Source organism: Coffea arabica, chromosome 5e (assembly GCF_036785885.1).
Source record: "Coffea arabica cultivar ET-39 chromosome 5e, Coffea Arabica ET-39 HiFi, whole genome shotgun sequence".
NCBI classification, from domain to species: domain Eukaryota; kingdom Viridiplantae; phylum Streptophyta; class Magnoliopsida; order Gentianales; family Rubiaceae; genus Coffea; species Coffea arabica.
In genome coordinates, this window is record NC_092318.1 from 2,668,320 (window position 1) to 2,740,408 (window position 72,089).

The 72,089-nt window shown below is 34.8% G+C and overlaps 3 protein-coding genes and 1 non-coding gene across 4 annotated transcripts; 1 reads left to right on the forward strand and 3 right to left on the reverse strand.

Moving 5' to 3' along the window:
* Positions 1-7,016: 7,016 nt before the first annotated feature.
* LOC113722625 (acidic endochitinase SE2-like) lies at positions 7,017-8,138 on the reverse strand. The gene has a single exon (XM_072048276.1). It carries the CDS (start codon positions 8,089-8,091, stop codon positions 7,078-7,080), a length of 1,014 nt encoding a protein of 337 aa, XP_071904377.1. The 5' UTR covers positions 8,092-8,138; the 3' UTR covers positions 7,017-7,077.
* Positions 8,139-15,836: 7,698 nt separating this feature from the next.
* Positions 15,837-16,724, reverse strand: LOC113722649 (hevamine-A). The gene has a single exon (XM_027245922.2). It carries the CDS (start codon positions 16,722-16,724, stop codon positions 15,837-15,839), a length of 888 nt encoding a protein of 295 aa, XP_027101723.1.
* A 25,601-nt stretch (positions 16,725-42,325) lies between these two features.
* LOC140006820 (uncharacterized) lies at positions 42,326-43,978 on the reverse strand. The gene has a single exon (XM_072049474.1). The coding sequence runs from the start codon at positions 43,976-43,978 to the stop codon at positions 42,326-42,328; it is 1,653 nt and encodes a 550-aa protein (XP_071905575.1).
* A 130-nt stretch (positions 43,979-44,108) lies between these two features.
* Positions 44,109-44,215, forward strand: LOC113722777 (small nucleolar RNA R71). Its single transcript, XR_003456826.1, has one exon. It is a non-coding gene; the product is annotated as a small nucleolar RNA R71 (small nucleolar RNA).
* Positions 44,216-72,089: the final 27,874 nt, after the last annotated feature.

The following is a 72,089-nucleotide window of genomic DNA, read 5'->3' on the forward strand; positions in this document are numbered from 1 at the left end:
ATGAAAGCTCCTTAGGTTGTGATATCCCTAACTACTCATGCAAGTGCTATTTTTGGATCGTTGAGTACTACTATCTAGGCTAGTTATGGTGTAATTTCCTCATGCATATGAAACCTACTTATAACTAATCCATACCTATTCTCATGGTTATTAAATTAGCTACAAGTTCATTTTTTCAATGAAATTACACGAAATTAATCACTAAAACCACATAGGTGCACCTCTACTCTCGTGAGTGTACTTCCTATGTTTAGCACTTTTTGAACCAGTGTTAAATCTCAATTTTCATTGCAGAAACAATACCTTAGATAATCACAATTAATGGTACCAGATTAATCATGATTTAAAGAGCTAAAGTGCTAAATAACTTGCTCAAAATAATGGCATCAAATAGCCAAATAATAAACACTAGCAATCATAGAAAGTTCAACCAAACCCAATGCATAAACTTTAGAAACACATAATAACATATGGATCCATAATTTGTATATTAACTAAACTTAGAATCAAGTACAAAAGATAAAGAGTTGGAAAGGAAAATCAACCCTTGTCACATGAGATCTTTCATTGCCTTCTTCATCTCCTTCTTCATCTTTGCCTAGCTAATAAACAAGAAGGATGAACTACTACTCTACACTAACTAATCTAACACTCAGAAGATGTAAGAACTATATTTCTGCACTTCCAAGCTTCTCCCGTATATCTCTCTATTCTCTCTTTAATCTTGCAAGTTTTGGCTATATAAAAATGAAAGAAGTCAAGAAAATGAGGCCTACACCACCCTTTTACAACTGCAAAGTAGTTCTCACATGTCTAGCATTGCATGTGATTTGTTGGAGGTGAAAGTAAGTTTTCCGCGTAAAGAGCAGCCTTCTCTGACCACAATCCGGCCAGAAATCCAGCCAAAAATCTGGCCGGATTGCTATAGTGACATTTTGGTGCACTTTTGTTCAATTTTCAGCTCTTCTCTGATTTTGTGTCAACTTCAACTGAGCTTTTCTTGATGATAAATGCTGATTTACTCTTGATCAAAACATAAAACTTGTAGCCCTTTGAGTTAGATTTCCAATGCATCATGAATCACCTCATTTGGATCTGTGTATGTTGAGAAATGACCAAAATACCCTTGACTGCTCACTGCCCTGTTTCAGCTTCAACTAATAGAAATTAGCTACTGTAATTCGGCTTTTTGACCTGAAAAACCTTCAAACTGGATTCAGATGTCTTCACCAAAGTTGTAGATCTATCTCTTATCTTCAAATTGGTTCAAGAATCATCTCAATCTATCACTGTAGCTCAAGTTATAGCCAAAATACGAAAATGTGTCAAAACTGTCAAAATACACAAAATCCAAATAAAAAGTGATAAAAACCTCATTTAACCACTTAAAAGTATTTTTCACCAATTATAGCCAAAATGATTCATTTTCTTCCAATATTATAACCAAAGTGACTTAAAATAATATAAAATGTCATACAATTATTACGTAAATTAGTCACTTATCAAAGTCCGGCGCCGTGCTTGGCACCAAAAGTTATTATCGGACTTCATCTGAAAGGCGACGAGGAGCTGTCTCACATGCGGCTTTTGACATGTCACCGAACAAGGAGCCAGATGCCTTTGGAAATTCAGTTTTGAACCATGTTTAGGCTCATACTTTGGCCAAACATCATCGGAAAATATTTTTTTTGGCGTAACGGTACATCTAACCTAACCTAACCTACTTCTACTCCTAGGGGGAAAGCCTACTTTATGAGACGGTCCAACTGATTCGGGGGAACCTTGTCAGGAGTAGGGGCTAAATTGCGAATGGAGGGAAGTTTAGGGACAATTAGTGCAATTACCTTGAGAATTCAAAAATCAGTTAAAGTTAGTTATAAATGAATGTCAGGTGTCATTGCAAGATCCGGTATTGGCTAAATCTTTGGATCGCTGAATTGTATAAAATTTGACAGAATACATTGGCTAAACAAGAAGAAATACAATCACGTTTTTTCCCTCTCAAATTTTATTCTCATTTCTCTCTCCCTCCCTACTCTCTTTCTCTCCCTCTCAACTCTCCTTTCTTCCTCTTCAAGTTTCTCTCGTCTGCTGATTTGCAGTTTATCCTACTCCAGTTGGGAAGGGCTTGACAAATTGGTATCAGAGCTAGGAACTACAATGGTGGAGAGTACTCGCTTCAAGACCTTGGAAGATCACCTGCGGAAACAAGAACTCAAGTTGCAGGAAGTGGTGGAGGATGTTAAGAGCATGCAACTGCAAGTGAAGGAAGAAATTGCAAGAAGAGATAAACGGATGGATGCGATCGTACTAGGAATGGAGCAGAAATTTGAGACACTCAGTTCAATGATGAAAGCATTACTAGCCAGAGAAAAAAAATCAGAGGAAGGAGACAAGGCTAAAAGAGATCGAACACCATTGCTGCCAACACCTCCTCTCTATCAGAGGTTGAGTTTGGGAGTAGAAGAAGAGGCAAAAAGCTGCAAATTCCTATGTAAGATTCCTAGCTATAATCTTCGAAAACTTGAATTACACATGTTCAATGGTGAAAATCCCCGTGAATGGATCCGGAAATGTAACAAGTACTTCTTGTTGAATAAGATTCCTGAGGATCATAAACTGCTAGTAGTAGAGATGTTTCTAGAAGGGAAGGCTGATAACTGGTTCCAGGGTATCAAGCTAGAAAAACCTAAACTGACATGGAAGGAATTTGGAGAATTGTTTTGTCAGAGGTTCAGGGGTACTCGCTGTAGGGACATTGTAGAAGAAGTCAATAAATTACAGCAAGTCAGTACTGTGGAGGTTTATCAGGAGAGGTTTGAAGAGCTAAAGACGCTAATGATGATCCAGAATTCATCCAATCTTCCACGTTTCTCTTCTTAAGCCTAAGTTGGGGCCTCACCAGACTACTACTTCCACACTTCCAGAGTTTGACTGCCATGATCAGTGTCTCCTACAGCCAGCTGCAGTTTTGCAAAGGAGAGTTATCATGAGGAATGAATGATGTCCCTGTTATTCAATATCTCATTCAGTGGCACCAGCTGGGGATAGAGGAGGCCTATTGGGAAGATCAGTCCTTCATCAGTAGTCAATTTCCAGATTTTTAGCCTTGAGGACAAGGCTGTTTTCAATGGGGGAAGTAATGTCAAGAGTAGGGGCTAAATTGTGAATGGAGGGAAGTTTAGGGACAATTAGTACAATCACCTTGAGAATTCAAAAATAATCTTTGGATTGCTGAATTGTATAAACAGAATACGTTGGCTAAACAACAAGAAATACAATCACATTTTTCCCTCTCAGATTTTATTCCCATTTCTCTCTCCTTCCCTACGCTCTAGTCTGGTGCACCAGGCACCCGTATGGATTTAGAACAAATCTCTTATAGAGGCGCATTGATGGGAGGCAAGGTTTGAACCCTTGACCTCCTACCCTACAATTAATGTAGTGGCCAACTTCTCTAAAAGGAGTTGGTTAACATCATCGGAAATCCTACTCTTCAAGATCTAATCTTACCATATTTGGACTTGTACTTTAGGAAGCTATAAATAGGGATTGTCTATTTTGTTTTAGGGGTTAGAAACATTAGACAATACTTTAGTTCACTCTTTTATATATTCTTCTTCAGAAATCAGGATCAAGGCGCAAGAATCAAGAAGCAGTCAAGACGGAGATTAGAGCAATAAAGATTGAGAAGCTTTTCTTAGTCTCATCTTTAATCTTATATTTATTCTCTGGATTCTTGTTGGTATTCATGGCTATGTTGAGCTAAATTATTTCTAAGGTTAGGTTTTTCTGAAGGAATATTGGCTAATTATTTTAGTTAAATTCTTGGTGTTTTGCCTTGATTTATTTATTTTGTTTTAATTTCATATTTATGTTTGATCACCACGATCATGCTTTTATGGTTTGTATAAACAAAAAAGGGCTATATAACCGAGTATTAGATAGATAGATAGATAGATATATATACATACTTAGCCTAGATATGAGAGTAATTTAGGACTTGTATGATGTAATTAAAATCACATAAGATCCTAAAGAGTTCAATTGAATACTTATAGTCTCAAGAGAGATATGAGATTTAATTGAATACAATTTAGATATATTGAAAGATAATCTAAAGTAGCTTTGTATGATACGTTTTTGGTATGTTAATACATAATTGAAAAATTAATTCAAGTTCTGGAACAAAATTCGACAAAACTCTAGTTTCTTACCAATTGTTTTTCTCCAACCTATTTTCTTTGACTTGACTATTCAATTTGTTCTTAGTTAGTGAATAACAAATCTCTTAAATTTTCTTTTATTGTTGTTTTTATAATAATTAAAGTAGAAAAAATAGAGGGAGAGCTAGGTTGGGTGATTTGGAGGAAGATAGCGTAAGTGAGAAGTTTCAAGGTCGAACCTCCCACTTATACTAAAAAAAAAAAAAGTAGGAAAATTAACTCCTCCCTATAGGTTCAACTCTTAGAATGCTCTAAATAATTTATTACTGAGATTGACTCTGTACACTTGCATAAATTGTCGATTACTAGCCAATCCAAACATTTATGCACAAAAATGTGATTTTTTTTCTTTGGGAGCACTACTTTACTTACCTGACCTTAATTCGTCAAGATTTTGCACGATGGGCAATATACAAGAATTTTAAGACAGATGAAGGAAAAGAAAAAAAAAACAGCTAAAAGCTCAGTATTCTATATACAATTAATCATGTCAGTTGTTATGTTTATCAAATTCTATACTTATCTGTCTATGCATATTACGTGTAGTAACATGCCCTACATAATTATTTGTCATTTAATTGATGAGAGAAACAATTAACTATTCATGATAGCTTACCCGTGTGGTAACTTGTCCTACGTAATAATTTGTCAAACAATTGATGAAAGAAACAATTAAGTATTTGTGGTATCTTATCATGTGGTCATGAAACGCACCATAATAATATTCTAACATAATTTGCAGACTCATTTACAAAGGCAAATCCAATTTTCATCACCTAACCACTGTTTACATTAATGTTCTTTCAACATCGTAGGTTGATAGGATAGGATGATGTTGGCTAGTCCGACAACTGTTATTTCTATTAGCTTATTAAGTGTAATCAATGCATTAAGATGAAAACCAAAAGAAATTTGATGTAGAAAGGTTTTGCATTGTCAGCTGTGCCACTTGATGTTGATTATCATTACCAGGAAAAAAATTAAAAAAAAAACAACTTGATATTGATTATGGTTGGAGACAGCGGAAAGCCAAAGATGTTGCCGTTATTTATAAGAAGATCAAATTTATTTGTTCATTTGGTCCTTCATGTTTAACTATAATTCATTATCCTAGGTTAAGATCATGTACTGCAGATTAGAGCACCAAATTAATGCCATTTTTGGAGTCTGCATTTACTGTTACCTTGATCATTCGTTAAATATTTTTACAGTTTTGCCCAAATTACCGTTTTCTGATACATAAATCAAGTTTCTTTGAAGGTCGTACAAGTGTTGAATCTGTTGATTAAGAGGAAGAGCTACTAATATATGAGAAGAAAGTGGAATCAAGAAATGAACAAAAAAAGAAAGAGTGCTCAAATTTTCCGAATGATTAGGTTCAGATGGATGCATAGGGCCTAGCTAACAAGGAAATGCACATCCATCAACTTAAAGAGAACATGTTTTAAATATATATTGAAACAAAGCCCTCCAGGGCTTGGTCTGGTGGTTGAGGTTGCTGAAGATGGAGCCTTAGATCCCTGATTCAAGCCTTGCTGCCAGCAAGTTGTGGGGGTGGAGAATAGTCTACGGGGTCCACTCCCTGCGATGTCAATTTACTAACGTGGCCCAATGGAGAGGGAAAAAAAAAACAAACTAGAGATTGACACATGAACAATCTTTTTTGCAAATCACAATCTTACTAGGAAATGAAGAGTATGAAATGATTAGATTAGATATCGTGGAAATGCACATTCTACACATGCAATAAAACATTTTGAACACGAGATATCTAAGCTGAATTCCAGTCCTGAAATTAGGTGAGGATATAAGTATTCAAAGCCTCTATTATTTCAGGCTACCTCGTTCATTGATTGTCTCATTCTTGATGAAAAAATTTGTCATGTTTTAACCTAATTACTTGTCTTATTGCTCCGTAATTAATTTTTTTATTCAATGGTATCCCTCGTGAGATTACAAACACGACGTGGTCTCTCCAACTTATAAAATTCCACTCAAATGCACACACACACATATATATATATCAATTATCTTGTCCCTTTCAGTTTACATACACCATGAGATCTCTTCCACTTATTAAGTTCAACTGAAATTTAAAAAAAAAAAAAAAGATAAATGTAATATAATTTAATTGATCGGTAGAGAAACTTACCTCTGTTGTCGATTGTTTATAAAAAAAAAAATACATCAAGCAACCAATCAAATACAAATCTAAAATAGGAGAAGGACAACTCCACATGTTTTTGTGCAATTGTTTAGTTTCTCAATTCTATATCTTTGCAATTTGTTGAGTTTCTTTTTTTTTTTCTTTTTTTTTTTTGAATAAGCTCGAGCTTTATTAATAGGGAGGCAATGGAGTTTCCACAATTTAAGAGAAATCCAAAACCACCTTTAATCATCAGCCTCAGAGAACCAATACAAACAAATGCAAACGTCTATATATAGCAACAGAAAACTTTAAGAAAAAATGGATTGGTTAAATTTCCAAGCAATGCTGAGCTGCCTGTTTTCTCTACACGGCTTTTGTTTAGTTCAATAGAATATGAAATTAGAGTTCTACAACTGATATCAAGAGTCAGACTCTAAGATTAGTCTTGAGATTTTGGGCTGTCGGAATTAGTGCAAAACATTTTTTGTGAAGTACTCAGTTGTTGAGGATCATCAGATAAATCAAATTGGTGCTGAACTATTGGATTGAAGGGTATTGAAACAGAGAATGGTACCACCATTTTTTACAGTAGAAGAAATCAAATTTTTTCTTAACTCAGCAACAATATTCATCCTCCAACATTTTTCTTTAATTTGGGAATTCATAACCCATTATTATACTTTATCTGGCAAACAACCCGGATTACATTTCATCTCTCAATAGATAACGAGAGGAACTTAGTCGATGGCATAGAACTTCATCATGGACTTTTTTATCATAAGCCAGAACATCGGGGTTAACATAGGACCTGATTAACTCACTGTAATAAGTGTCATAGTATTTGCTCCATAGCATGACCCCTCCATAGTTGGAAATCTGCTCCACAAAGGGAAGAACCTGATCAATTAGCACTTGAGGTGGGATGTAACCGCTACTAGGTGCGGCCTCAGGAGCTGCAAGTAATCCCAGGCTTAATGATGTATTAACAGCTGGGAATGATGTATTAACGCCTGGATATGAAGCCCATTCACTCCAACTATTGAAGAGGTTATTAGTATCGCCTAGACTATACTGACAAGGAGGATTCTTGTAAAATTGCACCCACACGTAGTCAAAGACGCCAGTTCTGATAGCACGGTCAAGGTAATAGTCAGGAAGGGGACATTGTGGTGCTGCAGATAAGTACACCTTTCTTTCAGGTGTGCTATAATTCGAGAGTGCCCAGGCGAGATCATCCCAATACAAGTTTGATCCACTTTCAATATCAAAGTCTATACCATCTAAAATAGCATCACCTAATGGACGAGAGTATGACTGACCACCCAAAAAATTATTCCAGAGATGGGCTGCAATTTCGCGAGCATCATCCGGGGAAGAAAGAACAGGCCTCCCACTACCACCCCCACCAAGGGAAAGAAACACTTTGATGCCTAGGCTCTGGCAGAATTGGATCTGAGAACTTAGGAAGGTGCAGGGGCTTGGGATACAATGGCCAGCTAAGTTCAAGACTGGTGTTTGGCCACTGCCAAAAGTTGCTAGAGAGGCAATAATCACGTAGTCATAGGTGCGTCTGTTGCATGTCTCATACAGGTCTCCTTCGTCACCATTTTGGCCCCAGTAGATCCCAATTCCAGAGCCTTCTAAGGACCTGATCAAGGACGAAATCATCAGCAGGGATATTATAGCTAAGAACAAGGGTAGTAATCTAGCAGCCATTAAATATTTTTTCAGGTGTTGTAGCGGCTATGCAGTGGTGCTTTTGGCTGCTAAATGATGGACCATTTATAGAAGAGTTCATCCTAGGCGCCAAATTCAACATGTGCCGAATACTTACTTATTCATATTCTTGCTAAATTTGAGAATAGTTACTATTCAGCATCAGCAGACACTTGAAAATGTCCCTTTGAAGATAAAAGCCTTGCAAATTCAAAGATGTACGTACAGAAACGTCAAATGCCTCCCTTTTACTGTATAATTGCGCTTGGGACCACTATCTTATACCAACCCGATCTTAATTCCGAGTCATTTCTCAAATTTTGTCACTTTGTAAAGAAAATTCCCAAAAGCTAAATTTATTAAAATTTTCTTTTTTTTCAGAGCGTGAAAATATATATTCAGCGAATGTATTCCGAAAACCTATTGATTGTGTTTTTTATTTGTATAGGTACGTGATTGTTGAACAAAGCATTCTAGAACTAAGGGGAAAATCATAAGAAAAACTCCATATTCATCAACCATACCAATCACACTATTTACACAAATAAACTAAGAATAATACACTTCATAAACTCAAGAAAATCTTGACATAATACACTCCAGTTTTAGAAAAAGATAACGACCATTTGGTATTGATTTTAGGCGTACCAAGTCACTAAAAAATATTTTTAACCAAAAAAATGAATAAAATCCTTTTAGACAAATCCAGGTCTTTGAAAACAAGTGAAAAAGTTTCGAAAGTCATGGTTAAAAAAGGGAAGGCAAAGATTCAATTGACTTGAATCTACGGCACCCTTTCAATTTAGCAAAAGTTAGTTGAAAGATTTAGTGAAAAATTTTTCTAATCTAACCTTTAAATTTATCACATTCGAATGCATCTATATGGATGTGATGTCTTGAAAAGGTAATGAAAATGCAAAAGATAATATTCGAAGAAAAGAAAATCATGCTATATAGATAAATATACCTGATCTAAAAGAGAGGAATGCAACATAATGAAAATGCAAAAGATAATATTTGAAGAAAAGAAAATTATGCTATATAGATAAACATTCCTAACCTAAAAGAGAGGAATGCAACATAATGAGTATGGAAAGCTAAAACTCGTGACATAATTTTTTTCTTATAAAGGGATAATAGTGTGCTAAAGTTAAAAAGTCATACTCGCCCATTTCCCATATTCGAAGGATAACTCTTCTAATCTAAACAAGCAAATGGACCAATCTATGTTCTAATTTCCTACGTGAAATGGAAGTCCGAATGATATAGTTCACGCATATAAGAGTGAAATGGAAGTCTGAATGATATACTTCATGCATATAAGAGTGAGGGAATAATATAAGAGAGCATATCATGCAAATGTTAGAAAATAACCTAAAATAGAAAAAAAAATGCATGAAAATACAATAAATGTCACACAAAGTATAAATTTAACATGTGGATGGGTTAAAGATCTAGTATAGGACTCACCCATTTTTACAAGTTCTCACTAGTGTCTAACTGGTGAGGAAGTGGAGAGAAAAGCCACAACGAGCGTTAACGTAATGTGGTGACATCATGCACTCATTATTTATTAATAATAAAACATATAGAGCATAATCAACATAGAATAAATAGTTATAAGACTTGAATTTAAATAAACATAGAAATGGATAAAAGCTTAAAATAAATAAATAAAAGAAAAATACATAAAGCATATAAACACGTAGAAGTACATAAGAGCACATGATAAGAATTTAAAGGATAATAAGAGTACCTCTCTTTTGAAGTAATGGCTAAATGAGAAGAAAAATGTTATAAATTACTCAAGATTAACAAATGCGTCAAAACACCAATTTAATTGACAATTAATTATTAGAGATAAAAAACTCAATTCATTTAAATGAAACTCACTAATATCATGAAACAAGTGATAAATTAAAATCACAAACATGAATAAAGATTCCTAAGGTCCAAAGTGAGAAAAGTAAAAGTTTTGGGGCAAAAATATAAATTTTAAGAATCTAGGAGCCAAAAATGCAAATTCTATAAAATTAGTTTTACTATCCTTATTATCGATAATCTACTCAAAACTAGATTAATTTAATCACTGAAAGTAATTTTAAGCCATCAAACCAAACAAATATTTACACTAGTTTCTAAATTTGCCATATTGAAAATTTAAACTTAACAAGTTTATTTAAATTCTAATTATACTTAGAAATCAAGAATTAATTCACCAAAATATGCATAAACATCATAAAGAGAGATTAAGACTCTAAACGGAAGAAACGTATCCATTTCCACAATTTTTGAGTCCTGACATAATTAAGCAAAAGTTAGGGGTCAAATTATAAATATTTGTTGTGGACTTAGATAAAATTCAGCAAATATAGCGACACAAACAAAAATTTTTTTAAAAATTAAATAATTCCTAAAACACATAATATGTCTAAAACTACATATTAAAAGAAAAATAAAGAAAATAGAAAACAAAATCTTGGTCCATATTCTCTAACCCAATCCATAACATAACGAATCTGGACAGTGGGCTGAGTCTCTTGGCCCAAACAACACTATCTAAGTAACTTGAACAGAATGCATGTAGTCTGACTATAGTGAAATAACAAGCCCAGCCAAAAATAACTCAAACTTAAGGCCCCGTTTGGAAGGTGAGTTTTTTGAGTGTTTATATAAAACTTTACTGTAGATCACTGTAGAAGTTGTAGAAAAACTTTTTGTAAGATAAAAAAACTTTTTTTGCTTTTCCTTTTCTTTCTTTCTTTTTCTTTCTTTTTTTCTTTCTTTCTTTTTTCTTTTCCTTCCTCTCTTCCCGCTTCTTCTCCCTTCCCCTTCCCCCTTCCCTCCCCCGTTCCCTCTCCCGAAACTGCCAATGAAGCAGCAACTTTCTTTCTCTTTTTTTTTTTTGCTTTTTTTCTCTCCCCCTTTCCTGCCCGCCACCCCTCCCTCTCCTTCCCCCGTCAGCCCTCTTCTCCCTCTCCCTCTCCCCCTCTCCTCCCCTCTCCCCTTCCCCTTCCTTACCCCGCCACCCTTCTTCTCCCTCCCCCACCACCCATCTCCGCCCATCTTCCCTTCCCCTTCCCCCTTCCCTCGCTGCAGCTGCTTTACCTGCCGGCACTTGAGTTTTACAGCAACAGAAACTTTTTTTTTCCAATTTTCCCTTTCCCTCTCCTCCCCTCTCCTCTCCTTCTCTTGTCGACAGATGAAGCAGCAACAGAATTTTTTTTTTTTTGCAATTTTCCCTCTCTCCCTTTCCTCCCCTTCCCCCGCCATACCAGTTGATCTTCAAAGGTGGATGGTACAAAATAATCCGCCCGATTTGGTTAGAGTAATAGACGGTGCAGATCATATGGTCATGATCTCTAAGCCAGAACAGCTTTGCGACTATTTGCTTGAAATAGCTGTGCAGCTCAAGAATTATGCTTCTAGCTAGTCAGTCGACATTAGACGTTTAAGGCTTCCTTTTGCATATGGTCTTCTACATTTCTTGACGGGAAGGGTGGTGGGGGAGAGGGAAAGGGAGAAAAAAAAGGGGGAGGATCAAAATCGGGCAAAAGGGAGGATGGCGGGGGAGAGGAAGAAAGGAAAAAAAAAAAAAAGACCGGCACCGGAAGAGGTGATCGGCGCTGGAGCCGGCGGCGGAAGTGGTGGCCAGCGACAAAGGTGGTGGTAGGTTGGGGTGGGGGAGGAAGAAGAAGAAAAGGGGAAGGGGATTTTTTTTTTTTTTTTGTGTTTTGGGTATTTTGAAGTGTGTAGATAAAAAAGTTTGAGAAATTTTTTTAGATTACTGTAGATGAAGTTGGTAAAAATCTAGTATAAAACAAACTTGAGTAAAACTCAACTTCCAAACAGGCCTTAAATCTCAACAAAGTTATTCCATTAAAACTAGGGTTATTATCACTTTATCTCCTTAAACTATATCACTACTATCAGTTTACCCCCTAACGTTATATTTTAATCACTTTACCCCCATAAATAATTCAACTCAACATGTTAAGAAATTTTGGACAAAAATACCCTTTTATTTTATAGCATTACTACATTGTTTTTATCACTTTATTCGTTTAGATTATAGTGATACAATCACTTCAGTTTCTAACATTATTTTCTAGGCATTTTACCTCATCGTTAATCTAGCTAGTATGGTCAAAAATTTTTTAATATATTTACCTTTTTTATATATAATTAAAAATAAAAAAGTTGAAATGGTTATTCTTCCTTTTTTTCACTTTAATAGATCCAAAAACATAAAAACAAAAGGGTTTTCTCAAATTTCTTTTTTTCATATTTATTAATACTAGGAAAAGAAAAAGAGATAGGAAAGAATGAGACAAAAAATTAGATTTTACAAAAAAACAAAATAAAGAAAAGTCTAACATTATCGTATTACTTTAAGGTTGTCAAAATTAGGATTGGAATTTGGTGATAAACAAAAAAGTGAAATAATTTTAAAATAATAAAAGTATTTAATTCTTTCTTATTTGTAATTTTTAAAAAAAGAATTGAGCTCTCTCCCCCTCCCTCTCCTCCTCTCCATCATTCTATTTTTTTTCAATATTAATAAGATTGTCAAGAAGAAAGAAATTAATACTTTGATTTTTTTTCTTGATACTAAAAAGGAGAAGTGTCACTCTAAATTTTTTATTATTTTTATTATGCAAAGAGGAGGGTATTTTCTTCTAAAGTTTTTTAACTAGCTTAGTTGGTTTAATGGTAGGATAAATTGCCTAAAAAATAACTCTAGGGGGTAAATTGATAATGAAACTATATTTTATGGGGGTAAAGTGATAATAATTTTAAGGGTTAAACATGTCTTTTCACTTTAATTAACAAAGTCCGTTAAGTTTGACCGTTAGTCTTGGAGGTAAAATGACTAAAAAATAATGTTATGGGGGAAATTGATAGTAGCACTAAACGTTAAGGGGGTAAAGTGATAATAACCCTTAAAACTAACTAAACTTGTATTTTACTGCATGTCCAATTTCACAAACAAGACAAGGTAAAACAATAAGTAAGCCCAAGAAAAAAAATGTCAATCAGCCTATGCCACAATCTAAATTCAACCCAACCAATATATTACACCTATTTACATCATTAATGAAACAAAACGAAACAAAACAGAACAAAAGTACAGAAACGAAATGGAAAGGGTTAATCACATTTAATCCCCTTAAGATATACCCTATTTCTTAGTTTACCCCCTAACCTTTAATTTTGCTCACTTAACCCCCTATAGGACAAAATTGCCCTTGCATTATTTTGACTTTTTATTTACCTTGTTTTCCTTTCTTTTATTTCTTTTTCTCTTTCTTCTTTATTTAATTCTTCCTCTTTCCCACAAAAATCTGCACCTTAATGATTGAAATTAAAAAAGAGGAATTGCAGAGATCTATCTTCTTCTTAAATGATTAAAAAAAATATTCAAATCACTTTCCTAAAATACAATTTTTTTAGCCTTTCAATTCTTTTAATTTTGGGTTTTCTTCTTTCCTTTCTAGTTTCTCATTTTATTCTCAAGAATATATCATAATTGCTCGGGGGTTGGTAAAACTGAAAACTAGAGTATGAGATTTGAAGATTGAAATTCTAAGTGTTGAATCTTAACTTACTCAGTTTCTAAAGTTATATATGTTTGATAATCAATTGAACTTGAAAATGGAGTATACATATTCTTTTCCATATGGCCTAAAAGAAATTTTCTTTTCCATGTGCAGTATATGGTTTAATACAATCATGCTTTAACTTTACATTGAATTAATTTCAGAAAGCGTGCATGTATGAGAGGAAAAGCACGTGTTTATATGTGAAAAATAAATGTTTGAGAGATAGAAATGTGTTAGAGAAGGTTTTGTGTGTTTGTGAGAGAGATTGTGTCTTGAAATTGTGAGCAAGAAGGCCTTGAAAATAAGCTTGTGCAAAAAAATCTTAACTGATCCAGTGCCAAATGCATGTGAACCTCAATACGGGATCTTGAGCCACCTCAAAAGTGTGGATTGAGGTCAATTCTGAATTCAACAGAGTGCAGGATCCGAGCCTGTTTAGCCTTAAGGGTCAGTGCCAGACGCAATTTTTTTGCTTTGTTTTGTACTCGGTTTTAGATACTATTACTCTATAAACACCATATCTTAGGGTTTATTTCTTAGATTTCCTTATATTTTATCAAGCAAATTTTTTTTTGGGTAATTATCTTTTAGCCCCTGTGGTTTGGCAACAGAATGTTCATTGTGTGGTCAATACCTCAGCTTAAAACAAAGCCAAGGTTTTGTACTTCAGCAATTTATGAAATGCTTGTGCATCTCAGTTCACGATGCTAGAATTGAAAACGATAACCCTAAATCATTTGAAGATCTGTGTCTTGGAACGTTAGCATAATTCTGTGTTTGAACATGACTCCAAACCCTGTCGAGATTTGCAAGAAAGAGGAGGGTTTTATCTGCATTGTGTCCATTGGTATATGACAGTCATATTTGCCTTGCATCAGTTGTGGAATTGTAGTCCTTTAGTACGAGTAACCTACCCGCTAATGTGAGGGTTGGTCATTTTTCTTTGATGTTTGGTTTGTATGATCAATTGAAGTTTTATATACAAAATAAGGGCAAATGACCCAAATAGTCTACCAATTTTTTTAATTGAGCGACTTTTGATAATTCATCTTTAATTTGGGACTATATCGTCTTTTAACTTTTATTAATAGACCTATTTGGCCCATCCAATTTAATTTGAGGAAATATTGTCTCTTAACTACTCCTCATTATTATTGGTCCAGTTTGGTCATCTAATTTTCCCTACTTGATTTGTATGCTTTGCAAATTTATGGGCTTTCATTTTGTTTTTTCTAATCAATTTTAACACTTGGCACAGTCATCAAAAATATAACTTGACCACTTTGCCCCTCTTAAATTGCTTAGTAAAAGTTGGACGACCAAGTTGACCCAAAACAAAAGGACAACAATTACTGTTTGTATTGAAGTTAAATGACAAAAAGTGGTTCAAAAAAAAAAAGGTTAGAGGGCTGTTTGGGAGCCTTTTTTTTTAACCTTTTTTTAAAAAAAAAAAAAAAAACCATCATCACCGAATTACCTTTAATCCGTTGAAAAATTAGTCTAGTAAGAAAATTAATAAGCCCTGATTTCATCCGCTCTAAAACCAATCTAAAATATGCTGCGGAATGAAGGCGCAAATGGTTGTCCAAATTAGTATACTATAGTTTGTGAGTTGTCAAGATCTTGTGCTTTTTTCTTTTTTTTTTCATTCGTCACTTATTTGTACTTCTCCTATTCTTGTGAGTTGTCAAGATCTTGTGCTTTTTTTTTTTTTTTCATTCGTCACTTATTTGTACTTCTCCTATTCTTACTCTAGCCTAATCAAAGGGAGATGTTTAATTGAATCTACGGGGAATTAATGGGGATTGAAACACCACCGAACCAAATGAATACGTGGCACCTGTATGAATTTAAGGAAACCACATATTGTGGTAAATAATGGAAGGCAAGGTTTGAAAGTTGACCTCCCATCCCACCAAAACTTGAAGTCCAAATCTTGTACCTGTTCATGCAATATATAGAGAACGCAAAACACAATATTTATCCTCCAACATTTTATTTAATTTGGGATTTCATAACCCATTATTATACATATCTGGCAAACAACCAGGACTACATTTGAACTCTCAGTAGACAACGAGAGGAACTCAGTTGATGGCTTAGAATATTATTATCATGGACTTTTGATCATAAGCCAGAACATCAGAGTTTAACATAAGGCCTGATTATTTCATCATAATGACCGCAATAGGTTGTGCCCTCAAGCACCATGAGCCCTCCATATTTGGAATACTGCTCCACATAGGGAATAACCACATTCCTGAGGTCGCGACATTTGATGTAGCCTTCGACGCCAGAAATTCCAGTTAATCCCAGGAACAATGCAGTATTATCGGGTACATAACTATGCCATTCTTCCCAACTTATGGAGAGGTTAGTGATATTGCCCGAACTGTAATCGCATGAAGGTTCCTCGAAAAATTGCACCCACACGTAGTCAAAGAGGCCTTTTTTTATAGCAGTGCCAAGATAATAGTCAGGAATGCGACATCGTGGTGCTGCAGATAAGTACACCTTTTTGTCAGTTGTGCTATACTTCGAGAGTGTCTCAGCGAGGGCATCCAAATACCTGTTTGATCCGCTTTGAATATGGAAATCTATTCCATCTACAACGGCATCACCGAAAGGACGGGAGTCTGACTGACCACCCAAAAAATTGTTCCAGATATGTTCTGCAACATATTGAACATCACGGGAACAAAAGTCAGGCCTCCCATCAAGGGAAACAAACACCTTGATGCCTTTGCTCTGGCAGGATTCTATCTGAGCACCTAGGAAGGCGCAGCTGCCGTTGATGCTTGGGTCGCAATGGTGATCCAACTCCAAGACTGCTTGGTAACCGACAAATTTAAGGGAGGCGATAACCACGATTTCGTAGGTACTGTTGGTGCATATCTCACTCAGGTTTGCTTCACGAGAGCTTCGGCCCCAGTAGATCCCAGCTACGGAGCCTTCTGAGGACCTGATCAAGCATGAAATCGTCAGCAGGGATATTATTGCTAAGAACAGAGGTCGTAAATTAGCAGCCATTGATAGTTTTTCAGCTGTTTTAGCTGTTTTGGAGTGGTGGTTTTGGCATCCGGATGACGGACCATTTATAGAAAGAATTCACCTCAGGTGCCAAATCCAACGTGTGCGAAATAGCACTCGCTCAACCACTGGGCCAATGGCTCAGTTGCCAAGTCTGTCCTTGCACTGTAGATGAGGGTTCGAATCTCACTTGTAACGAAAAAAATCTAAGAGTTATGTAAAAAATTTAAGAGTTATGTCCAGTGGCGGAGCCAAAAAAAAATCTTAGTGGGGGTAAAAATAACACTAAAATTTTTTATCTACTATTTTTCTAGTTTTTTAAGCAAAAAAAAAAAAAATTCACCAACAAGTACAAATGATACGTATATTCCATAAAAAATCATGAAAAACATAAAAAGACGAATTCAAAATTATTAATGTAATAATAATTTTATTTTAAAAACAAACTAAACTATTTATAATTGCTCACGACGAGTTTTTATATTTTGATAATGATTTACAACTTTCTCATTTTGAACTTCATGAAGTATATTTTTCTCAATATAAGTAACTAAACTAAATTTTGTGACCCATTCTTTCACATCTTTTCTAAAAAAAACTCTGGGGGCACACTTAAAATTATGTCAAAATTGTATAAGTATTATAGAAATTTAAGGGGGCAGTGGGGGCCCGTGCCCCCACCTTAAATCTGCCCCTGGTTATGTCATAGCATTTCCTTACTTTAGTTGGGTCTGTATACTCACTAGCTCCTACAAACAGCCTCCTTAGACTCCCCCTCCTCCTTAGATTAGAATAAAATAAATTATATAAATGTATCGTTACTGATAAAAAAAAAAAAATAATAGCACTCGCTCGTACTCTCACGCACACAAACGCCAAATGTGTCCGTATAATTGGGCTTGGGACCACACGATGCTATGTCAAAAACCAATTGAAAAGTGAAAACACGAATTGGTCCTCAGTCAGTTTACTATCTGGAGATAATATGCTTGTAACCTAAAGATTTGGCTCACTTGAGCTGTTTTAAATATACATACATACATACATACATACATATATATACATATATATATATTCATGTGTATATATATATGTATATATTTGTGTGTATATATATATAATATAGATATACACACACATGAATATATATATATGTATATATATATGTATATGCACATATACATATGTATATATGCATGTGTGCATATATATGTGTATATGTGTGTGTTATATAATACACACATATACATATACATACACACACATATATATAAACCAAAATATATATATAATATATACATGCATATATATGTGTATATATATATACATACATATATATATAAATATACATATATATATATATATATACATACATACATATATACATGTACATGTATATATAAAGCAAAAAAAAAATACTAAAAGCGTGAATGGCTTTATGAACAGTGAATGTGGATCGATTGTAGCGTAATTTCCAGCAACTTGGAGGTTTTTTATTCTGTTAGGTGCACGTAAACTTCTTAGACATTGGTGCAGCTGTCTGTGCACCACTGGATTGCTATTGCATCCAATTCAAAATCTAACCGTTGATCATCCTTTAGGAGTGTGAGATGCTGGAGTTGAAACGACGGGTGGCGGTCGTACGAAACTATTTGTAGGGGGATCTCGTCAGTCGTCACGGGCTGATTTTGATCCATGCATGCATTCATTCAGAGTTCAGACTGGGCTAATGAATGCAGCAGGTGCGTTCTTCGTAATGACTTGTCGCGATAAAACCACATGAACCACGTCAACAGCATCTTTTTTTTTTTGGTAATAAAAAATTTGAGCGGGTTCGATTCTGATCATTATTATGGATCAAGATGTGACTCTAAAATCACAGGTCACATACAGAGATTCACACAGGTCGTTCATTAGTATAATTTTTAAATTAATTGTGAAATTTGAACACATAATCTTTTTGTGAAGAAGTGATCTATCCTTACAGCTATTTATTTTCTTTATTTTAAACATTTTACTGATTTCTTGTCTTTCCCAGTATACTGGTTGGCACCGTATGCTACTTGGGTATCTTCTTCAAAGGTTTTTTTTTTTTTTTTTGTGGTCACCGATTTCTTGTCTTCTTTAGTTTAGTATACTGGTTGGAACCGTACCTGTGCTCCGGCAAACAATTTTGTGACAAGAAAAGGAAAACTTCCTGTAGAATAGTAGGTCACCGCATATACGAGAGATCAAGAATTTAAATTTTACTTTTTTAAAAAAAGTTATCACTTAATGTGACTTCTTTTATATTTATATGGTTGTCTCTTTTACTCGTATGATCCGACAGTGATTCAGTTCACGTCAATTCTCCGTGACTCTGTTGAGTCATCCCTCGTAATATAAATTAGAGTAGCAGCATGAGTAGGTGTAGATTGCAGCAATAAATCCCAAAAAAAAAAATTGGAAACTTCCCATGTTTGAGTGCTGACGAAAGTAAAGGGAGACAAGATAATAAATCCGCGGTAAAAAGCCAACCGTACGAAAACAGGACAGTTTGTCAACTTGCAAAGGCTACCTCATTGAACACCACCAATTTCCCACGTGCAGCCAGCGGACGACACCTAACAAAACAAAAGACCCCCAATTTCCTCGAAATTACGCTATAATCGATCCCCTGTTTGGAGCAACAGCCAATCTGATGTAAAATCTGATATCAAACTGATCACAAATGTACAAAATTGATAGGAATTTTAGAACAATACCAATAACGGTTCCCATTGCTAATGTTTATAATGAGTTTCCCCAAATAACTCTCTACATCCACAACAAATATATACATATAATTGGAAGTTAGGTTTCAGTAAAATAGGGGTTGGGATCCCTGCCCCATGCAAAAGAGAAAGTTATTTTAAAAAGATTTTTCTTTAGCAGCGGATGGGTAAGGTTTAAAACGCCCGTAATTGATCTTTTTATTTGTGGCGTAAGAAAGGATAAATCCCTTGGGTACCAAATTCAAGTTTTGTGTCTTCAAATTCTGAAATTGTTTGTATCTTTCTTGGTACCAGTTTGTCCAACAGTCCAGTTCAAGTGATAAATAATTTTGATAACAATTAAGTTAGTTTGCCAAACACAATTTATGTACTAATCCTCTATGTTAATGATTTATCTTGGTTCCGTTACGTATACGTACAATTTGGCAATTTAAAGTAAATGATTTATAGACGTTAGATAATTCGAGACTGAATTTGTTGTCCTAACATCCTTCCAAAAAAAAAAAAAAAAGAGAAAAGAGTTATGTCAAAGCTCTTTTCTTGAGCTGGTGCGTGTGAGTGCATTTGGATGAATAGAGATATCCCGCCAGCAGTATTCTCTTCCTATCAGAATTCAGAGGGAGATGAACCACTGCCACATTTGACGAATCCAAATAGCCAACTAGAGATGGAATTTCCTGTATTACGTGGCACAATTAATTGACAAATAAGTGGTATAATTTTCGATCAGAATGCAATTTTTATTTCAATAATCAATTTAAGAGAATTTATTAATCAATTGCTTATTTGGGTACGGCTACTTTGTACTCGAATCTTTGCTATCAATTGACCTAGGATGGTAATTAGTTCGGGTCATGGGTTAGCGGGTTGGATTGAGACCCAAATATTTTGAACAATACTTCCTAAAGACAATTCAAAAAATTAAATGGATCAACTTTTTTGAATCAAACACAACTCGCTAATTTTACAAATTACCCGTACTCGACATGAATAACCCGTTTGCTTAACTTTTCTTCTTTTCTTTTCTTTTTTTTGTTTTCTCACCTTGAAAGTATGGTGGATTTTTTTATGATGAAGTTTTCATAAGAATATAAAGAATTGTAGTCCAATCCTAGATTTTCTGTATGGTGCCTATAGTAATTTTTTGGTTTTCCTTTATACACAAAAAAATATGAATAAAAATAAAACTATGACACTTTCACAAATTATTCATGATTCCGTTCTCATAATACTAATTTATATTCCTGATTAATCAAAGCCCACTCTCATAATAGATTGACTATTACTAGCATTAGATTCCTCTACTCTCGTAGTGAAGATCTGAAACTAATTCATTTATTACATGAAATGTTCAAGAAAAATCCACTTATGTGCACTTCTACTCTTATAAACTTACTCCTTACGTTCCATTTATTTCCTTTCCATTATTGTTACCAATTTTCATTGATTAACAATAAGTAAATGACTTGCAATTGGTGGTCAATCAATTATAAAAGTTAAAACATGAATAAATAGACAAATTAGTACAAGATGCAACAAAAGTAGATTCAGCACATAGTTAAGAAATCATTAGTTCATCTACTCTCTAGATCTAAAATTTAGTTCAATATAGAAAATAAAGTAGATAAGCCCAGAGATTCATTGAAACAACTCATATTGATCAAAATAAACAAAAAGTTGAGAAAAGTTTAGCCAAAAGTGAACAAAACTTCCAACAATCTTCTATTAATCCTCCCAAATGGGATTGTTGCAATGAATGTTTCTCCAAGTTCTCCTACAAGTTTCTCCCCTTTAAAGAGAGAAAAATATGTACTCCTAATGCTAAAAACTAGAACCCTTTTATCGTCCAAGAAACATGTATGTATAGGTGAAACAAAGTCAAGAATTAAGGTTAGAATCTTTTCTTTACAGCTGCAAATCTTCTACAAATCATCCATCAAACGTAGTGAAATAATGAAGTTGAAATCAAGTTAAGCAAGTTTTGGCAGGATTCTAGGATGGATTCATACCCTGTTTCTTCCACAATCTCTTGCTCCAAAGTTGAAGCTTCTGCTTTGAATCCAGCGGATAATCCGATCATGGATTCTTGCAGGAATTCAGCCTCTATTTCTTGTTCGTCAAGTTTCTCTATTCTTCGCTCAATTCAAGCTCGGTTCGAAACTTCTTTAAATTTGCCAACTTTATGAATTGTTTGGAATTCTACTAACATGTCTCGAGTTTGTTTCTTGTCCAAGTTCAAATCATTTTCAACTCCTACACAAAAAAATTAAAGCACACAAGTAAATGGGACAAAAATCAGAACAAAATCCTAATTAACAATTAACTCCAATCCTAGCCAAAATGACCTAGTTTCATTAATTAACATCTTTGGAAATGACTAAAAGTGATAAAATATATCATCAAAAGATCGTGCAAATAGTCACTTATCAGCACTCGATGTTACGAGAACTAAAGCAGCAGCTTTTTCAGATATTATGTGTAGTATAGTAGTTGGATTCCTCTGAAAAATTCAGAGCAGCTTCCACCACATGCAGATGTCCATCTCTCGAAAATGGCGTATTATTGTGCACTTGTTGGATTCCTCTGAAAGTTCTGAGCAGCTTCCACCTCTTGCATATGCCCATCTCTTGAACATGTTGTATTATTATGCACCTGTTGGCTTCCTCTGAAGGTTCAGAGCAGCTTCCTCAAGAACTTCAAATAATAGCTCAATATTTCAAATTTTGCTTAAAATCTTGAGTGGTTGGTAGAGCAGTCTATGTATGTTTTTCTTCCTTCTTGTGGAATTTTTTGAAAAAAAAAATTATTATTAATTAAAGATATGACATATATAGGTAAGTAAACATATTGATTCCTTACTGAAAAGAAGTTAAATCACATAATCTATGGAATGGTTCTATCGTATCCATTAACTCACTTTGATCAACTTTAACTAAACTATAACTATCACTATAATTAAATTTGAAACTCATTTCTTCATACAAAACTCACTTACTATATACCCCATTAAACTTCAGACAGTTATTGTAAGAAGCATCTGGGTTCCATAGTGTTGACCAATACAAATGGGAGCTGACAATGGGGATGTGTGGATCCTCTCACGGGTACCATCTGGTGCTAATCTTATGTATTGAGCACCACCAGCCTTTATTTCTTCGCAATGGTATCTATTATGGTCGTGCCGTAGGAACGTGCTCAGAGATAGACACATGTAGTGATAATGAATGCAGTGGACCTGGGAAGCAAAATTGTCATTTGAAGTCACGCGCAGGAGCCAATGGATTTCGAGAATAGTTAACCACAATAAAACATGCCCGGTGGTAGGATGTACCGCTTTTAAATACAATGAAATACAACGAAATAAAATGAAATATGGGGGCACATCATAATCTTAAAAACCAATTTATTTCCCGCGCATTTGCATAAGCACTTTTTTATATTCTATAATTTTTATTTTTTGAATAAAAATTATTATAAAAGAACTTAAAATTCTATTTTATAAAATTTAATATAATAATTATAAGACAAACATTAAAATTAAACATATTAAAATTGGTTAATTTATAACAACCTAATAATTAGTTCTAATTAAATCTTATCCCATAATTAAATTATGTTTACTCTAATTAATGGTGGCAAGTCAACATATGAGTAAAGAAGATATATTAGGAAATAAGTGCAATTAAATATTTGATTCTTTCACGACTAAAAAAATTAGAAGCAAATGAATAGATGATGAACTTATTATTTGTTCAAATTATTTAAAACTTAAATAATTTGTTGGGCCCATTATCCAATAATTACTCCTTTTATTCTCTCTCCAATTAATTGAATAGCTTGCTTACTTCTTTTATCTCTTTAATTTATTTATCTATTATTTTCATAACTCATTGATTTGGTTTAGAGTTTTTTACCATATTTTTTTTCTTATATTGTAATTCTTTAACTTAAACCACTCTTATTTTTAATTTTTGAAGTTATTTTTTGAAGTTATTTTTTTTGCAAATACAATATGATTTTACTCATATTACTAACAATCTAAAATGAAAATAATCCAAACAATGTAGACACACTTTGCCTTCAATATTCATGGGATAAATACAATTTAAAATAAATTTAATCTAATTATTAGACAATATGGACATACGTTGAAGTAATGATTTATCTAATAATTAGAAAAGTGGGAAAGATAGTGAAGTTTATAAGAAGATCAACTGCACATTTCTACAATAAACAAGCAAAATTCAAAGAAATAAAACATGTTGCATATATCACAGGATCAAGTTTGAATGACATTATAATAGCAATTACATAGTTTTTCCATGGTCTTTAATAAAAAAAATAAGAATTAAAAAAACATAGTAGACCCTCAAGGTTCTAATTTATAATATGGAAAAAATGACTCTAGTATGGAGGATTAGATGTGGCCTAATGACCCCCCCTCCTTCTCTTGCTAATGAAGACGAGCTTGTCCACTAAAGCAGCTATTGCATTGTAAATATTTAAAGTTCAGCTAAAATTGATGAAGCCGTCCAAGAGTAGTAAAGCACTCATAATAGGAAACACCTAGAACATAGAGTAGTCATGAGCAAATTGATGAAAATTTATAGTAATATACTAATAGTGATAGAAAACATAATGGAATAAAAGCAAAGAGATTGTAAGCAGAGATTATTTAATAGAAAACATAATGGAATAAAAGCAAAAAAGAAAAAAAAACCAAGAAAAACTTACTGATAGTGATGGAAAAATAGCAAGAGCGAAGTAGAGAAGAATATTATGCAAAAGATCTTGAACCACATACAGCAAAAGTCTCAACAAAATGAAAAGAAATTATAAAATAGGAAAGATGGAGAGAGGTTGGAAAGCAGGAATTGGAAAGACAAAACCTTGTTGTAGCAATGAGAAAGAGAAAAAAAATGGAGTAATTGGTAGAGAATGGGTCCAACAAAATCAATAAGAATATATGGGATTGACTCGTTGAGACTAATATTAGTTTTTAAATAAATATTATTCTGACAAAAAAATTATGACTCTAACAATTTCGCTAGCTGTAGGAAAAACTATCTATATGGGTATTAACATGGCATACTTTGTTCAAATTTTAGTAAGGATTTTTCTAATGGGTGTCCATTGGATATGCATTAATACATTTACAATTTATCTAACTTACCATGTATATACACATACGAATAATTATTACCTTCCTTATTATTTATATATTTTTCCTATTTAATCTTACTTACCCTCCCTTATATTTATTTACTTTCTCTAATTAATCTTATATTTGTGAAAATATTACACTTGAAATATATCTCAACGAGTGCCTAATGGTCACTTGTTTGGTAGACTCTGTTAGTAATAGCAATAAATAATTAAACCAATATTCGGAATAAAGAACATGGTTGAAAATGATTAGAAAAGGAAAGATATAAGTTGATTGACCAAAAAATGAAGAAGCTACCATTAATACAAATTTATGTAAGGTAGGCCATTAATAGATTTATTGAAATTGACTATAAATAAAAAACCATGCTATAAATAAACAAGTGAAAAAAGGAAGATAATTAACTGCTACAAAAAATAGAAAAGAATAAAAAAATAAAAAACATAACATTAAAGATGTCCATGTGGCGAAAATATAGATAGTCCACTTGGCATTAAATTAGAGCATCCAATTCAACAACCTACCAAAATCGGAACTGAACATTATTTTATTATATACTAGCATTATGTCTCGTGCTATGCACGAGAACTATAAATTGTTAAAAAAATTTAAATTTTAGCATAAAGTAGTTAACAATTTTATTATTATAGAAAATTATTTAAAATTGTTATAATTACATGCAATTCAATGATTATTTTTTGTTTGTTAAATTTGATCACAATTTAAATTTGATTGTATTTTTTTAGAACTCTTTGTAATCTATAAAGATAAGGGCTTGTAGCATGATTAGCATAATATATAGAGAAGAAATTGATGGACTTTTATTTTTTTTTTGAAAAATTGATGGACTTTTATTTGTTTTTTGAATTCTAAAGTGGTAATGATTGTGGTAGAACACTCTGACAATTGAAACTATTATAGATTTTTATAGAATTCTTTATAATTTGAAAAAATAACTTATACGGTGTATACTAAATTTTAAGAGGAATTAAAATTAATTGTAAACTCCATAAAATTACTAAAGAAAGCTTCTCTTAATAGTGAAACTGATTGTTTTTGTATAGTTTGAAAACATTATATCCTTACTTAAACTCTTTACAATAAGACAATAAGCAAAACTCCTTATTTGTATAACAAAATTGAGGGAAAATTTTATTATTTTTACACTTTTAAGGTAGTCATTCATTGATGTTTATCAGCTTGTTAAACCATTTATTTAAATTTATAATATCCTACATACAAAAACATTTTACAAATAACAATGTATACAAATTTGCATCTAAAGGAAACATTGAAGTAGAAAATTTTACTTAGAGAGGCTTATTGATAAGTTAGTTAAACTAAACTATTTTCGCCGAAAGAAAATGTTAAAATAAAGACAGATTTTTTGCTAAGTTAATTAAACAAAATATTTTACTGTCTAAAGGATTTAAATATTTGAATTAAACAAACTAATAACTAATAGATAACATTAATTGAATTAATTAAATAACAAAATAATGCAAAATCCTTATGAAATAATACATATCAAAATATACATACATATACATGTGCTATTTATTATTTGCAACTAAGGGAAATATTGAACGAGTCAATAACAAAGGAAAACATACATGTTAATGTGTTTGGACTGTAAATTTATCTTAAATAAAATTTCGCTTGCATTATAAACACATTTTTCAATCTATTTTTTTATACTCCCAATTACTTTTTATCTCACATACATCACATCACAAAAAGTGCTATAGTAATTATTGCAAATAATATTTCAAATAATACTCTATCAAAACACACTCATTATGGAAAATGGCCTGCTGTAAAATGAAACTAAGCAATAACAACTTATTAAGTAGTGACAATAAGGGGAAAATAAAGATTAATGAGAAAAGTATAAAGAAGGGGAAATAGAAAATGGGTTAATTAGAGTTTGCCCCCCTAAACTTGACCAATTATAACATTTAGCACCCCCTCGCCCCGAACTTTTTTTTTTTTTTTTTTATCTTAAAGTCATATTAGATAAATAAAAAAAGTAAAAAAAAAACCATCTTTTTTTTTTTTTTTTTTTTTGAGCCAGCAATGAATATTATCTTCTACGTCGCTTACAGGGCAATGCCCATGTGTTTCACACCAAATCCCTAGTTCCCTTTATTCTTCTAATGGAAGGCACTCCTAATCTGTTAAGCCTAATTTCCCCCCTGGCCAGCATCGGAATCGTGTACCAACTGTCATAAATCATAACCTCTTCTAGCGGGTGAGAAACCCCCTCATTGGACAAGATGTCAGCAACCTTGTTCGATTCCCTATAACAGTGCATGAAAATAGGACGGTCCCCCGCCAGGCTCAATATTTGCTGCACCTCTCTCTTAATGTGCCAGGGGCAATGTAGCCGCCCTTGTAATATCCCAATCAACAGTAATGAATCAGCTTGTATAGCCAGACGTTCAACTCCCTTCGCACGACATAATCGGATGCCAACCAAGGCAGCCAATGCCTCTGCTCGTAGACTCGTGCCCTCTCCAAGGAACGCCGAGAACGCAAACACAGCATGCCCATTCGAATCCCTGACCACCCCCCCTCCTCCACACACACCCGGATTCCCCTTAGAGCATCCATCGGTATTGAGTGTCAGCACCCCTTGGCCTCCCCCCTTCCATCGGACATTTGGAACCAACTCCACCACTGCCAAATTAGCAGCTGCAACATCCACCGTCCCCATTGTTGCTCGATCCTCACTTACTCCAGTTGCGGCAGCAGATTCTGTCAACCCAGATGCTGGAGCGGTGACTGTTACTGCATTCCCTGACGCCCCAGGTGCGGCAACAGCCTCTGCTGCCTTTTGGACTCCTAACGTCTGCCCACAGTTAGGATCATCATCTGCCATCGCCGTCTGCATTGTTGCAACAAAAATATTTGCTGCACGTTGGGTCCCCAACACCTGCCCACCGTCTCTTGCATCAGCAACCATCACTTGCTGCCGCACCTCCGCACCCAGACATCGCGCAGCACTGTCCCGGGCAGATATGGCACCAGCTCCTGCGTCCCGTACGTCAACTGCCAATGCTGCTTGCTGTCTCTCCACTTGCGTATTCTGCTCCACCGCAATTGCTGCCCTTGTTTTTCCTTCCAACGCCGTTCCCTGCTCCACCTGCTTATACTCTCGTGCATTCCTTTGTGCCATCGTACCCAGGTCCTCCGCAGGTTTTTTGCATTCGTCCACCGCATGCCCCAGCCGCCAGCAGGTGGAACAATATTTTGGCAGATCATCCACCGCAACCTTCTGCCAGAAGCCTTGTTCCCCTGCCACAGCTACCCACACCCGTGAACATATCGGTTTCAGCAGATCAACCTCTACACAAGCTCTAGCTACACTTGGCCTTGTTCCTGATGCCGTGGCTGAGTCCACAAAAAGAGGTGTTCCTACAAGCTGCCATAGCCCTCGTGTCCAGATGCGGTTGAAGTCTGCTTCTGCTGCACACTTGAGGAGGACGTGACGGTAGTCCAGTAGTCCCACAGAAACCTGGTCACTTTGCCCTCTTCATTAAGGGTGTTAATTAGGGCAAAAAGAATTGGTTTAAATCAGGAATCAAAATTTTTAGACCAATATTGGATTACCATCTAAACTTTGGTTCTAGTAAATTGGATTGAAAAACTAGTAATTCATTAATATTCGAAATTAGAAATGTCAATAGTGAGTTAAAATACTTTAATTTTCTCAAAAAATTGTTGTAACAAAATAATATCCTATATGTTTTTCCAACAAAATTCAATCAATCTAACTCAAAGAATGATATGAAAAAAAAATTTGGGTTCATAACTCTAGGCCATAACTTATAATCATAATTCTTAAACAACTTTGAAATAAATATGAATTCCAAATTAAATTGTGAAACTAAACTTGAACATCTCAACTTCCCAATATGATTATAGTTAAGTTACCTAATTAGTCTTACTAATTAGTTTTCAGTAATAGGATTAACATTTACTGTTATATTCAATAACATACATACAACTAGTGTGTGTATATGTGTGTGTGCATTATGAAATTTTCAAAAATTTGGCTGGTAATTAGTAATTGGGTAATGTAATTTTGATATCCGTTCCTAAACTGTTTTACCGAACATTATATTTTGATTTTTCTGAATTTTGTATTACCAAAATTCAAAATCCGTTCTAGATTGGGTTGGTCGATTTTCAATTTTTTTCGAAATGTAAACACTCCTACCCTTTATTGATTAGTTAGACGTTAATGATAAATTCTCCATAAAAAATTATAACAAAATGGCATTAATGCCCCCACATAATGGTTTCGGAATAGTGCTATACTTTTAATTCGAACATAAAATATCTTACTAGAAAAAACACAAAATCAGATGATTTAAAAAATTTAAAAAATAAATGAATACCAAAGAATTGAAAAGTTGTATTGTGGAAAAAAATTAAAAATTCCTAAAGCATCTGCAAAAAGTCTTCCATCACTTATATTTCTTCCTTTAAATTGAAAACAGATTGGTGTTGGTAATTTTCATTAGCCTTGCAGCCTTCACAAGATTTTCATGAGTAAATAAAATGCTATTTTATAATTTTATAGCACATTCATACCTTGCTTTCTTTTTGTTTGAATTGTACACTTTTTCTAAAAAGAATGTTGAAAAATTCTATAAATATAGCTCTGAATTGATTTTTGTTTTTAATGATGTTTTGTCGCATACAAAACACATTAAAAAGTGGTAAAAAAAATATAAGCAAATAATATTCCTCCTCTCCCCCGACAGTGTGTCTTGTATTTCGTTTACGCACCCTCCGTATAAGTACATCATATTGTTTCGTATATTGCATTTATTTGTGGGCCTACTCCATTTTGTAACTAGGTCCCCAAGTTCTTCATGTCAAGTGCGTTGCAAGGATTGTTCACGTGATTTATTTTTCTACCACACACTTGACCATAGATTGGACAGCTTGTTATGTGGCGCTTCGTTGCTATGACACTTGACGTACCAACCATAGAACGACCCGGTGAAACGATAAATGCGAGTGGGTGAAGCAGTGTATGTACGTCTTTTCCATCGGACATTCACTGTTAGTAACATTTTGACAAGTCATAGTTTCCCCTTTTTTTTTTTCGATACGATAGATTATCCTACATTAATGGGAAAGGAAAGGACCTGAAGCGGTCTCAGGATTATTCGGAGTGGACTGAATCACTATCGAATCAAACATATGTACTATGCATTCACCAGAATTTTATGAGTAGAACCACTTTAATATGACAAATTAATGAAAAACAAGAATTTCACCAAGTTTTAATATATTGGTGATGGCAACCAGCACAAAAACTGGTTGTTTATAGCTTCTTCCCTTTTCTAAAGAAAATGTTTATGAGGCTGAAAATGTTCCATGTAAAGTAGGATTGTCAATGGGGTTGGGCCAGCCCGAGCTCGGCTCGCTCGCCCCGACAGAAAGCCGGATGAGCCCGATCATTTAGTGAGTCGGTCTGAGTCTGAGTCTAAAAATTAGGCCCGAATTAAATGTGAGCCGAGTTTGGGCCTTATTAGACTCAAACCCCATATAGGCCCGGTCCTTTAATTACATATATATATAATATTTATATTTTGATATTATGTATAATTATATATCCAAATATATTATTACTAAATACTAAATATATACATAAATTACAAAACACAAAAATACATCTAAAAACTCTTTCATGAGCTTTCTTGAGAGTCAATATTGGTAATGCATAACTAAATCTCTAATTTTTCTTATTGGTTGAGTAAATTTTTGTATTGGCATAATATTGGTTGATTTTTTTTTGGTCTACAAATACAAAAATCATCAAGCATATTTGGATTTAAATCACAAGATTATAAAAAAAGTTTCAACTTTTAAAGATGTATTGGCTTATGATCGCATGTTTTATTACTATTTTTCATGCATTTTGAATGGATTAAATATAAATATTGTTGAAAAATTTTTGGTTTATATACGTTTTAAGAACTATTATTTGTTCATGTTTAGTTTTAATATTATAGTCTTTTAAATGTTAAATTAGTTTTACAACTTAATAGTTATAGTAATTATATTAAGAAAATTAAGGAGTAATAAGTGAGTTTGGGCTAAACCCGATTAAGGCTTACAACCTGAATATTATGTGAGTTGAGTATGAGCTTCACATTTACGAACCCGAAACCCATAGTCCGAAGCCCGAAAATGATTCAAATTAAATGAGCTAAGTTTGAGCTCATCAAAGCCCGGCTCATTAGGCCCGATTGACATGCTAATGTAAAGTAGTTGCTACTTGGGGTGAATTTGAATTTTGAACCATAAGACGTTTCAAAAATACTGTACAACCGTGACAGAGCGAAGACACTGCATTGAGTGGGGTCAAACTTACAATACAATGGGGTATAACCGTATAACTTTGGAAGATTATACAGTCCGTTTTAGATGCATTGTCTGATTGTCTCTGATAATATTCTATCTCTGAACTTGTCTGGGGCAATTGTTGGTGCACAATGAGCAGACAGCGGCCCTTTTGTCCTCCGCTACTGCTACTACCTTGTAACTTCTCTTCCTTTACAAATAATAGCTCATAGCTAAGAAAAAAATCCTTAGTTGAAGCTGATGCATCAGCATTGAAGCATCCTTGTGTCACTAGAAAAAATCACATATAGTCCTTTGGATGTTGCTTGGAGGATTAACAGTGCAACTAGGTGTTCAATTTTGATTGTCATTCTTAATTTTGAACCACTATTCGATGTTATTATCAGCAAATAAAGGGAAGTTACTATATTTTTTGTGTAAGTTTTTGCATATGGCTTCTCCTCTTCATTAGATTTTTTGCCATTGATCTCTCCATATGTTTATATCATAATTGCTATAATTTTATAAAATCAACATGGGTTATAATATATTTTATCACTTGTGTCAGTTCAACAAGGGTAATAATATATTTAATCACTTGTGTCAGTTACAGATAAAACTATTTAGTATAAATTTGTCAATCTATAATTTTTTTAATAATTTTATAACCACATAAACATAGCACATCCAGAAGAAAAAAGTGTCACAACAATCAGCCCTTCCAAACTGCGCATTATTTTGGGACCATTCCATGTTTAGTATGTCCATACGATGTCCATCCTGTGCGGAAGTTGCTTGTCGGATTCACGCTCCATGTTGGTTTTGAGTTTTGACTGTTACTGTTGTACCTGGAAAATTGCTAGATGCGGATATTCGCAAATGAAAGAAATGTTGGCATATTAAACTGAGCTTTAGTTTTAATTAGGGTGTCTGCAATCGTCTGACCGCTCTGGAAAAGAACCTCAAAGCTAATGTGTTTGGTCACACGTGAATCTGGCTTATTTTAACTGTTCCCCCAAGAGAAGGCTAACGTCTCCCTTCTACCCAGGGATTAACGCGAGGGTGCGGTCCATAGCATCTGTGAGATCTAATCGAATTTTTATTATTTCTTCCAATTTGTTGCTATTCGTGCGTTTCCTGAATTAATTGTTCATGGGTATTTTATTAATTGAATATCAACGGCCGGGTATTTGATTTAATTTAATAGCCTACTGTCACATTAACTAAATTGAATCCGTAATTGTTCGTTTAGTTGATAATTAGTGACAACCACCATAATTGGCTTTATGTTGGGGAAACGCAGGATCAAATTTAAATACACCCTCTTAGCGCGTTTATTGATTAGGGTTGGATTTTTCTAGTTTTAGTGCAACCGGATAATTAAATTCCTACGGTCGTACCTAGGGTTGTTTTCTGGTTAGAGAAACAGTCAACGGTCGTACCTTGGCTGTCGAAAAGGTAAGAAAAAACTGGCTGTCAGAGTTTGTTGGTAGCTATAACCAACCTAGTGACGAATGGATGAAATATTTTTGTATCGATGATCAGTTAATTGGACCGTGCCTGAGCAGTTGATTCTTTGGGTAGAATTTTATCAATTGCTATTTTTAGTAAATTGTACCTGTTGAGTTAGCTCTTGAATTTTATTTATTTCATTTTTACTTTCATCCCATTAATTATCCCCCTATTTTATTCTATTGACTTGGGAAGAAACAAGTTCCTACCCGTTCCCTGTGGAATCGACCTTACTTGCCATTGTATGCAAATTTAATATTTTTATAGACAATTCCGGTATATCGGATCAAGCAAACTCTTCGGGAACAGGGTGAATCAAGTGACCCATTGTACACCTAGGGTCCCTGCTCCAGTACTCGGATTTGTTCTATAATTAATTGTGGTGGTAATTAGGACTTTTTAGTAATTATTATTGCACAGACTCGACACCTGTCAATTTTTGGCGTTGTTTAAAAGCTAACGTCTGACACCCTAATTAAAACTAAAGCTCAGGTCTCTCTTGCGCGTGAATCTGGCCCTTCTTATATCTTTAGTAGCCGCCGCAGGAGAAACCCACAAAAGGTCAAGGCCTTGTCTCAAGGGTCCGATCCCATGCGTCTGGTTCACGTGGACCACTTTTGGTTTCCTCATGTTAATCCCGCGAGTCCGTCCTTTTGATGTACCTCTTTCGTTTTCTGGCGTGGTCACGCCATGAAATAGAAAGTCTTCTGGAATTTTGCCTCGTGAAAGCACTTTTTACACCAATCACCTACAATTCATAAAAATATGAAATATGAGTAACATCTCAATACTTAGCACAGTAAGTAGCCAAAATTAGGACAAAATAACAGTGCAAAATGTGTTAAATAACTGCTCTATCAATCCCCCAACACCTAGACAATGCTTGTCTTCAAGCATTTCAAACCTCAGAAGTACAACCAAGAGAGTAAAGGTCATGTAGTAGTCTATACTAACACAAGCATCTCAGATCCCTGACAATGTTGCCAAAATTAGAACACACCGGACAGGTGGTAATTCAAAGAAAATATATGAATACTAGGAACGCTCAAATCAACATCACGGAATTATATTACCATAGGCTTGCACATTTATCACATCTCCACCACTCAAAAGTGAACTAAATACACAAATCAAAGGGACTTTAATAGGGTTGTAGTGGGGTTTAGATAAAAGGCGGGATAAGAAGGTAAAGATAGGGTGTAATGTGTCAAAAGAATATCCAATATCCACTACATAACCATAACGCTTTACCGGAGACATTTCTCAAGCAAGGCATTTTCATTTGTTATTTTCACTGTGCAAGTGTCGAACCCGTCGTCCTTTTTTTTTTTTTTTTTTCGAAGAGAACGTCTTGCAAGGCGTGGGCACGCCCTGGAAGATAGAGTCTTCTGTTCACCAGTGATAAGAGTTTATTTTACGTATTTTTAGTGTGTTTTATTAGTTAATTTTGGTTTGATTATTTAGTTTTATAACTAAAATAACTAAGGTTTTGGTAAAAAACTACATTTTATGTTAAAGTGGCTAAACATTGCATTTTATGGATTTTTATGGTAAAAACTTCATATTTTGTAGGTTTAATGATTCAATCATCAAATGAAGTATATTGAGAAGATATTTGGAGGATTGAAAATGGATTAAAGTGGTGAAAATAAAATATGAAGTGTAAAAGAAGAAATGCAATTTGAGGACAAAAATCAAGAAAAGTCAGCTTTGACAACTCAGATACATTTTCGTATTTTGACTATATCAGGGGCTACAATGATCGGATCAAGGTGATCTTGGTACCATTTTGAAGCTAAGAGATATATCTACATTTGGTATGAAGACATCAAAGTCCAATTCAGCCGTTTTCTTGGTCAAAAGGTCGAAACACAGAAACTTATCTGGATGGTCGAAAGCTGAAGCCCAGAATTGACCAGTTTATGGTATTTTGACCATATCTCCGTCCACTGATCTCCAAATTAGATGATTCTTGAAGCATTGGAACTCTAATTCAAAGGGCTACAACTTTTGTGTTTTGCACAAAAGCCATTTCGGCCTTCATCATGGAGAAAAATGCAGTTGAAGTGAGGTCAAAAGTAAAAACGTGTATGGCAGCCGAATTTCTGTAATTTGCTCAGCCATTTTTCTCATCTTCACACTACTTTCCAGCTAGAGTTGGAGAGAAAACGTAGGCTGCACATGCTTCAGAAGACATAAGGAAGAGATATAGCCAAGGTTGCAAGTCAAAAGCCATTATTTTTGACTCCCTTAACAAATTCAGATTTGGAGAATCATAGCAGAATTTTTTGACTGGTAAGGGAAGGACTTTTCATCAGCTTATATGCAGAGACATTGGAGGATACAGAATGATACGGGAGAAGCTTGAAGAGTGTAGAAATGTAGTTCTTCCATTTCCTTAGTGTAGGATAGTGTAGTAAGTGTAGTTCATCCATTCTTGTATAATGGCTAGATTAGGATGAAAATGGAGATGAAGAAAGAGAAGTTGAAGCTCAAGTGACATGGGTTATCTCTTCTCCAACTCTTTATCTTTTGTATTGGATTCTTAAATATAGTTAATATGCAAGTTCTGGAATTTATGTCTATTATGTGTTTCTAAAGTTTATGCCTTGGGTTTGGTTGAACTTTCTATGATTGTTAGTGCTTATTATTTGGCTAATTGACTGCTATGATTTGAGCAATTTATTTAGTACTTTGGCTCTTTAAATCATGATTAATCTGGTACCATTAATTCTGATTATCTAAGGTGTTATTTCTGCAATGAAAATTGAGATTTAACATTAGTTCAAGAAGTGCTAAACATAGGGAGTACACTCACGAAAGTAGAGGTGCACCTATGTGGTTTTTAGTGATTTATTTCATGTAATTTCAATGAAGAATGAACTTGTAGCTAATTTCATAACCATGAGAATAGGTATGGATTAGTTATAAGTATAATTGATTCACTACGAAAGTAGGATTCAAATGCATAAGGAAATTACACCATAACTAGCCTAGATGTAGTAATTAATGATTCAAATATAGCACTTGCATGAGTAGTTAGGGATACCACAACCTAAGGAGCTTTCATTTGTTATTTTATATAATTTCAGTAGGTTAAATTTGTTATAATTCATTGATAGTCTAAATAATAGAGAAGCTTTAGTAATACCGGTAATTGTTCACTCTTCCCTGTGGGATCGACCCGATATATACCCTAAACTATTAGTTGATCTGTATACTTGCAGTGAACGGGTGTAATTCGGTATTTTTTAGCTTGCACGTATGTAAAATACCCGTCAAGTTTTTGGCGCCGTTGCCGGGGAAGATTTGGCAATATCGGTGTGAAGAGCAACTTTATTAGTTTAGACATAATATTAGTTATATTGTGAATGTTATTTTCTGTTATTTTAGTATTTTATATGTGTATGTGTTTTATCACCTAGTCTTCTTACTAATTTTGCTCTTAAGTTGTTTAAAAGCAATTTTAGGTAATGAGGAGGGTAGGTCAATTTGGAGGACAATGCTTGAGAAGTGGAAGTTTGACAATGAATGGTTACCAAGTGCAAAGTTCCTTCAACAGAGGTAACCAAGAAATTACTGAAGGTATGTCTTTTGAAGATGGTATAAGGTGCTTAAAGGCTAAATTTGATGTTATGATGCTACAAGTTCAAATGGACACAATTATGCATGAAATTGAGCAAGGGAGGAATTTTAATGCTTTTAATTCTTATCATGTGATTTGTGACTTGTGTGCAGGTTATCATGCAACTAATACATGTATGCAAGCACAAAATGTGGATTACTATGATGAATTAGAGCATTACAATCCTTATTTTGATCAATACAGTGCTAATTGGAGCAATTCTCTTTCTTATGGTTGGGAAAATCAATGTGCATATAGTGATTATCCATATTTTTATGATTACCAATCTGAAAATGTCCAATATAAAGCAAAACCATCTTGGGAGTTAGCTATAGAAAAATTAGCTAATGTGACTTCCGACCGTTTTGATAGGATTGAGAAAAGAATAGATGAATTAACTTCTCACTTTGGCAGAATAAATGAGCAATTGAATGCATTGTGTGAGGTTATTTCTTCTAATAAATTGCAAAATGATCCTAGCATGAATGGTAGGAATGTTGTATGTGAAAATGGATTGCATGTTGATGAAAATGATGAATCTCAATTGTGTTTCAATGAGCAAATGTCCATTTCACAAGATAATATCTTTGGAACTAACTTTGAGCCTCAAGAGGTGAGTTTTAATGACTCATTTTTCACCCCTCTTGAGGAGTGCATTGAAAGTATAGGTTCTAAGGGTATTGCTGCCCAAGATACTCTCATGGCATTCCCGTTGGTAAGTTCTCAAGTGGTGCATATTCAAGGTAATATTTATGAAACACTTGGAATATGTAAGTCACTTTCATTTCTCACATCATTAGATTATGTGGCTTTCACGATAAAGCCACCTTTTAATGATCCACCACGGCCTAAAATGGTGGATTATTCGTTAACTAAGCCTCCTTGAAAAATAAGGTGAACTAGTCAAGCTATTGACTATAAAGAAGCGCTTATTGGGAGGCAACCCAATGTTTGTTTAAATTTATGTTATTTTGGGGTGATTTTATGTTTAAAGTATGTGTTTGAGTTATTTTGTTATTTTTCATTTGTAGGTATTGGAAATGGAAGCAAAAGTGACCAAATGAGGTGAAAAAGGCGAAATTTGATCAAGGAACTCAACCCCTCAATTTGAGTAATTGTTGTTTTTGATTTGTTAGAAGGGGTTAAAATGCATATTTTGATCATTTTACATGTGCATGTATTGAGTATTTTAACAAACAAATGATCTATGATGCATTTTGAGTGTTGGGATACCAATGGTAATTTTTCAAAGTTGGCTTTCTGCAAAAATTTCGCAGAAGAAAACGCATTTGGGCTGAAAACGCGCCTTAGAATCGTGTTTTCCATAATCGCGTTTTCAATTCTGCGCCTATACTGAAGAAAACGCGCCTTCAAAACGCGACAGGAAGTCGCGTTTTCTATTAAGTCGCGTTTTCCAGCCTGATCAAAAATTGAAAACGCGCCTTCAGAAACGCGACATGAAGTCGCGTTTTTAAGCATAGCCGCGTTTTCGATCCTGCAAGATATGTGAAGAAACGCGACTTCACAAAACGCGGCTTGGTGGCGCGTTTTGATGAGTCACGTTTTCTGAGCACCTTTTTTTTTGAAAAAAAAAAATGCAGCTTCCTTGATTCTCTTTTTCTTCTTTTCCTCATATATTTTCTTGTACCTTGAATTGCTTATTGTATATTTTATATAGGTACATCACCACAACAAAGGTTTGAAATTACGGATCGCCGTTTTGTTCTATTAAGCCTTTGTTATCACTTTTGTTTCTTATTTTCTATGTTTCGATTATTCTTACTAATGGTTATTCAATGGAACTTATGAAGCGTTGGAGTTACACGGACACTGGATTTTGAAGCTTCATATTCAATCACAACAATAGGGGAGTATTATTTTTCTTTATCTTCATTTTCCTTTTTACACATTGAGGACAATGTGTATGTTAAGTGTGGGGGGAGAATTGAGATTATATACATTGTATGTGATTGACTTATTAGTTGCAAATATTGGACTTGTGTTAAAATTCAAATTTTTTCTAACATCTTGTCCAAAATTGCAAATTTGCCCCAAAAATTTTAAATTTTAAATTTCATCCAAAGGGGTAACAAAGTTCCATACCATTAGTAGTTCAAATTCCTTCTACATTTGAGATAAATATATGTGATTTGGAAACTTCTTTTCTCACTCAACTTGGAAATGACTATTATGTGATTATAATTTTTGCATTTGTAGGAAAGTATATCTTTTAAAGTGAAGAAAATTATGCCTATATTTTTTTTTTTGCATATTTGATGAAATTTCTTCTCTTTATTGGATTTTATAAGTTAAGTGATAAATATGGTCAATAATTGCAATACTCTTCTCATGATTATGCTTTCGAGGGAATGCTATTATCTTTACTTAAAAAAAAATAAATAAATAAATAAATGAAAAAAAAAGAAGAAAAAAAAAAGATCTATTCTACTCCAATGATTCTTGTACTTAGTAACCGGGAGTCTTCATCTACAAATGTTGACTTTCGCGTAAAACGGTACTCGAATTAAGAGTATGCAAAGCAACTTGAGTATGTGAAATGTTGAGTAACCGGTGATCTTCATCTAAAAATGTCGATTCTCGCGTCAAAAGACACTTTCACAACTTAAGTAATATTTAGCTACGTTATATGAATAAATATCTGTTTAAGTAGAATAAAAAGATGATCATGAGTTTAGAAAGCATTTTATTGACCATATGAGTTACTTACTTGTAAGATTGGGTAAGGATGAAAAAACTGATTTGAATTTGTTATAATGACGGTATAATTGGCTCTCCTTTACTTGATATTATGAGTACTTGAACTTAATTGAATAATTGCATAATGGTTATTTACTTTGTTTTGAGAAAATGAAGTTGAAATGCTACATATGTTTATTTTTAAATTTTGATCATTGTTGGTTTGTATTTTTTATTGCTTGAGGACAAGCAATGGTTCAAGTGTGGGGGTATTTGATAAGAGTTTATTTTACGTATTTTTAGTGTGTTTTATTAGTTAATTTTGGTTTGATTATTTAGTTTTATAACTAAAATAACTAAGGTTTTGGTAAAAAACTACATTTTATGTTAAAGTGGCTAAACATTGCATTTTATGGATTTTTATGGTAAAAACTTCATATTTTGTAGGTTTAATGATTCAATCATCAAATGAAGTATATTGAGAAGATATTTGGAGGATTGAAGATGGATTAAAGTGGTGAAAATAAAATATGAAGTGTAAAAGAAGAAATGCAATTTGAGGACAAAAATCAAGAAAAGTCAGCTTTGACAACTCAGATACATTTTCGTATTTTGACTATATCAGGGGCTACAATGATCGGATCAAGGTGATCTTGGTACCATTTTGAAGCTAAGAGATATATCTACATTTGGTATGAAGACATCAAAGTCCAATTCAGCCGTTTTCTTGGTCAAAAGGTCGAAACACAGAAACTTATCTGGATGGTCGAAAGCTGAAGCCCAGAATTGACCAATTTATGGTATTTTGACCATATCTCCGTCCACTGATCTCCAAATTAGATGATTCTTGAAGCATTGGAACTCTAATTCAAAGGGCTACAACTTTTGTGTTTTGCACAAAAGCCATTTCGGCCTTCATCATGGAGAAAAATGCAGTTGAAGTGAGGTCAAAAGTAAAAACGTGTATGGCAGCCGAATTTCTGTAATTTGCTCAGCCATTTTTCTCATCTTCACACTACTTTCCAGCTAGAGTTGGAGAGAAAACGTAGGCTGCACATGCTTCAGAAGACATAAGGAAGAGATATAGCCAAGGTTCCAAGTCAAAAGCCATTATTTTTGACTCCCTTAACAAATTCAGATTTGGAGAATCATAGCAGAATTTTTTGACTGGTAAGGGAAGGACTTTTCATCAGCTTATATGCAGAGACATTGGAGGATGCAGAATGATACGGGAGAAGCTTGAAGAGTGCAAAAATGTAGTTCTTCCATTTCCTTAGTGTAGGATAGTGTAGTAAGTGTAGTTCATCCATTCTTGTATAATGGCTAGATTAGGATGAAAATGGAGATGAAGAAAGAGAAGTTGAAGCTCAAGTGACATGGGTTATCTCTTCTCCAACTCTTTATCTTTTGTATTGGATTCTTAAATATAGTTAATATGCAAGTTCTGGAATTTATGTCTATTATGTGTTTCTAAAGTTTATGCCTTAGGTTTGGTTGAACTTTCTATGATTGTTAGTGCTTATTATTTGGCTAATTGACTGCTATGATTTGAGCAATTTATTTAGTACTTTGGCTCTTTAAATCATGATTAATCTGGTACCATTAATTCTGATTATCTAAGGTGTTATTTCTGCAATGAAAATTGAGATTTAACATTAGTTCAAGAAGTGCTAAACATAGGGAGTACACTCACGAAAGTAGAGGTGCACCTATGTGGTTTTTAGTGATTTATTTCATGTAATTTCAATGAAGAATGAACTTGTAGCTAATTTCATAACCATGAGAATAGGTATGGATTAGTTATAAGTATAATTGATTCACTACGAAAGTAGGATTCAAATGCATAAGGAAATTACACCATTACTAGCCTAGATGTAGTAATTAATGATCCAAATATAGCACTTGCATGAGTAGTTAGGGATACCACAACCTAAGGAGCTTTCATTTGTTATTTTATATAATTTCAGTAGGTTAAATTTGTTATAATTCATTGATAGTCTAAATAATAGAGAAGCTTTAGTAATACCGGTAATTGTTCACTCTTCCCTGTGGGATCGACCCGATATATACCCTAAACTACTAGTTGATCTGTATACTTGCAGTGAACGGGTGTAATTCGGTATTTTTTAGCTTGCACGTACGTAAAATACCCGTCAACCAGCTTATTGACGATTTCTCCCCCTTCCTTTTTTTATTTCTTTTTTTTTTTTTCCGAATGGGCAGACTAGCACCATACAACTTCTATTCCGACAACACTTGCCACCATAGATTTATTTACCTTGCACAAGTAATGAATTTCAGATATCGCTTAATGACACAAGGTTGAACAAGAGAGTCTAAAAAGGTCATGGGTTATCAAACACGGCTAACAAACAGAAGCGAAGGATAAAAGCTCAAATTGGTTCACTATTGGGAGACAAGATAAATGTATGGCTTTTAGAAAGTTAAATGGAGTTAAATCCTAAATGCCCATATTATTTCAAATGCACCCAATTCAACAAAATGTGGCCTCAACATGTATAAAATAGCAAGTTCTAGAATGTCAATACCATATGTGATACCCCTTCAATCAAACAAAAATAGAGCAAACAAGAATAATGTGCTCATGCATGGCTCAAAAGCTCCCAAAAGTTACAAGAATGGGTCAAGTCCAGCGTATTCAACACTCAACAACATTGCCAAGGAAAAACAAAATGCATAGCGAGTATATTTACCCACATACCCACGCACCTTGATTGTGTCATTCATCACAACAACATGCTCCAGCATTAACAAGCATAGAAACAAACAAAAAGCCGACTAACTACAATGTTTTCATTTTTTTTTTCATTTTTCCCATTTTTTTTGTTTTTTGTTTTTTTTTTAGAGTAACAAAGCAAAAAGATATAATGGAAGCCACTCCCCCACACCTAAAACCTACATTGTTCTCAATGTAGAAAAGATAAATGAAGTATTAGGAGAAAAGAAGGGAAACTTCCCTGACCACCGGGAAGGGAAAGCGAGACACTAAGGCGGAGGAGGGTGAGGCGGCTGCATGCACAAGGTGGTGTGGTGGCGGCAGACGCAAGGTGGAGTGGCGGCGACGGACGCAACACGAACAGGAAGGAGAAGACTGAAGCTAAAACAAAGTGAAAAGGGATTAGACAAGACAAGATAAAGAAAAAAAAAAGTAGAAAAGTGGGGCTAGGAAAATTTTTTTTTTCTTTTTGACTTTCGTTATCGGAAGGGTTGGAAGGCGTGGGCACGCCTTGGAAGTTATAGTCTTCTGACCGTCAATTCCAAAACTTCATTCCTTAGGTGTGACGACCTAACATGGGCATGTCTAACTGCCAGCTTCCTGCCAAAAAATAACAACCCACTAAATGACACTAACACTTAACAAAAACTTCAAAAATATAAGAAAACTAAAACAAAAGAAGCCTTGGGTTGCCTCCCAAGTAGCGCCTTTCTGTAATGTCTTTGGCTAGACACTATACACCGCTCTTCAGTCTGGATGTAATTCAATTTTCCTTCTAATCCGTGGCTCTCCTCCGGGATCCAAATAGCCATTGAATGCAACATTTTTCCTGAATTTTCTACCCATTTTCACCTCATGAATTGCTTCCATTCCATGATACTTGTTCGTAGCAATTTTGAATTTACCCCTACAAACAAACTCAGAGAATTCTTGCACAGAGGGATTAGTAGCATGAATAGCAAATACAGAATGAGAGTTAGCATGATGTTTAATTGTATCAAAAATATTAAAGTGGACTATTTCTCCATCAAATTCCATCGTGAGAGTACCCTTACTAACATCAATTTTAGTTTGGGCAGTACTCAAGAATGGCATCCCTAATATAATAGGTGATGGATTTGAGGTACTTCTATCATCCATGTAAAGCACATAAAAATCAGTAGGAAAAATTAATCCATCTACTTGCACTAAAACATCCTCAACTATCCCATCCGGATAAATACATGTACGATCAGCCAATTGAATTATTATCCCCATTTCTTTTAAAGGTCCTAAATTTAGGGAATCATAAATTGACTTAGGCATTACATTAATAGAAGCCCCTAAATCTATCATGGCATTTTTGATACTAGAATGGCCAATCTTACAAGGAATAGTAAACATACCTGGATCCCCGCATTTAGGTGGGAGTTTCCTTTGAAGTACAACTGATACATTCTCTCCTACCATTACTTTCTCATCACCCCTTAGCTTTCTTTTGTTAACGCACAAGTCTTTCAAGAACTTTGCGTACTTGGGTACCTGTTTGATCACGTCCAATAGGGGGATGTTTACTTGAATTTTGCGGAACACATCTAGGATTTCTTTTGCCTTTTCTGCCCTCTTTGTCTTTTCAAACCTGCAAGGAAAAGGAGCTAGATTAGATTTAATAGGGATCGAAGGAATAGATGCTACCTTAGGCTCTTCGCAAATGCGCCCTTCCTCTTCAATTCCCTTTTCTATCTCCTTCTCACGCTTGCTTTTCGAAATCGTCAACTTAGATCCCTCCACCTCTTTGCCACTCCTTAATGTCATGGTGCTTACATTCCTGGGATTTGCCTCGGGTTGTGATGGCAATTTCCCATAAACGTGGGACTCCAGGCGATTAATGGCAGTTGTCATTTGACTCATTTGAATCTCCATGTCTTTCATGCCTGATCTAGTTTCCTGCTGGAACTGAGCAGTACTCGTGGCCATGCTCTTAACAATATCCTCCAAAGAGCTTCCCGAATTTGAGGACGATGGTTGAGGCTTTTGTTGCCATGGTTGTTGAAACCCTGGTGGACGATTTGAAAATGAATTCTGGGGTCTATTACCATAGCTGAAATTGGGGTGATCTCCCCAACCGAGATTGTACGTGTTGGAGTATGGATCGTACTGCCTACGAGGCGCGGGTACGCCTCCAGCCATGTTCACTTGTTCAGCCCCATCCTCTTGCAACATAGGGCATGAATCAGTGGGATGGCCCACGTTCGTGCAGAATCCACAAACCTTTGCTTGGTGCACATTCCCCACAGCTAACTGTCGAACGAACGATGTTAGCTCCGATAGCTGTTGCTGAATGGACGATACCTCTACCTCGTTAACCCTACGGGTAGGGTTACTTTCACGGAAGCCAAATTGTTGGGAGTTATCTGCCATTGATTCAATGAGCAACCATGCTTCCCTTGGTGTCTTGTTTGCCAATGCTCCCCCACTCGCAGCATCGATGATGCTCCTATCGGATGCCTGGAGCCCCTCATAGAAATATTGGATCAATAGCTGTTCACTAATTTGATGCTGTGGGCATCTAGTACACAACTTATTGAACCTCTCCCAATAGTCATATAGGGATTCTCCAAGGTACTGCTTAATACTTCAAATCTCTTTTCTTAAACTTGCAGCTCGGGATGCAGGGAAGAATTTTTTCAAAAATTTCTTCTTAAGTTGGGCCCATGTGGTGATACTTCCTGCGGGTAGGTAGTATAGTCAATCCTTCGCCGCATCCGTGAGGGAAAAAGGGAAGGCTCTAAGTTTGATCTGCTCCTCAGTAATTCCTGGAGGCTTCATACTGGAGCATACCACATCGAATTCTTGGATGTGTTTATGGGGTTCCTCACCCGGGAGGCCATGAAACGTGGGCAATAGGTGAATTAACCCCGACTTCAATTCGAAGGAGGTATTCTCTGTTAGAACTAGAAATGTAATGCACAAAGGCTGTTGGGGCAATTTCGGAGCAGCCAACTCTCGTAGTGTTCTTGCATTCGCCATAGGGATGTCCTCTTGGCCTGTGTCACTTGAATTTTCACCACTCGAATCTGTTAACTCAATCTCAGGATCCAGTCCCTGAGATGCAGTGCTAGATTGCTCCTCTCTGAACTGTCTAGTCTCTTTCCTAGTTCGGCGCGCAGTCTTCTCTACTTCCGGATCGAAAATCAATTCACCTGTACGAGAAGAACGAGGCATAAACTAGAAAAATGCCAGACAAATTCAAAAAAAAATAATAATAACTTCGAAAGAAACAAAATTAACCAAAACACCGTTCCCCGGAAACGCCGCAAAAAATTGACAGGTGTCGAGCCTGTGCAATAATAATTACTAAAAAGTCCTAATTACCACCACAATTAATTATAGAATAAATCCGAGTACTGGAGCAGGGACCCTAGGTGTACAATGGGTTACTTGATTCACCCTGTTCCTGAAGAGTTTGCTTGATCCGATATACCGGAATTGTCTATAAAAATATTAAATTTGCATACAATGGCAAGTAGGGTCGATTCCACAGGGAACGGGTAGGAACTTGTTTCTTCCCAAGTCAATAGAATAAAATATGGGGGATAATTAATGGGATGAAAGTAAAAATGAAATAAATAAAATTCAAGAGCTAACTCTACAAGTTCAATTTACTAAAAATAGCAATTAATAAAATTCTACCCAAAGGATCAACTGCTCAGGCACGGTCCAATTATATGATCATCGATGCAAAGATATTTCGTTCATTCGTCACCAGGTTGGTTATAGCTATCAATAAGCTCTGACAACCAGTTTTTCCTTACTTTTTTGACAGCCAAGGTACTACCATTGACTGCTTCTCTAACCAGATAACAACCCTAGGTACGACCGTATGAATTTAATTATCCAATTGCATTAAAGTTAGAAGAATCCAACCCTAACCAATAAACACGCTAAGAGGGTTTATTTAACTTAGATCTTACGTTTCCCCAACATAAAGCCAATTATGGTGATTGCCACTAGGTATCAACTAAACGAACAATTACGGATTCAATTTAGTTAATGTGACAGTAGGCTATTAAATTAAATCAAATACCCGGCCGTTGATATTGTGAGAACCCGTAATTTTCTTAATTTCTAGGTTTTATTTTCTTTTAATTGCATGTTTTTCCACATTTTCTTTATTCGAAAAATTTTAAAAATAAATTTTATGAGTAAATATAGTTTTTAAATGATTTTTCTAGTATCGGTTAGTTTTTGAGAAATTAAGAGCGTATACCGGATGTGGGACCCGTTAGTGCGGAAAGTTCGGTAAAATTCGGCCAATTAGGTTAAGTTGTGTATATCGGGTTTAATTTATCAGGTGTGAAGAGATAATTAGAAGTTACCTAGAAGGATTATCATTGGAGAGACAAAAGGATAGAGTTGCATTAAATAAGGGTGACAAGTGTCAACTTGTGGTTTATGCTTGACTTTGACCATCTTACTTACCTTTACCAATTAACCAAAATTGACCAACAATTCATCATTTTCTTCATCCTTATGGCCGAACATCTTCAAGAGAAAAGGAAGGAAAAAGCTCTCCAATTTCTTGCTCCAATCTTGCTCAATCCAACAAACCAACCGATTAATCTTGAATTTTCTCCATAAAAACCCTTAGTTTAGTGATTGTAAGGTGATTAGTGAAGTGGTTTGGAAGACTAAGGTGCTAAGCTGTCTCCTTTCTTTGGTTGATAAGGTGAGTAGCTAAGGAACCTCTCTTTTCTTCTCAATAATGTGTAATTAGTGACTTATGTGAGATGAAGTGATGATATTAGGTGTTGTTTCATGATTTTTGGTAGAAATTGGTGAAGTTTTATATTTATTCATGATTTTTCTGTTTTCATATGATTAATATTGTGTGGCCATGGATGATGGTTGGGAATGGTTTAGAATGAAGTCTTAGGGTGTAAATTCTGGTTATTTGCGGAAAATTTCCGCTTTGAAAGGAAATTTCAGAAATTAGGGTTGCAATTGAACCCATTCTGCCCGGTACTGTTTTCCCTAGTTAGAGGCCGAATTAGCCTTGGGTTAAAACATGAAAGTTGTAGGGAATGATATTTTATAGATTCCTGCAAAATTTCAGGCCAATCGGAACAACGTAACCTGTGAAAAGACTGAAATACCCCTGCTACCCTGTTTCTGTCCGAACCTGGTAATCAGCTTTGGTAATTGGTTAATTTGATTGGGAATACTACTGATTTGGTTGTTGATGTCTTCTTACGAAATATAACCTGGTATCTTAGCTTTCGGATGGCTTTGAAATCACTTGAATTGGACTTTGGTAGCCTGAATTATGGTTATTTAACCAGAATGCGGTTCGTTAACCTATTTATACGGTTCTGGTTTGGTACATTGAACTTTTGACCCATATACATTGTAAACTGGACTGAGTGGTCTTCTTCAACATTGTATCTCTTTCTGTTAGTTTCGAAACGGTGTATATTGCACCTCCATCCAATAATTGTAGTGTCGGTTGTGTCCAATACGTTAAACGACATCAAAACTATTTTTGGGTTTTAGGGCTTAACTTTCATTTCCTGTCATTTTCCTAACTAAATTTTGTACTTGAATGACTTTGAGCCTATTGAACGGCTGTTGTGATGAATTTATATTGCGTATGACTTTGGGATTGATTGAGAAAAATAATGAAGTCATAAGTGGTTGGAAAAATAGGTAAATACAGAGGGCATGCTGCCCAAAATTTTAGCGCTACGCGATTCCTTCAATTGAGTTGATCTTAGTACAAATGAAGGGTTTTGGGGGTTGTTTGTAACCCTAGGACCAACTGTTATCTTTTGGCTCAAAAGTCATATTTTATTCTTTTATACTAGTACTTAACATGGAAAGACGTACGACATGTAGTCGAGCCTCACTTGTGCATTCCGTTTACTCGATTTTGGATGTGAAACCTTCAATTGGTTTACTTTGATGATTTTAGGGTTTCTTGGCGATTAAAGCCAATCTGAAGTGAAAACTTTTGAAGTATCTATACTTGAACCGGTGAGTGTACCACTCCCCTCATTTGTTACTTAACTTGAGTTCTGCCCTGCAATCTGTGATTTAAATGACTGCACTATCTGTTTATTCTGTTTGAGACGAGAGTGTACTTTATCACACTCGTTCTCTTGTCTGTCCATATGCCTATTTACTGTTAATCTGTTAACTGTATCTGAATCTGTTCGGACGTCGTTTGGAGGCTGGTATCCAACGACCCTTCTGTGACCTCTGAGCTCAACACCTGTGGCTAGTTACTCAAGTCGGGCCGGCAAGGGACTGGTCGATTAGATAACGAACCACGGTAGTCTGTTTCAGGAATCTTTGGGTATTGAGACCCTTAATTCCGGTATACTCGAGTATTACCACTTCTGTTCTGTTCGGCGTTCGGGCCCGGTAGGGGTATGTTTGGTGGACGGAAATTGGTGTAAAGTGGGGTCTACGGATATGTTGGTTCTATGTATGTTGACGGAGAGTCAACGGGTTCGGATCAAGTACTGCAAATGAAAATCTGACTCTTGAGAGCCACCTGTATCCTTTCCCTTTTAATCACTGTGTTTAACTGCTTTCCTTTATATCTGGTATATGTATCTGACTGGTTAACATGAAAGGCCATGATTTTATCCCTATATGATTGGTACCTCATTGAGCGTAAGCTCACCCCTTTCTGTTTCCTTTATTTTCCTTACAGGGAACCACTTTTGGGGACTATGATATTTTGAAGCACGAGTTGAGCTAGTTTTAATATCTTTTGTAAAGCTCCTCGATAGTTGGAAAAATCCTAAATGTATTTTGATCCAATTATCTTCCTTTTGTTTTATAAATTATAAACGTATGTGCATAACACTGTTTAACCCTGTTTATGTGTCCTTCTGAGTTGTATGACATGGCACCCACTATTCATCGACGGTTTTTTGATTTTCGTTTGGCTATTTTGCGATTTTGACTTGTTTGAGCGCGCTTTTATTCTCTCGGAACGTTTTAGATCGTGTTGAACTGCACCGTTAGTCCTGGCGAGAGTTGGGTAGGCAGTCCGCTAATCTCTTTGGTTCGCCTTAGGGGAAGGTGGGACTGTCACAGATATTCAATTAATAAAATACCCATGAACAATTAATTCAGGTAACGCACGAATAGCAACAAATTGGAAGAAATAATGAAGATTCGATTAGATCTCACAGATGTTATGGACCGCGCCCTCACGTCGACCTTTGGGTAGGAGGAGAATTTAGCCGCTTCTCATTATATCAGTCTTGCGCGATTTAATTGATTTCATCCACACAAACATCAAAGAATCTGGAACGATGAAGTAACGAAGAAAGAAAAAGTGAAAAGTCTTGCTTGTCTCTGCGTTGGAGTCTGTACTGAATCCGAAAGTTCAATGCCAAAACCAACGAAAATTATACAGATCCAAAGAAAAGCAAAAGAGTCAAAACGCAAAAGCCAAAAAGCAAGGGAAAAGTCTTGGATGTCTGGCCGAGAAGAGAAAAGGAAAAACTAAAGCTACCCTCTCAATTGGACGTGAATCAAGATTTCTATTTGCTGCCCAAAAAAAAAGCTAACGTCTGACACCCTAATTAAAACTAAAGCTCAGGTCTCTATTGCTCGTGAATCTGGCCCTTCTTATATCTTTAGTAGCCGCCGCAGGAGAAACCCACAAAAGGTCAAGGCCTTGTCTCAGGGGTCCGATCCCATGTGTCTGGTTCACGTGGACCACTTTTGGTTTCCTCATGTTAATCCCGCGGGTCCGTCCTTTTGATGTACCTCTTTCGTTCTCTGGCGTGGTCACGCCATGAAATAGAGAGTCTTCTGGAATTTTGCCTCGTGAAAGCACTTTTTACACCAATCACCTACAATTCATAGAAATATGAAATATGAGTAACATCTCAATACTTAGCACAGTAAGTAGCCAAAATTAGGATAAAATAACAGTGCAAAATGTGCTAAATAACTGCTCTATCATGGGATAAGGTTTCACTCGTATGTTTTGGTGTGAGAGAGTTGTAATAGCCACATACAAATTTGAGTGATAAACTTAGCCTCTCCTGAAGCTTGTTTGCTTTGGTCTGATGCTTCCTTGTTCAAATTGCTGGAAATTTTTAGTATCTTCTCTTGATACAAATTATACAGCTTTAAGAATAGTTACTATTTAACATATGATGCACTTAAAAGAATATTCGTTTTAGATAAATGCCCAACAAATTAAATCCAAACATGCAACTACAATAATGTGATATGTGTGCTTTCTAATGTGTGGTAATGCTTGGGGCGATTATTGTACTGACCTGACCTAAATTATGGGTCACTAATTTCCCACGTAGCCTAGCCTGATCTAAATAGGTTTGAAAGATATTTAGGTAGACTCAAAATTTTTTTTTTATAACCCGAAATATGCCCTGACTCGAACCCTTACGACCCGAGCCGGCACACCAAGCCGGAGAAGTGCGCCACGGACTTATAGCCACATCAAACCCTTAGGTAGACTCAATTTCCCAAAATACTAATGGACTTATAGCCACATCAATTTTCTTTATAATGTAATGCCAGTTATATCAGCATACATCACTTAATCAATGTAACTCACCAATTGATTACAAGGTCTATAGATAAACCTATAAATTAAACTTCTTTATTTTGTAGTGCATGATAAGCTGTTAATTAATTTCTAAGGGTTGCCCTTCAAGGCTGACAATTAGCAAGGTTGTGTTGAATATGTAATTGCCCAAGAAAGCTGACCAATGTTTGTGCAGATAATTGAACCAAGAACAACAATACCAAGATTAAAAAAAAAAGGCCAAGATTCTATACGTTTTTAAAGATGCACCATTAATTAATAAAATTGGGGTTGGCATCCTCCCTCTACTACGGGATTTGCCTTAAAAAGAAAGTTAAACCAAGCTTAATTATTAAATTAAGTTACTTATGTGGCAAGTTTTTTTGATTTGTTGGTTTAGTGAGTTGAAGAATTTAGAAGTTGAGCTTTAATACTAGGGTTTTGCTCACAAAACCAGGGCACAAAATTAGATGCTTTGTTGTTGACCATTAGAACTCAAAATTGTCTTAAGCTGTGTAGAGATTTAAAAGAATCATGTTGTTGTTTTTCTTTTTTTTTTGTGATTGTAATGGACAATAATAGTCAAACTAAATTAAGTTTATTATTGAACTTGAACTAATTACAATTCATTCCAAGAAATTAACACGAACATATGATTGAAATATTTTTGTCATCAAACCAAACAAATAAATTTGGATTAATTTTATATGCACTGTCAGTGTATACACTAACACGGTTAGATGGATAACACGTAAGCAAATTTTAAATTTTGCACATGTGTTATAGATCTAATGGTGATAGTGTATACACTGACAGTGTGTATAAAATTTACTCAATAAGTTTTTGGTTCTATTTATCCAATATGTAGGGATTTGATTAATGGTGAAAAGTTTGGTGTGGCGATAACTTATATTAAATAGTTAAAATAATTTTCACTTTCTCGATATTTTTGTGGCAACAGGTTGGAACACGTAAATCACAATTGATGATGAATAAGTCCAAATAAACCTTCTGTCTTCACTCAAGTTTATCTTATACTTGAACATGTGTGAACTTTTCATAGGCTACACAAAATTGTTCATGCAAATTTGAAGATATTGAATACAGAATTATGTACGTTGTTTTCACTCTTCATGCTAGATTGACACTACATCACCATACACCGGGACGTGACAATTCTTGTCTTGTTTCGATAGAATTTTGGGACCAGTCCATCCTAAATTATTGCCCTTCCACGGAATTTTGGGACCAGCCCATCTTAATTTTGTAAAATTACTCCCATTTTAATTTCCTCAACTTGTTCTCAGTTATCATGCCTCTCATTTGTGTCATCCAATCATCTTGGCTTACGTGGGTGGCTTTGAGGTTGTTAGCCATTATCCTGTTGAGGCCCCATTTGGGCTGCGATTATTTGCTGAAGAATTAGAGGAGAGGAGGAAAGATGGGGGAGGAGGGAGGTCAAAGGAGTGGGAGAGAAGGAAGGAGGAAAGGGAGAGGAGAGAGGGGATGGTGGCGATGAACCCAGGGGTGGTGATTTTTTTTGTTATTTTTTATATTTTTGTTAGATGCATTTGAGATTCATCAAAAGTAATTTAGGGGTGAATTTTATTATAGTATTATTTTTGAAAATTAATTTTTTAGAAAATCTCTAAATCTGATTTCTGTATGGAATAAAGTTTTTTGAAGAACATCTTTTCATAGGTGTTATAGGATTTATTGTATGGATAAACTTGTTTTGCAGCTCTTTAGTAATTTGACATTGTTTTGCATGCTGCTACTAGCAAGCGTCTTCTCTTGCTTTATCAATAATAGCTCATAGTTTCACCTACAAGAAATCATTGTTTGAAGTATCCACATTGATATAGAATCGACAACAGGAATAAGTTTCTCGATTGATCATGTCAAATATAGTACTTAGTCTTTCCATATTTTGTTCTTGGAGATCTGAACCTAATCAATTTTTCTTTTGTCTTGCCATAGAAAATATGATCAAGAAATTATTAGGATCTCAAGATTCACGTATAAGTAAACAGATTAGGTCCTCCTTACACATATAAGGTCTTGGATTACTGTACTCATTTTTAATTAATTTTGAGATGGAAACTCATATTCTTTATCGATAATCATTATACATTTGAGGGTTAAGATTATCTTTATTGAATTTCTCTCCATTTACTTATATGTAAATTATTATAGTCTCATAAAATCATTTGATCATGTCATTACTTTTCTTTTGATTCTTAGATCAACATATTAAAAAATAATATTCTTTTGAGAATATTTTGGCATTCAATTTATATGAAATATTTAAATGGTGAAAAATAAGTCAAAACTGTAATAAAATTTGTAATGATTAATAAGAGGGAAAAACTTAATCAATTTCATATGAAATCTTATGTATGACTTATGAAAGTGGTGAAATATATTATGAACGGTGTTGACTTTCAAAAGAATTTTAAATTAATTTTGTTGCAATATAATGACGAGAAGTTCTATTCAATATAATGGAGACAAGTCTAGTCCTACTTTTGAAGACGTTATGATGGTTAACAATGTTGGGTCTCATATGTAACTGGGTAAAAAAGTAACCCTCATGCATAACATGTAAGTTGAAAAATTGACATCTAGGTCTAAATACACCTTTCTAGAAGTGAATATTTTCTCCACATCATTAAAAAGAATAAGGATAAATTATATATATAACCTATCCAATGTTTTACATATTACTATACGATCCTCCTAAAGTTTCAAAACATCCACATCACTCATTGTAGTTTTATATAAAGTGAAAGATAGACCAAAAGCACCACCAATTACAACAATTGAATGAATCAAAAACACATAAAAAATACATGCAATGGAATCATAATATCCTCTTAATTCACTTATGATTTATATGAATATTCACTTTATCTCCTGTAGTTTTTGCATTGATCTACATAATCCTCTTATAATTTTTTGCTTGATAGTTAGATTGTGGTTTGATTTAGTACTTAAGTAAGGATAATACTCACATTTAAACTAACAATATTACAAAGGCTAGGGTTTCAAATTTTGATCCAGAGTTTAAGTTAATTATCTAGTTAATTTCTTAACATGCCAAGAGTGTATCACACGCAAGTACCTTAGATTATCTCTCGATACATCTAAGTTGTACCTAATTAAATCTAACATCTCTCTCGAGATTATAAGTATTCAATTAAACCCTTTAAGATCTTAGGTGATATAATTACGTCATACAAACCCTAACCCACTCTTTTGATTAGGCTAAATATATTTATTTATCTGGTGCACAGTTGTATATCCTTTTTCAACTCAATACAAACCCTAAGAACATGTTTTTGGTGGTCAATCACAAATATATAATTGAATCAAGATAACTAAATCAAGACAAAAGTTAAGAATTTAACTAAAATAAATAATCAAACCTCATTCACAGAATTCTAACCTTAGAAACAATTTAGTTCAACATATTCATAATTAAAACCAATAATTCAAGAAAAAGATACAAATAAGAAGATAAAAGTAAAGATAACTTCTCAATTTCCCTTACTTTGATCTCCATATTGATCTTTCTCTTTGATTCTTCCACCCTTTCTCCTTGACCTCTCAAGAAGATGTAAAAAGGATGAACCAGTACTAGCCTAATGTTTTTCTCCCCTAAAAACGACCTAAAGACCCCTCTTTATAGTATCTCAAAGTTGTATCCCAAGTATTGTAGGATCAGGTCTTGAAAAGCTACCAAAAATCGAGTTTAGGCATGTTTTCCGGTAAAGTCCGACCCAATGTCTGGCCTCTGACTTGTTTTGAAGCTCATGAACCATCAGAATCTAAGAATGTCTGGCGTGAATTCCTTTGCAATGTTTGGCACCTAAGTTTCAAAAACTTTAAACTCTTGCACATCTTTACCCACTCTTAATGTAAGTTTCCCTTCAGATACATCAATAAGAGCCCCTTCCATGGCTAAGAATCCTTTACCTAGAATTGTTGGCATCCTAATATCTTTCCTATATCTAAGACGAGGAAATCCACAGGAAAATAAAATTTACCAACTTTACAAGCATGTCCTCTACAATACCAATAAGATATCGAATTGGATGATCTGCTAGTTATAGACTCATATTTGTGTGCGAACTAATCAAACTTTAATCTCCTGAAAAAGGACAAAGGCATTAGATTAACACTAGACTCAAGGTCACACAAGCACCTTTCAACTAAAATATTCTCAAAATAACAAGAAACTGTAATACTCCTTGTATCCTTTATTTTGTCAGGAAGATGATTTTGGAGTACTGCACTATACTTCTCGTAAGTGAAACTCTTGTAAGCGTCTCCAATTTCTTCTTCTTATGCACAATTGCCTTCAAAAGTTCAGCATAGAAGGGCATATTTTCAATAGTTTCGGCAGCTGGAATATCCATGTCTAGTTTTTGTAACCTTTCTAAAAGTCTTTGATAAGGACTAACCGCTGAGGAAAGGGAATAGACAGTACATAAGCTTTAACCTCGGGCAACTTAATAGATTTATCTTCAACTCGAAACTCCTTGCCCGAACCATGTATGTCCTCTTGAGTCTCACCTCTCTTGTTAGCTACTACACCTTTCTTCTTGGGTATCTTTTTAGGCTCATCAATAGGATCATCCAACACCTTCCCTAAACAAAGGGATAATGCCATAGTAGAGTCCATATGTTCATCTCTATATTGTTGGGCAATCTACCCTGCTTCCTTTTAGTCAATGCCTTAGCTAATTGACCCATTTTCCTTTCAAGATTCTAAATTGAGGCTTGTTGTGATTGAGCTATCTGATTCATCTTTTGCATTTGTTGAAGCATTCTATCTTCAACACTTGGCTTTTTTTCTTGAGTACGCAGGAATAGATATTGAGAACTCTGCTGCAAATTTTGGAACCTAGGAGGTCCCAAAAGACTAACTCCTTGATTTCTCCAAGAACGATTCAAGTGATTCCTCCACCCTTCATTATACTTGCTAAAGAAAAGAGTATTTATGGGTTGCAAATTCTGCCCACCATATGCTCCAGTGAATTGACTTCTTATAACCTATTGGAAGGTTCTCGATTGTAGCAACTCGTAGTCGTATGCCCATACATGTGACAACATGAGCATGATTCCTGAGACTGAGTGTCAAGGTTTAACAATAATTGCATCTGATGCACTTGACGACTCAATTCAGTAACCTATAAACCCAAATCCGTTGATGGTCCCACTAGAAAGATACCCGTCCTTTTACCCCTGATCGCCTTTTGTTGTGAGTTACTTGAAAGCAACTTACAAAAAATTACCAATTCTTTTGGCGTCCTATCCCTACTATACCCTCCAAATGCGATATCTACCATGTTTTGAGATGTCAAACTCAACCCGTCATAGAAAAATTGTACTTGTACAGTTAAAGGGTATTGGTGATGAGGACATTGGGCAAGTAGCAACTTGTAGCGTTCCCAAAGTTCATGAATTGGCTCCCATTCCATTTGAACAAATGTGTAAGTCAAGCATTTTCTTAGGTGAATAGTACTTTGTCATGAAGATATTTTAAACATCTTCCCATGTTCTCAAAGATCCCTCCGGCAAATTTAACAACCATGATTTTGCACGATTTTTAAGAAAAAATGGAAAGCATATCATACGAAGCTCATCTTCAGAAATTCCATGCAAAGGAAAAGTTTGTACCACCGAATAAAATTCATGAATGAAGGAAAGAGGATCGTCACTAGGAAAACCATTTAAAGATGGAAACAGTTTAAAGTGCAGGGTCTTCAACTCATAGTTCCTAACCCCATCACTCGATCGAATGCAGTGAGGATAAGCCGCAATCACAAGACGTTGGATGTCTCTCAAATAAAATCCAGCATTATTCCTATTATCTACTATTATCTTGGACTTGTTTGAATTTCCCGACTTACTAAATGCCAAGGAGATAAGTACCTACAAGTTAATGAATAAAATACAAGTACAAGATAAAAAATATATACAAATAATAACTAAAGAAAGAAAATCAAATGTTGTCCTCGACAATGACACCAAAAACTTGATCGACGAAGTTCTGTAAGTGCATAGGGTCGATCGTAGTAATAATTTACCTAGAGTACTTCAGGGTTAAACCTACAGGGATGTGTTAATTTTTTTACTTTAATTACTCTAACAAAAATAACAAAATTTAACCTCAAAAGGTGTTTTAATCACTACTAGAAAAATTAAGTAAATAATTAAATCAAACAACATATAGGTGAGAAAAAATTGGCAAAAGACTAGGGTTTCATATTTTGATATAGAGTTTAAGTTAATTATCTAGTCAATTTCTTAACATGCCAAGAACGTATCACACGTAAGTACCTTAGATTATCTCTTGATATATCTAAATTGTGGCTAATTAAATCTAACGTCTCTTTCGAGATCATAAGTAATCAATTAAATCCTTTAAGATCTTAGATGATATAATTACGTCATACAAATCCTAACCTACTCTCATGATTGGGCTGAGGATGTTTATTTATCTAGTGCACATTTGTATATCTTTTCTCAGTTCAATACAAACCTTAAGAGCATGTCTATGGTGGCCAATCACAAACATGTAATTAAATCAAGATAAATAATCAAGTCTCCTTCACAAAATCCTAACCCTAGAAACAATTTAGTTCAACATATTCATAATTAAAGCCAATAATTCAACAAACAGATACAAATAAGAAGATTAAGGTAAAGAAAACTCTTCAATTTCCCTTGCTTTGATCTCCTTCTTGATCTTCTTATTTGATTCTTCCACCTGTTCTCTTTGATCTCTCAAGAAAAGAAGATGTAAAAAGGACGAACTAGTGCTAGCCTAATGTTTTTCTCCCATAAGAGTGACCTAAATAATCCCTATTTGTAGTCTCTCAAAGTTGTATCCCACGTATTATAGGATTAGGTCTTGAAAAGCTACCAAAAATTGAGTTTAGGCATGTTTTCCGATGAAGTTCGGCCCAATGTCCAGCCCCTAATTTGTTTCAAAGCTCAAGAACCATCAGAATCTGAGAATGTCCGGCGTGAAGACCCTTGTTATGTCTGGTGCCGAATCCCTTTTGAAGCTCAAAAAACACCATCAACAAGGCTAAATCAGTTCTTGCTCAAAACACAAAACCTGTAGCCCTTTGAATTAGCTTTTCAATGCCACAAGAATCAATTCATTTGAAGGTCTGGACGCTAAAATATTCCTAAAATACTTAGAATTGGTCGGAAGAGCATGGCAGCCCAACTATACTTTAGTAATTTGGATTTTTGACTGTGAAAACTTGAGAACTGAATTTTGATACCTTATATGAATTGTAGATCATTCTCTTAACTTAAAAATGAATTAAGAATCATCTCAATTTGATTTTGGTAGCTCAAGTTATTGCTAAAATATTGAAACATATCATTCCTATCAAACCCCTTCCTCTTCACTTTTTCTTCTTCAATTGTTTCTTCGTGCCATAATTTTGGTCCGTTTTCTCTCCAATTGAGTTTTTCACCTATTAGAACAACATAATGGCAAAATTAAGTAGTTTTCATTCACAATAAAACTCAAATAATATAGTTAACTAGCGAATTATGCATATAAATATACTACAAATTACACCCTATCAACATAATTGACCCTTAGAAAAATTGAAGCTCACTTACAGAGAGGGAAACTTTGCAAGTCCAACTTTGTATATCTGCTTAATTAGATGGGGTTTCTTGCATGCTCATCTACAAGTTAAATCACTTCTATGACCAGTTCGTTACATCATATGCTGTTATGTACATCTATATAATCAATCATTGATAACTATGTTACCTTAGAGCTTTATGTCCAATGGGACAACTGAAGTGGCTTGCATGTCATGATATCAATGATTTAACTTCAAACAATTTATCAAATAAATTTAGCGCAGCTGGTAAATGATGTTCTGAACCTAAACTCATTATAAAGATATGAGCATTTTTCATATAACTGAAAAAATGTTGGGTGTGGGCCAGCCTATTTGTGGGCCAACCCACTTATACAAAAGCTTGAGGGCTTCTCAAGCTTAAATAAAAAGCAGAAGTAGCCGCAAGAGAGAATTGATTTGGAGTCTTCGTGCGAGATAAAATTCCAGCAGCCACTTTTGAGTGAGACGAAGAGAGAGAAAGAGCTAGAGAGAGAGAGAGAGAAACTTTAAGGTCTTAATTGGAGGGTGATTCGAAACCCGATTGAGACGAAATTTTACCCACGTGATCCTCTCGTCAAGCTCTACTCATCTACCGGTTCAGATTTCAGATTTTCTCTTCGTTTAGTAACACCTTTCCAAACCCACTTCTTTGACAGTTGTAGTTTTTGGGGGTGATTTGTAGCAATTTGCTTGTTTGATATTGGTGCTATTATTGTCATCCGAATATTTTGGATAGACCTGTGTATTCCCATTATTGTGATAGTAGAGATTTTGACTGGACTAGATCCCGTGGTTTTTTCCAATTGGATTTTTCACGTAAAAATCTTGGTGTCCTGTGCCTTTTATTTTTCTTGCATTTTATTATCACTGTTGGTATTATTACTTGGTGATTTGACTTGTTCCTATTTTTAACTGGTACTTGGGGGAAGAGAAATTTGTCTTGGGCTAACTCTGATATTTTGTGCCTGTACTGGTACCCCTTTCCCAACAAGTGGTATCAGAGCAGTCAGGTTAGGCTGCTCATTTGTACTGGTTAAAAATGGATGATTCGGATAGTGGTTGCATGATAAAATTGAATGCCACTAATTATTCAATTTGAAAGCCCATAATGGAAGACTACTTGTATTGTAGAGATTTGTTTGAACCTGTTCTAGGGGATAAATGTAGACCAAGTGATATGAGTGATGAAAAATGGGCTAATATGCACAGGAAAACTGTTGGTAATATTAGAAAATGGATTGGTCAAAATATTTTTCAACATTTTGCTAATGACACCAGAGCTGATATATTATGGAAAAAGCTTGAGAGTATGCATGAAAGAAAGACAGGTTTGAACAAGCTAGTTGTCTGAAGCAGATTACTCGAATGAGATATAAGGATGGGGAAGATATGACTGAACACTTGAGTAATTTTCAGGGATTGATAAACCAGGCAACTACATTAAATTTGAATCTGGATGATGAAGTGCAAGCTTTATTATTATTCAATTCACTACCGGATAGTTGGAAAATCATAGTGGTCTCCATCAGTAATTCAGCTCCGAATGGTGTGTTGACCATGGCTATTGCAAAAGAGGCCGTAATGAATGAAGAGTTCAGGAGGAAGGAACAAGAAATTGTCTATGAGACCCAGGCCCTGGTGACAGAAAAGAAAGAAAGAAGAGGAAGAAGTAAAAGTAGAGGACCCCACAACAGGAATGATAAATTCAGAGACAGGTCTGAGTCACGAAAAAATGTTGCATGCTATTATTGTAAAAAGAATGGGCATTATATGAAGGAATGCAGAATCCTAAAACGGGATCAGGTTGAGAAAAAGGGTAAGGCGAAGGAAAAAGATGATGAGGACACTACAGCAGTTGTGGCAGCTCATGATGATATGTTTGTGTTCTGTGACGATGATCAGATGAATATTATTCATTATGATAGTGATTGGGTAGTTGATTCGGGTGCATTCTACCATGTTACTTCTCACAGGCATTTCTTCTCAACTTATACCGAAGGAGATTTTGGATATGTTTGGATGAGAAATAAGATCTCATGCAAAGTTGTTGGCATGGGAGACATATATTTGGATACAGATACCGGGTGCCAGCTGATATTAAGAAATGCTCGACATGTCCCTGATATTCGCCTTAATCTTATTTCTACAGGAAAACTTGACGATGAGGGTTACCATAGTTTGCAAGGTGGAGGCAAATGGAAACTCAGTAAAGGAAATCTCGTTATTGTTAGAGGAAAGAAGCAGAGTATTCTCTACTTGATGCAAGTCAAGTTGGGAAAGGGAGAAGTCAATGTAGTTCGTGATTCATCAATTGACCTTTGGCATAGACGACTTGGGCACATGGGTGAAAAAGGAATCCAGACACTTGTTCGCAAACAACTCCTACCTGAAATTAGAGGTAATGTACTTAAATCTTGTGTTAACTGCATTTATGGGAAACAACACAGAGTTGCTTTTAAAAATTTTCTTCCATCTAGAAAATTGAATCCATTAGAATTGGTGCACACTGATGTTTGCTATATGAAAGATAAGTCTCTTGGTGGTGCTGTTTATTTTGTAACTTTTATTGATGACTTTGCTAGAAAGGTTTGGTGTTTTGCTTTAAAATTCAAAGATCAGGTTTTGGATGTGTTTAAAGATTTTCATAGCAAAGTTGAAAAAGAGACTGGCAAGCAGTTAAAGTGTATTCGTGCTGATAATGGTGGTGAGTACAGAGAACCATTTGAAATCTATTGTAAGTCCCATGGAATCAGATTGGAGAAAACTGTACCAAAAACTCCTCAAGAGAATGGAGTAGCAGAGAGGATGAACAGATCCATCACTGAGCGGGTCAGATGTATGCTCTCTAATGCTAAACTGCCAAAACCCTTTTGGGGTGAGGCAATGAGGACTGCAGTTGATTTGATAAATCTTTCTCTATTAGTTCTTCTAGATGGTGATATCCCAGAGAGGGTATGGACGAAAAAAGATGTGTCCTTTAAGCATTTGGGAGTTTTTGATTGTCGGACATTTGTTCATATTCCTAAAGACGAGAGGTCAAAACTTGATGTAAAATCAAAGCAGTGTATTTTCTTGGATTATGGACATAAAGATTTTGGTTATAGGCTGTATGATCCTGTTGAAAGGAAGGTGATCAGGAGTAGAGATGTTGTCTTCTTTGAAGATCAAACCATTGAAAACATTGATAAAGGTGATAACTCAAAATCTTCAGATGACATTCCTGCTAGCTCAAATTCAGATTCAGATCCAATTCCAGTACCTGTTGATTTTGATCAAGGGGGAGCTGAGACGGAGCAGAGAGAGGATATTAATGATGGTGATAATCCTACTGTTGATGAACCTGAGCATGAGGCGCCACCTACACCACCACCGCCACCACAAGAAGAGCTTAGAAGATCTACCAGAGAGGGGAGACCTTCGAGCAGATATAATCCTCATAAATATGTGTTGTTGACAGATGGAAGAGAGCCAGAGTCCTATGGTGAGACTCTAGAGCATGAGAATAAAGAAGACTGGTTGCGAGCTATACAAGAGGAGATAGTGTCCCTGCATGAGAATCATACTTATGACTTAGTGAAACTGCTTAAGGGTAAGAGAGCTCTGAAGAACAAATGGGTTTACAGGTTGAAGGCTCAGGAGCACAGCTCACAATCAAAGTACAAAGCAAGATTGGTTGTGAAGGGATTTAGTCAAAAGAAGGGTGTAGATTTTGAAGAAATCTTCTCTCCTGTGGTAAAAATGTCATCAATTCGAGTTGTTCTTGGTATTGCAGCCAGTTTGAATTTGGAGATCGAACAACTTGATGTGAAGACAGCTTTCCTGCATGGCGACTTGGAAGAGGAGATCTACATGGAACAACCGGAGGGGTTCAAAGAAAGTGGCAAGGAAAATCTTGTATGCCATCTCAAGAAAAGCTTGTATGGATTGAAACAAGCACCGAGACAGTGGTATAAGAAGTTTGACTCCTTCATGACAGACCATGAGTACCACAGGACTACATCTGATCACTATGTTTATGTGAAAAATTTTTCAGATGGTGATTTTGTTATTCTCTTGTTATATGTTGATGACATGTTGATTGTTGGTCGTGATACTGTGAAGATTGACAGATTGAAAAAAGGAGTTAAGCAAATCCTTTGCAATGAAGGATTTGGGTCCTGCTAGACAGATATTGGGGATGAAAATCTCACGTGACAGGCAAAATGGGAATCTCTGGTTGTCTCAAGAAAAATACATTGAGAAAGTACTCAACAAATTTAACATGAGCAAGGCTAAGGAAGTCTCAACTCCACTTGCAAGTCACTTTAAACTGAATATCAAGCAGTGTCCTACAAGTGAGAAAGATAAAGAAGATATGAAGAAAGTTCCTTATGCTTCAGCTGTTGGTAGCTTGATGTACGCTATGGTTTGCACCAGGCCAGATATTACTCATGCAGTTGGAGTGGTCAGTCGGTATCTCTCTAATCCTGGTAAGGAGCATTGGAATGCTGTTAAATGGATTCTCAAGTATCTCAAGGGAACTCCTAGATTGTGTCTATGTTTCGCCAATGGTAAAACTATACTAGATGGATATACTGATGCAGATATGACAGATGATCTTGATAATAGGAAGTCCACATCTGGGTACTTGATGATTTTTGCAGGAGGAGCAGTGTCATGGCAAAGAAAGTTACAGAAGTGTATCGCCCTTTCTAGTACAGAGGCAGAGTATATTGCAACCACTGAAGTATGCAAGGAAACTCTTTGGTTGTAGAAATTCCTTCAGGAGTTGGGTATGAAACAAGACAAGTATAGTCTTTACTGTGATAGTCAGAGTGCTATTCACTTGTGTAAGAACTCTACATTTCACTCTCGATCCAAACACATTAATGTGAGGTATCATTGGATTCGGGAAGTATTGGATTCCAAATTGTTGACACTGGAGAAGGTGCATACAGATGATAATGGTGCTGACATGTTTACTAAGGCATTGCCTAAAGAGAAACACTCGTCTTGCAGACAAGAAGCAGGTTTGGTGGAACCCCCCAAATGAGCTGGAGGGGGAGATTGTTGGGTATGTGCCAGCCCATTTGTGGGCCAACCCACTTGTGCAAAAGCTTGAGGGCTTCTCAAGCTTAAATAAAAAGCAGAAGCAGCCGCAAGAGGGAATTGATTTGGAGTCTTCGTGCGAGATAAAATTCCAGCAGCCACTTTCGAGTGAGACGAAGAGAGAAAAAGAGCTAGAGAGAGAGAGAAACTTTAAGGTCTTGATTGGAGGGTGATTCGAAACCCGATTGAGACGAAATTTTACCCACGTGATCCTCTCGTCAAGCTCAACTCATCTACCAGTTCAGATTTCAGATTTTCTCTTCGTTTGGTAACACCTTTCCAAACCCACTTCTTTGACAGTTGTAGTTTTTGGGGGTGATTTGTAGCAATTTGTTTGGTTGATATTGGTGCTATTATTGTCATTCGAATATTTCGGATAGACCTGTGTATTCCCATTATTGTGATAGTGGAGATTTTGACTGGACTAGGTCCCGTGATTTTTTCCAATTGGGTTTTTCACGTAAAAATCTTGGTGTCCTGTGCCTTTTATTTTTCTTGCATTTTATTATCACTGTTGGTATTATTACTTGGTGATTTAACTTGTTCCTGTTTTTAACTGGTACTTGGGGGAAGAGAAATTTGTCCTGGGCTAACTCTGATATTTTGTGCCTGTACTAGTACCCCTTTCCCAACAAAAAAAACCACATCAAGCCCTTGGAAAATATCGCTTGGAGGATTAACGTGTCTGCATCATTATCAAAAATTGATTATTTAAATTATTTTGTTTTTCTTTTCTTATTTTCTCCCCTTCTAAAGGACAGTCTAGCCAGTCCAGTCACATTAGGATTAAACTGGTTTGAAATGAAAAAAAAAAAAAGAGAAGAAAAAAACTGGTCAGTTAGAAAAAGTCCTTCTATATATAAAGCTAGAATCCCAGCCTAAATCTTGCGTTATATTTTTGTTAGCAAGTAGAAAGAACTACTAACTTTGTACTTTAGAGATTCAAGTGGAATAGATTTTATATTTTAAAGACCAAATTGGGACAAGAGTGTCTCATTTTTGAATTTAGGAACCAAAGTGAAAGCTTTCAAGTAATTTGTTCATTAGATGTACATGTTCATTGAATACCTCATTGATGCATGTTTCTATTAACAAGTAGTCTTTGGTAATTCCATCTGTGTTAAGCTAATCCACATCCACCGACACTTGAGAATACATCTTTGTGGGTAATTGCACAACCTTGTTTGAATTGTGATTTTTTGCAAAAAAATTTTTACGTTTTTCGTGAATGCGTTTTTTAATCATTTTTTTATCTCACATTTTATCTCACATATATTAAATCGTTACAGTATTTTTTTTAATAAAAACTCCTAAAAATACCAATCAAAAAAAATATTTATGCACAAAAACATGAAATTTTTAGCATTTATTGTATAATTGTGGTTGGGAGCATATCATGATACTGGAGGATGGACAAGGATTCCAAGGACCACAAAAAATTCGTTTGATTGAGCCTAAATAGAGCTTATGTCTAAACTCTTGGAGAATGGACAAGGATTCCAAGGAAAATGTCTAAACTAATAAATTTGTTCCTCACGTCGATATTGCCAAATCCTTCCCGGCAGCAGTGCCAAAAACTTGACGGGCACGGAGTATGCATATAATAATTAAATTCATTCCACAGTCAAGTTTTAAGTTTATAAAATTCTAAATATCCCACGTGCAATTTTCTGCAAGTATATAGGTCGAGATTGAGTACAGAGTATTAAGGGTCAAATCCACACAGAAGATTGTCAATTACCGGCACTACTAAAATTCCTTTATTATTTAGGTAATCAACAAATTAAATAAAACAAAACTAAGTTTAATTTTGTAAGAAAATAGCAAATGAAAGCTCTTTAGGTCATGGTATCCCTCACTACTTATGCAAGTGTAATTTTTGGATCATTGAGTACTACTATCTTGGATAGCTATGGCGTAAATTCCTTATGCATATGAAACATATTCTCGTAGTGAATCAACTATACTTATAACTAATTCATACCTATTCTCGTGGTTATGAAATTAGTTACAAGTTCATTACCTCTATAAACTTACATGAAATAAATCACTAAAGCCACAAAAGTACACCTCTACTCTCGTGAGTATACTCCCTAGGTTTAGTACTTCTTAAACTAGTGTTAAATTCCAATTTTAAATGAAGAATCAACACTTTTTGATAATCACAATTAATGGTACTAATTTAATCATAATTTAAGGAGCAAAAGTGTTAAATAACTTTCCCAAAATAATAGCATCAAATAGCCAAAAAGATAACACAATACAATTATACAAAGTTCAACCAAAACCCAAGGCATAAACTTCAGAAACACATAATAAATATCAAATCCAAAACTTGCATATTAACTAAACTTAGAATCAATTACAAAGGTTAAAGAGTTAGGAAGCTAGAGTAACACTTGTCATATGAGCTCTTTCCTTGCCTTCTTCATCCTCCAATTTCATCTTCATCTAGCTAACATACAAAAGAAAGGATGAACTAGTTAAAACTAAACTATCGTATACTACCTAAACTACAGAGCTAAGAAACAATATTTTTATGGTGTTCCTTCACTCCTCTCCAAACTCTCAAAATGAAGATACATGCTCCTATTTATAGAGAAATCTTCAAGTTCTTTACTTGCATTTTCAATGTGAACACCACTCCAAATAGGTCAACAATTTGGCTCAAGTTATTCACATCATTATAAAAGAAACAAAGTCAATAATGGTTGCTAGAATATCACTTTTATAGATGCAAATCTTGTACAATTTGTCCCTCAAGAGTTATGAAAGAATGGAGTAGAAAACAAGTTGCTCAAGTGGAAGCCATCAAGTTTGACCAAAATCTCTCCAGGCAATCCCTTCAAGTTTCGGCCGGATTCCTTGGAGGGATTCATTCCCTGCTTCACCAAAAATTCTTTGCTTGGAATCCCTCCAACCAATCCCTCCAAAAATTGGCTGGATTGTTCGGAGAAATTTGAGTCGACTTCCGTTTTCGACAAGTGTTTTTGTTTTTTTCTTCTAGCGACTCGAACCACTCTCGAAACTCATCGTTCTTGTGAATTTTAGGACTCCAATCATCATATTGTAAGCCTATTTCTTGTCTGAAATGAAATCCATTTTCAACTCCTACAAAAATAACACGAAACACGCAAGTAAAAGGGACAAATTCTCAATTAAACTTTCGATAATATTTAGAACTAATTTTAGCAACAATTGACCCTTTTCTTCCTATAATATTGCAAAAGTGACTAAAAGTAAAATAAAATATCATCAAATATAACACAAAATAGTCACTTATCAACTCCTCCACACTTGAATCATTGTTTGTTCTCGCGCAATTAACACATAATCAAAACAATGATTCATGAGATGAAACACTATATGCACTTTTTCAAATTTAATTCCTCAAAACTCGGCAAACAATCATTATATAAACATTCAATTTACACTAAATACTCATAATATCAAGTAAAGAAAATATAATTATATTCTAATTTTAACAAGTTAAATTTAATCTCTCACCCTAACATAATTTAACAAGCAAGCGAAATCACATAGTCAGTTCATAGCCATCCTCTTCCTATAATCATCTTTTCCTCAAATTTCACAACTAAGAGGGATTTATTCATACAAATTTTTACTCAAATAGTGAAAATGTCTTTTGACATGAAAATCAACACTTTTAAGTGAAGATCTCTGATTACTCAACATTTTATTTATTCAAGTTGTTATGCATACTCTTAATTTAAGTACTTTTTTACACAAATGTCGACATTTGTAAACACCAACCCCTATTTATTCGATTCAAGAATCATTGGAGTAGAACAAAAACTCTTATTATTTTTTCTTTTTCTCTCTTTTTTTTCTTTCTCTTTTCTTTTGTTCTTCTTTTTCTTTTTTTTTTCAAAAATAGAAGACAATAAATAGACATTTTCTCTTAGCAAATACATAAGAATAATCAAAGTAAGAGTATAGCTTTTATTGACTATACCAATCACTTAATTGGAAAATTAAGTAAAGAGGAGAAATATCATTAAACACACAAAATTATAGGTATAATATTCCTCACTTTATAAGATATATTTTCTAAAATGCAAAAATTCTAATTTCGTAATAACTATTTCCAAGTCAAATGAGAACTAAATTCTCCAAAATACATATAAAGTTTCGACAAGTGAGAGAATCGCAATGCTTAAGATTGGACCAAATTGGCCTTTTTAAAATAAAATTGTAAAAACTTTTGGGCCATAGCGAAATTTTGAAAAGATTTTGAAAAAATTTTGGCAGAGTTTTCCATTATAACTGGATGAAACTCCCTGCCAACCAACCCAATTTCAAGAAAATTCTCCACATGGCAATTTTTTCAAACACAATTCCAATATGTCTAATACATTTATATCCATAAAATATCATCACATGGCATAAAATGGCAAGTTAATTATTTCCCTCCCCCATACTTAAATTTCATAGTATTCTCAATGTGAGAAAAAAAAAAGAGCAAGAGATGATACTCCTCTTATGACTTGCGCTATCCAAATCTATGGCCATGTGATGAATTTCCAACCTTAATAATTCTTAAGCACTACAACATAACTGAGGAACACTTGGATGAGTTCATACAAAAAGAAACAACATAACACTAAAACCCACAAAAAAGGAAAACTAAAGGCAATGAAAAAGAAAGCAAGCAAATTGGGAAAAAAGATAAGGGTGTTGGTGATGAGCACTCCCTCAAATGGCTGCTCGATCAGGGAAAGAGGGTGGAGACAATGGTGCCTCAATGCCAAAGTAGCCTTAATGCGTCGAAGATGCTCGGAATTTCGTTTATGTTCTTTTCGACTATTCTTTACTTTGGTCTCAATACAAAGCAGTTTATCCATCATCTATTGGATAAAATATCGAGTGTCTTAAGGTGATAATGAAGGGCGTGAGGAGGAAGGATTGGTCAAGACAGGTTGGAAAGTTGTCTCAACATCTTGAGATTTTTCTTAAGTCGAAGGACTACCCATGTTTTTGGTCTTCAAAAGAAACTTGCAAAAATGTAAGGTAAAGATGTCCTTCTTCTTGAGGTGCGTAGGGGTAGCATTAGTGAAATCTACTCCAACCCGTTGAAACACCAAGGTCAAGAAACGGCATATAGGAAAGCATATTTGATAGCATTATTGTAAACCACTGCCCTCATATGGTTGGTGATAATGTTTCCCAATGGAATACCTTAGAGGTTGCCTAACCCATGCTCCATCTTGTCCAAGAAATAGATATCACTTGTACGTGCCTCATTAGTACCACTCACTCTTGGAATTACATTGAAAGCAAACAAATAGATGAGAAGATACTGAGATTCCTTAAAAGAGGAAGTTAATACAGAATATTGCCCAAATTTATGAGTGGCCTTGTACTGAACTCCCAAACATACAAGTGCCTCTAGCATGTTCTATGAGTCCAAGTCATGAGGTTTAAATGCTTTCTTCAAATCAACCTTATATCCCATGTCAAAAACCTGAAGAAAGCTTTGCAAATGAGCTCTAGGGATTCAGACACTGGTTCTCGCACTGTACTTGTAATTTCTTCCATGTCGAAGTGAAAAGATTGCTTGCCTTCCACATTTCCATGAAATTCATGAACAAGCTCTTCATAATAAATGTTTGGGAGGTTGAAGAAATTCTCCCATCCCAATTTAGCAAAATAGGCCTTGAGATGGTAAACTTTCTTGGTATCAGGAGTAACCTTCTCCACCAACACCTTAGCTTCCCTACGAGAATCATACCATGTTTTACTTTCAGCAGAGGTGAAGCGCGACTTATTGTATGAAATTTGCTCCTCTTGTTCCCCTTGTTCTTCTTCTTGTTCTACTTGTTGTTGAGCCTCCTGTTCTGATAATGGTTCCTTTTCAAGTACAAGTCGTCTACTTGCTTTTCTTTTCATATGTGGTGGTCTAGGAGTAGAAGTAGAAACTCCTTCTTTTCTCTTGGGAGGTGGAGATTTCACCCTTACTTTCTTAGTGCGAGCCATTGTACCTCATAAAATTATTAAACATTAATTTCATTAAATAGGTACATAATTAAGTAAAGGATAATGAACACTCATTCAAATTTACCCTTTTCTTCAAAAAGACAAAATAATTAATTTACTTACATAATAAGTATCATTCAACATCACAAGTACCAAACTTCATTAACAACAACAATTTCTCTTGTAATGCCTAAACGAAACATATGGGTGCAATAAAAAATAATGCCCAAATAATTAGAGGAAACAAATAAGCGAACACACAATTCAGTCACTTCTTAATGATGTAAGTAAGTATAATTAAATCCTAAATAGCATCTAAAACATGAGTTTACGCTTAAAAAGGTCATTAATTTACTATTCACCAAAAATCCTAGAATAAACATGCAAAAACCAATAGATAAGCAAATTAAGTCTAAACTTAGCATGCAAACATCCTAGAGCAAATCACCTATCTCAAAAAATTTTCTCCAATCTAATGAACTCAAGAAATTAGTTAATAATTATCAAGTCACATTAACCCTCAAAATTAGCTAAAAATTACTAAATTCACCAAATAATCACAAACCCATGTGTTAATCATCACCAATAATCATTAATAATCTCAACAAGTACAATGGAAAATACAAAACTTCACAAAATTAAGAAATTCAAAAATTGCCCAAAAATTAGAAAAAAGTGAAAAATGACAAAATTTAAATGGCAAAAGTTGGTGAAGATTTGTTATCTCAAACTTCTTGATTGATGATTACAGATGCAAATGGTGACGAAACCCCCTCAAATTCCACTCCAATTCGGCCTCAAATGAAGGGTTCAAGAAATTGAAACCCTTGTTCTTGTGCAGTTAGAATCCGAATTAAATCTTGTTTTTGAGAAAGTTAAAGCTATAAAATGTTCTCTAGAGGGTAAGGGGAGTGATTTGGTGAATTTAGTTTGAAGATTTATTGGTAAAAAGAGGAGTTTAGTGACTAGTGTGTGTTTTAGGTGTGAGTGTGTGTGCGGGGTTGAGGAAGGAGATCGAGGAAAAATGAGGAATCCGTGAAGTTGGTGAGCCGCCAAAATCTAGTCAGATTGTGGATGGATTGTCTGGCCGGATGTCTTCTGTGTTGCCAAATTTCGGTACTTACCTGATTTTCAAATGTTTTCATGTTCTTAAAGAAAAATCCAATTTTAACCTTAAAAATACACTTTTCTCAATGAAATACACCTACAAACACAAAATCATGCATTACTATAACACAAGCATGAATCACAAATACATGAAATACATGAATTGAACATGAAAATCCCCTTTTTGCCTCCCTATAAGCTCTTTTGCACTTAAAACAATTTGCATGAACCCTTGTCATTGCCACCATCAAAACACACAAAAATGCTAATTAAACAACTAAAATCTACTAAAAATAAGAAATCTTTGAGTTGCCTTCCAACAAGCGTTTCTTTATAGTCATTAGCTTGACTATATAACCTCATTTTTCAAGGAGATTTTTGTTAACGAATAATCCACCATTAGAGGACATGGTGGATCAACAAATGGTGGCTCGATAGCAAAAGTCACATAATCTAATGATATAAGATATGGAAGAGACTTACTTATCTCAAATGATTAATAGATATTATCTTGAATTTGTGTCACTTGAAAACTCACCAAAGGAGATGCTGCGAAAATTTCTTGGGTAATAATACCTTTAAAAACCTATACTTTCAACACATTCTTCAATACGGGTAAAACATGAGTCATTAATACTCATCCCTTGATATTCAAAGTTAGCGCCAAAAGTATTATCATGTGAAATGGACATTTTCTCATTGACACCACTTTAGACCCATCATTTTCGTCAAAATACAATCCATTTTCACATGCAACATACTCACCATTCATGCTATGGTCATTGTGCATATCATTTGAAGAAGTAACTTCACACTAAACATGCAATTGGTCATGAATTCTACCAAAGTGAGAAGCTAATTCATCTAACTTCTCTTCAACCCGACCAAAACGATCGGAGGTTGCGTTAGTTAACTTTTCTATAGTTAAATCAAATTGATTAAAAGATTTTTCTATGGCTAGTTCCCAAGATGGCTTTGATTCAAATTGGACATACTCAGGTTGGTAATCATAAAAATATGGTGAATTATTATATGCACATTGATTATCTCAACCCTAAGTATAAAGAATTACCCCAATTAGAACCATTTTGATCAAAACAAGAATTGCAGTGCTCCAATTCATCATAATAATCCACATGTTGTATTTGTATACATTCATAAGTAGCATGATAACCTCCACACAAGTCACAAATCATAAGAATTGAAAGCATTAACATTCCTCTTTTGCTTAAGTATATGTGTAATGGTGTCCAATTGAACTTTTAACATTATATAATCAAGTTTAGCCTTTAAGTTTCTGAAACCATTTTCGAATGACATACCTTCTGTAATTTCCTGGTTACCTCTATCCATGAAGTTTTGCACATGGTAACAATCCATTGCCAATCTTTCTTCTCTCAAGCCTTGATCCTCCTTTTTGACCATCCTTCTTAAAATCTAAAAATGCCTTCAAATAATCTCAAAAGCAAGATTAGTCGAGATGAATAGCTTCAAAGACACACACAAAAATAAGACATTAAACACTAAACAAAAGACTCGACAAGATACAAACACTACAAATGAGACACAACAAACACGAAATAACAAATAAAATATCTAAACTAATAAAGTTACTCTTCACGCTGATATTGCCAAATCTTTTCTGGCAATGGTGCAAAAAACTTAACGAGCGCGAGATATGCATATAATATTTAAACTCATTATACAATCAAATTTTACATTTATAAAATCTTAAATACCCCATACATGATTTTCTGCAAGTATACAGGTCGAAATTGAGTATAGGATATTAAGGGTCAAATCCACAAAGGAGGTTGTCAATTACTGGCAGTACTAAAACTCTTTTATTATTTAGACAATCAACAAATTAAAGGAAACAAAACTAAGTTAAATTTTGTAAGAAAATAGCAGATGAAAACTTTTTAGGTCATGGTATCCATCACTGCTCATGCAAGTGTAATTTTTGGATCATTGAGTACTAATATCTTCGCTAGTTATGGCGTAAATTCCTTATACATGTGAAACCTACTCTCGTAGTGAATCAACTATATTTATAACGAATCCATACCTACTCTTATAGTTATGAAATTAGTTACAA

Coding starts and splice junctions, on each gene's coding strand:
- LOC113722625 (XM_072048276.1), bottom strand. CDS start 8,091: ATGGCTGCTAGATTACTACCCTTGTTCTTAGCTATAATATCCCTGCTG.
- LOC113722649 (XM_027245922.2), bottom strand. CDS start 16,724: ATGGCTGCTAATTTACGACCTCTGTTCTTAGCAATAATATCCCTGCTG.
- LOC140006820 (XM_072049474.1), bottom strand. CDS start 43,978: ATGGCAGATAACTCCCAACAATTTGGCTTCCGTGAAAGTAACCCTACC.